At 40.0% G+C, this 69,505-nt stretch overlaps 8 protein-coding genes across 10 annotated transcripts in view; 7 read left to right on the top strand and 1 right to left on the bottom strand.

Annotated features, from left to right (window-relative positions):
• The window catches only part of efna1b (ephrin-A1b), a 10,521-nt gene extending 8,646 nt beyond the window's left edge, over positions 1-1,875 (top strand). The window contains exons 2-4 of the mRNA XM_085292045.1: positions 1-194; positions 286-474; positions 617-1,875. The exon at positions 1-194 is cut by the window's left edge and continues 102 nt beyond it. Of these exons, the coding sequence (XP_085148171.1) occupies positions 1-194; positions 286-474; positions 617-738 (505 nt within the window). The 3' untranslated portion in view covers positions 739-1,875. The remainder of the gene's footprint in view (positions 195-285; positions 475-616) is intronic.
• A 4,903-nt stretch (positions 1,876-6,778) lies between these two features.
• On the top strand, positions 6,779-14,569 carry slc50a1 (solute carrier family 50 member 1). Its single transcript, XM_085292044.1, has 6 exons — positions 6,779-6,972; positions 7,273-7,350; positions 7,423-7,546; positions 7,634-7,795; positions 13,161-13,280; positions 13,403-14,569. The coding sequence occupies exons 1-6, from the start codon at positions 6,905-6,907 to the stop codon at positions 13,508-13,510; spliced, it is 660 nt and encodes a 219-aa protein (XP_085148170.1). The 5' UTR covers positions 6,779-6,904; the 3' UTR covers positions 13,511-14,569.
• Positions 14,570-23,079: 8,510 nt separating this feature from the next.
• trim46a (tripartite motif containing 46a) lies at positions 23,080-31,985 on the bottom strand. The gene is made up of 12 exons (XM_085292043.1): positions 31,439-31,985; positions 30,414-30,672; positions 29,791-29,938; positions 28,810-29,008; positions 28,585-28,731; positions 28,397-28,492; positions 27,748-28,001; positions 27,539-27,660; positions 27,112-27,441; positions 26,236-26,465; positions 26,052-26,119; positions 23,080-24,801 (listed from the first exon to the last, which is right to left on the bottom strand). The coding sequence occupies exons 1-12, from the start codon at positions 31,496-31,498 to the stop codon at positions 24,354-24,356; spliced, it is 2,361 nt and encodes a 786-aa protein (XP_085148169.1). The 5' UTR covers positions 31,499-31,985; the 3' UTR covers positions 23,080-24,353.
• A 205-nt stretch (positions 31,986-32,190) lies between these two features.
• Positions 32,191-35,018, top strand: LOC146564330 (transmembrane protein 107-like). Of its 2 annotated transcripts, none has more exons than XM_085290365.1 (5): positions 32,191-32,547; positions 33,660-33,727; positions 33,805-33,905; positions 34,398-34,494; positions 34,622-35,018. In XM_085290365.1, exons 1-5 carry the CDS (start codon positions 32,461-32,463, stop codon positions 34,689-34,691), a joined length of 423 nt encoding a protein of 140 aa, XP_085146491.1. In that variant the 5' UTR covers positions 32,191-32,460; the 3' UTR covers positions 34,692-35,018. The 2 variants fall into 2 exon arrangements, with proteins under 2 accessions (XP_085146491.1, XP_085146489.1); XM_085290363.1 differs by lacking the exon at positions 34,398-34,494 and adding an exon at positions 34,229-34,325.
• A 395-nt stretch (positions 35,019-35,413) lies between these two features.
• On the top strand, positions 35,414-38,419 carry krtcap2 (keratinocyte associated protein 2). Its single transcript, XM_085292041.1, has 5 exons — positions 35,414-35,541; positions 36,006-36,160; positions 36,337-36,400; positions 37,702-37,768; positions 37,871-38,419. The coding sequence occupies exons 1-5, from the start codon at positions 35,538-35,540 to the stop codon at positions 37,989-37,991; spliced, it is 411 nt and encodes a 136-aa protein (XP_085148167.1). The 5' UTR covers positions 35,414-35,537; the 3' UTR covers positions 37,992-38,419.
• Positions 38,420-39,568: 1,149 nt separating this feature from the next.
• Positions 39,569-40,775, top strand: s100a10b (S100 calcium binding protein A10b). Its single transcript, XM_085292042.1, has 3 exons — positions 39,569-39,714; positions 40,202-40,356; positions 40,486-40,775. The coding sequence occupies exons 2-3, from the start codon at positions 40,219-40,221 to the stop codon at positions 40,636-40,638; spliced, it is 291 nt and encodes a 96-aa protein (XP_085148168.1). The 5' UTR covers positions 39,569-39,714; positions 40,202-40,218; the 3' UTR covers positions 40,639-40,775.
• Positions 40,776-47,235: 6,460 nt separating this feature from the next.
• s100w (S100 calcium binding protein W) lies at positions 47,236-48,380 on the top strand. Its single transcript, XM_085290362.1, has 3 exons — positions 47,236-47,400; positions 47,701-47,852; positions 47,958-48,380. The coding sequence occupies exons 2-3, from the start codon at positions 47,709-47,711 to the stop codon at positions 48,150-48,152; spliced, it is 339 nt and encodes a 112-aa protein (XP_085146488.1). The 5' UTR covers positions 47,236-47,400; positions 47,701-47,708; the 3' UTR covers positions 48,153-48,380.
• Positions 48,381-55,010: 6,630 nt separating this feature from the next.
• Positions 55,011-67,328, top strand: snx27b (sorting nexin 27b). 2 transcript variants are annotated; one of them, XM_085292040.1, is made up of 13 exons: positions 55,011-55,524; positions 59,144-59,375; positions 59,586-59,778; positions 60,169-60,233; positions 60,330-60,434; positions 60,527-60,605; positions 62,034-62,197; positions 62,287-62,376; positions 62,854-63,003; positions 63,125-63,253; positions 64,457-64,516; positions 64,613-64,675; positions 64,814-67,328. In XM_085292040.1, exons 1-13 carry the CDS (start codon positions 55,193-55,195, stop codon positions 64,856-64,858), a joined length of 1,707 nt encoding a protein of 568 aa, XP_085148166.1. In that variant the 5' UTR covers positions 55,011-55,192; the 3' UTR covers positions 64,859-67,328. The 2 variants fall into 2 exon arrangements, with proteins under 2 accessions (XP_085148166.1, XP_085148165.1); XM_085292039.1 differs by having other exon boundaries at positions 55,012-55,524; positions 64,613-64,661.
• The last annotated feature ends 2,177 nt before the right edge of the window (positions 67,329-69,505 follow it).

The raw sequence follows: 69,505 nt of genomic DNA, 5'->3' as shown, positions 1-69,505 counted from the left end.
GCGTTATGTGCTGTACATGGTGGAGAGAGAGGACTACGAGGTGTGCAAGCCTCACTCCTTCGATCAGCTCCGCTGGGAGTGCTCGCGGCCCTTCGCTCCTCATGCTCCCGAAAAATTCTCGGAGAAGTTTCAACGCTTCACCCCCTTCACCCTGGGAAAGGAGTTCCGTCAGGGAGAGAGCTATTATTATATCTGTAAGTATCTTTAATGATATTTCTGCTCAGTCTTCTGTGGTTAGAGGAAAGTTCCTTGTGTTAAACTTTTCCCTCCGTCTCACTTTGTCAGCAAAGCCAATGCATCACCATGGGAAAGACTGTCTGCGGCTGAGAGTGGATGTAGTTGGACATAAAGGCTCTGGAAAGAATCACTATGACAAATCCAAAGCACGTGAAACAGAAAAAATCTTGGAAGGAGAAAAAGTGAATTTCCTTGCTACAGGAGGAGTTCACAACCCCTCTAACCGTCTCCCAGCAGGTGAGCATTCTTTAAAAAATAGATTCCAGACATAGAAAATAATCACAGCGGTGCTGTGACTAAGACCAGCTCAGCTGGGTGTGTTTACCATCCCTGAGTGATGAAATCCTGTCCTAACGGTCCTTCCCATCTCTTCTCTCAGATGACCCTGCTGCGATGGAGCCAAATGTCCAGAGGAGTGTCGGCAACTCTGCAGCACAGCTGATCTCTCGTTCACTTCTTTTTGCCCTGATCCCAGTCTTATTAGCCCTGATGCTACACTAAAGGCAGTGAAAGCTCCACAACAGAGACATTACTAACCCGATGCTGGTCACCGGGACGTGAACGATCAGAGATTCTTTTTATACAGACTTTTTTTATACGAGCATGGACAGTGTGTGTTGTTCAGCGTGCGCTTGATGTGGTTTTTGTGTGTGTGAATGTGGAGCGTGGATCGCTCCAAAATAAAAAAGAGGACCTCAGAGACTTTTTTTTTTTTACTTTATTTTGAGGATTGAAATTCTCACTTATGACCATTTAAGCTGAACATTTTTGTTTTTTCATTATGAACGAAGTCGCAAACAGAACGATCCAAATGCTTTGTTATAAATCGACGGCAGCAAGATTACATTATCCTCACTGTCACGTGTCAACACATTTTCATAGCACTGGTACAGCTGTGCGTTTCATTAGTGAACTCTCTTTTTCTTCCTCTACATGTAGAGAAACTATTGATATTGTGTATTGTTGTCGGCAGCTGCCACAATATGTAGGATAATGTAGGATATTTGCCATGTTGTGTTGCACTCAACTCCTCGTTATAATGCTCCACATTTCTAAAGTTATCTGACATGTTATCAGTGGTAACGCAACCTGAGAAAACAGATGCTCTAACGGTGCAGCAGTGGTTCTCGCCCCGATTTCTGGCTTTTAGTGATGTCTATTGGTGCTCATGCTGATGAAATCTTTTCATGTAACCACGATTAAAAATGTATTCCAAGAACCTAAAGATATGCATATACTAAAAAAAAAAAGATGCAGTGATATTTATGTTTTTGTTAAGTCCTCATCTGTCAATTACACGGTTTCATGTGATGTTGTGAGCCAATGTTGAGAGCCACTGAACAAAACAAAGACAAACTCAGCATCTTCAGCACTTATTCACTCATTTCTATTGTTTCGACTGTATCATGGTACACTGGCTGATGTTTGCAGATGTTGCCCCACTCGCACTTCCTGAAACCTCAAACTGAAGGTATCTCCCAGAATACATTTTTTTTGTCTTTTTTTTTTTTTTGCTTGTGTCATTTTGTAAATGTTTATATGTACATTTGTACATACAGAAAACTATATGAAACTGTTTTAAGATGTGAAAAATCTTTAGTGAAATAAAAATGTGATGTAATCCAAAAAGAAGAAAAAGATCTGTCTGTTTTTTATCATAACTTATTTTGGATCTTGATAACCCACTGAGATCATCGAGATTTGGATGGATGACACAATATTTTGGCAGAGCCATCTATCCTCTGTCCGTCTCCACATTTCCACCCCCATGTCTTTCCCAGCCTCTCGTCTCTGCCCTCTCCTGCTTTCATCTCCTCTGATACAACATACCCGGGCTTAGATTTCAGACTCAAAACCAAACATGGACTAAGAGGGGGACAAAAAAAACACCCAAGAACCCAGAGAGAGGGAGGCCCACAAGCGAACTGACAGCTGGGTGTGAAAGTGTCACTCTCACCTCCTTGCTCATACTCTTTCACTCTTTTTTTGCCCTGTTTTTGCCCTTTCTTTTTCTTCTCTGAACATCGCCTTTTGAGGAAAAGCTGAACATCCGTCCACACAGCTGTATGTTGGAATGAGGAGAAAACAAACCTCAGAGCTGACTGAAAACTGTCAAAACTCACCGTTCCTTGTAAAACCGCACAACATACACACTCAAAATCAGAACATTATACTGAGCTGTTTGCTTTTCCGTGATAACGTCATAGCTTAAATTCAATGCAGATGATCACAGAGTCTCAGGTATCTTGTGCAATGCTGCACCCACAAATGTGTACAGTAGGATAAAGCAGGACATCATTCAACTGTGCCTGATGGGATGGATTAAATATGGTAGTCTCCACCGCTTTGATGTCTCGGTTCAACATTATGTCAGGCATTATGTGAAAAAGTAAATGTATGCTTTATAATACAAAAAATGTTCCTTTAGCTGTGCAAATACCATAAACCAAAAGTGAGCTTTCAGATTAGTTCGAGGACAAGCTTTTACAAACATGGCATAAAACTGTAGAAACATCATTTTAAGGTTTTATTCCAGTGCAGTAAATCTGAGTATCGCAGTAAAGTCAATGAAAATTCTACTAAAATACAATACTTGAAGTTTAAAATTGTGATTTACTACATATGACAAGAAGTTTTTGAAATATAAATCATTTGGGCACTTAATTACATTTACATGTACAACTACTCATTAACACATTTAGGCAAGGTGACATGCTAAAGTTCAAACTGAGCATCAGGTCTGAGTATTTCACAAACTGCTGATCTACTGGGATTTTCCCACATAAGGTTCACAGACAAAGGTCCAAAAATTAAAAAAAAACAAAAAAACCCATTGAACAGCAGCACAAGAGGTCAGAGAAGAATGGACAGACAGGAAGGCAACAGTAACACAAATAATCACTTGTTACACCCAATATGCAGAAGAGCATCTCTAATTGCACAACACATCAAGTCTTGAAGCAGATGGGCTACAGCAGCAGAAGACCGCACAGGGTGCCACTCCTGTCAGCTAAGAACAGGAAACTGAGGCTAAACTTTGCACATTCTCACCAGAATAGGATGACAAAAGACTGGAAAAATATTGCCGGGGCCGATGTGTCTCAATTTCTGCTACAACATTTGGGTAGTAGAGTCAGAATGTGGCATAAACAAGACGAAAGCATGGATTAATCCCACCTCGTATCACTGATTCAGGGTGCTGGTGGAGGTGTAATGATGTGAGGGGTATTTCTTGGCATATTTTGGGCTCCCTAGAGCTTTCCAGAGTATCACTGCTGATCACATCCATTCCTTTGGGACCACAGTGTGCTCGTCTTCTGATGGCTGCTTCCAGCAGAACAATGCACCATGTTAGAAAGCTGAAATGATCTAACACTGGTTTCTTGACCATGACAGTGAGCTCACTGCATTCAAATGGCCTCCACAGTTAAGCCAATAAACGACCTCTGGGATGTGGTGGAACAGGGCATTCACATCATGGATGTGTTGCCAACAAATATGGAGCATTGTGGGATGCTATCATGCCAAAGTGGAGCAAATTTCCAGGATCTTGTTGAATCTATGCCATGAAGAATTTTGCAGCTCTGAATAGAAAAGAGGCAATTTTTTACCAAAGTGACCAGTGAGTGTATTTTACCATCTTTCTTGTCCAAAACTTTAGCTCTTATTTTATGCTTTATCTAATACAAAAGGTCATTAACTTTCACTTAATAAAGGCAGACACGTAAACAGCTTCACTGGCACAACACTCGAAGGAGTCTGAACAGCTCCGATAAAAAACACTGTCACAAAAAGAAAAGGGATTGCAATTTAATAACAAAAAGATCAACCATAAATCAGAAAAAGAAAATTCTTCTAAATCAATATAGCAATGACCTTCAAGTGAAGAAAAATGTGTGAAAAGACTAAATGTCAAACAGATGCAAAGCTAAAACTAAAAGCTAAAGACTAAAGAAGAAGGGTGAAAATTATACACCAGAGACTGCTGAGAAAGGTCAAGTTTTGAAATGTCTAGAGTGACAAAGCAGCTCGGCTCTGACAGCTGTACACAGGAGGGAGCAGTCAGGTGACGATGGGGGAGTGGGCGAGGCGGGGTGGTTGGGCAAGAAGGGTCAAAGAAAAGTTAATGAGCAAACTTTAGATGATTCGTATTAAATTTACCCCGAGAGACGAACAATAAGTGAAAGTTTTAATGCACAACTTTTAAATATGAATCTTAATTCTTGGATGTAATACCCATGAAATGACACCCAGCACGCTGACTAGTTGAAAAATGATGCATATGAGATAAAATTAATCAAATAACACTGGTGCACCCCAGTGGAGTGCATAATTAATTTTTCAGTTTAAACAGTGAAATCATCTCATTTTGAAAGTATAAAATCCAGCATATTTGCCTGGATCCACACACTGACTGTTCTGTGTGATATCAAGCTACAAGCATGTGATATGGGATTGGAACAATGATGTAATGATGAGACGCTTTTTTTCTCCTCCTTCTTCTTATCATAGGCTAATAGTTGGGTTTTCTTTTTTGACTGTGCTACTGGAATACAGGGTGAAAAACAAATGTGTGATTCACAGAAAGGAGAAACTGGAAAGAAAGACTGATGCATTATGTGAAGCAGTGGAAAAGCTTGCCTTATTTTCCTATTCTGTGCATCAGCCTAGTGTTATACTTCCACAAGGTGAGATATAACAAAAAATGAAAACATCAAATTGCTCCCAGTGTGATCTTTTCATTTGGAGAACCCGTATCTTCAGCGTCCCTTTAATAACTACTGTACGAATGCTTGATGATTTTTCTGGGATGTTGAAAGCTTGTAAAAGTGGGTGCACGATTTGTACTGTTCCAGTTATAATGTTCTGTTTATGGTGTGAAACCTGACATCTAATACAGCTTTTTAAAGAGTCTTGTCATGGTTTCCAGACCCAAAGAGGACAAACATCTAAGATTTCCTAATCTTGAGTTTAATACTGTCTGATAATAATCTTAGTGTCTGTAATAGGCTCAAATATCTTGGACATCTTATTACAGATCAAATGACGGGTATTGATATTGCACAAGAAAAACCCCCACTTATCAAATTTAAGACTTTAATAAACCACAATTATCAGCTGTCGAGACAATTTTCACATTTTAAAGACTTTTTATTTATTTCTTTTTTTGTGCTTATTTTACCTGATCTTTGTTTTTACTTTGTGACTTTGCGGGTCAACATGCTGGAAGCAGCCATCAGAAGATGGGTTCACTGTAGTCATGAAGGGATGGAGATGCTCAGCAATAATACTCACGTAGCTGCGGTGCTTAAACAAAGCTCAGATGTTAGTAAGGGTGTTCTGGCAAAGAAATGTCTCCACACCATTACACCAGCAGCAGCAGCATGAACCAATGATATAAGGCTGGCAGGATCCATGCTTGCAAGCTGTTGACGCCAGATTCTGACCCTATCCTCTGGAAATTGCAGCAGAAATCAAAACTCATCAGAGCAGACAACATTTTCCAATCGTCTGTTGCCCAATTTTGGTGAACCCATGTGAACTGTACTCTCTGTTGTCTGTTCTTAGGTGTGGCACCTGGTGTAGACTTCTGCTGCTGAAGCTTATACGCTTGAAAGTTTGACGTTTGTGTATTTAGAGATTTAGACCTGCTTTTCTGCTCTCCTATCAGCTTCTCCGTAAACCCTACTGATGGTTGTGTGGTCAAATTCTAGCAGATCAGACAAGTCACCTACAAAAGTTTTATGTTCAAAAACTTGAACATCACACTTAAATCATCCGCCCCTCCCATTCTGATGCTCACTTTGAACTTCCGCAGGTCTTGGCCGTGTCTACATGCATACATGCATTCATCCAAAGCCAATTACAGACCCACAGAAGACATCCATCCCATCCATTCGCTTCCGCTTGTCCTTTTCAGGGTCGCGGGGGGCGCTGGAGCCTATCCCAGCTGTCATAGGGCGAGAGGCGGGGTACACCCTGGACAGGTCGCCAGTCTGTCGCAGGGCTAACACACAGGGACAGACAATCATTCGCACTCACATTCATTCGCACATTCACACCTAGTGACAATTTGGATTATCCGATTAACCTATCCCCACAAGCTGCATGTCTTTGGACGGTGGGAGGAAGCCGGAGTACCCGGAGAGAACCCACGCAAACACGGGGAGAACATGCAAACTCCACACAGAAAGACCCCGGCCTGATGGTGGAATTGAACTCAGGACCTTCTTGCTGTGCGGCAACAGTGCTAACCACCGTGCTGCCCCCACAGAAGACATATAAAGTTAAATGCGTGTGTAAAATCGGAGCCTTCCGGGTCGGGAAATACTGAATGTTTTCATGCTCGCTGACTGCTGAAAAGCTTTGAATAAACTGTACGAGTGCCATGAGCTTTCCCACATCCGTGTCCCTCTGGCAGTCACTCGTAAAATTCTTGCAACGTAATTACGTCCAGCGCTACGTTCCTTATCGTTTCAGCACCCTATTGGGCCAGCCCTTTGAGCCTATAGCCAATCAGAGGACAGGAACCAGGAGGGCACTGATTGCAAATACGGAAATACAGTGAGAGCATCCGCGTCGTTATATTTACCTTTCATCTCAGGCAGTTTAAGAGTTTGCGATTAAAAGGAGACTGTGCACAAAGCACGTATTTTTCCCCCGCTCTATGGATTTGTTGTCGCTTCTGTCATGGGCCTGCATCGTGTTCACAGTCGGGATGTTCTCGACTGGACTGTAAGTTTAAATGATCGTTAATTGCATGCATCTATGTTTTATCTTACTTCCTGCTCTAACTTTGTAAGGATGGGAGAAAGTACGAAGAAAGCAAGATCCCACTGAGACAGGATGGAGATTTTCTGAACTGCTTGCACTTGGTAGCATCACAACAACTTTATAGTGAAGGAATGCGAGAAAGTACTAACACTGAACATGGAGTTATTGGTTTAAATTGCTATTAGCATCTCCAGCCTATTTTTTTGTTTTTTATTCTTTCTGTGTGTGTGTATGTGCATGCGTGTGTGTGTGTGTTTCTAGGACCGACCTGAAAAAGATGCGAGAATCCAAAAGTACAGACAATATCCAGTTTCTCCCTTTCCTCACCACGTGCCTCAAGTGAGTTTCTCTTTCCGCTTTTGCATAATTCACTGTGATGCATCATCACTAATGTTCCTGTTGTTTCTATAGTAACCTTGGTTGGATGTATTATGGGATTCTGAAGAGAGATCAGACGATTATCCTGGTCAACATCATTGGTGCTCTTCTCCAGATACTTTACATCATCATGTACTTCCGCTACACGAAGCAGAGGGTCAGCATAGTCAGACCTGTCATAAAGCGCTCTCCTTACTTGCAGCTGGATCTTTAATTTATCTGTCTCTGTATTTGTTGGTTTCAGAGGTTAGTGTCCTCCCAGACCCTTGCAGCAGGGATTGTACTGATCTGCGGTTGGCTCTACTTCACCATGTTTCTTACTGATGGAGACATTCGTCTCAGCCAGCTGGGACTCACCTGCAGCGTGGTCACCGTCAGCATGTACCTGTCACCGCTCACCGACCTGGTACAATTCACACCACAGACAAACACAACATACAGGCAGCGTGTAGAATGTCGCCTGTGTTTGTTTTCTCTCACTGAACTGAATAATATTTCAGAACATGATCTGGAAATCAGTTACATTTGGATGATAGTACCTAAAAACTCGCCTTAATGAGTTTTATATTGTAAAGGTAAAACTTTTAGTAGTAGAGAGAAAATCCTGCTAACAACAGCAAGGGTGTGGAGGAAGAACTGTCTTTTTAACAGGAAGACATCACACAGCAAGCGAGTCGATTTGCACAATACTGCGAATCGCTTCCTATGTTGATGCAGCTTAAGGGCTCCAGCCCTAATTATAATCTTTATCAAAAAGTGAAGTTTATTTTTATTTTTAGCACATTTAAAAACAACAAAAGTGCTTTACGAATAAAGTAATCAAATTGGATAAAACCGAGTTAATGACACAGTTAAAAAAAGGAAACCCGAATTTAAAAGAAACACATTTAAAAGTACTCAGAACTCATTTTGATTTAAAAGCCAAACAATTTCTTTTTTAAAAAAGGAAAGTTTAATCTTAAAGGTAAAGAGGGTGTCTGTCTCCTCAACCCAAACTGTGAGCTGATTCCACAGAAGAGCATCTTAAAAGCTGAGGAATCTGTCTCCCATTCTACTTTTAAATGCTCCAGGAACCCGGCTGGTTTAGCTCAGTGCATTGAGGCAAGGCGAGGCAAGTTTATTTGTATAGCACAATTCAACAACAAGGTGATCCAAAGTGCTTTACAGAGACATTAGAAACAAAAACAAATAAAAAGCATGATTTAAAATTGATTAAAACAAGCAAACAAACAAACTAACTAATTAACAAACAAACAAACAAACAAAACAGTATATAAAATCAAAAGAGATAAAATCAGAACAGTAGATAAAATCATTAGTTAAAATGTAAGTTTTGAAATTTAAGCTTAAGTGTGGATTTGGTGTTTTATTCAAATGCAGCTGAGAACAGGTAGAGCAGGCAACCCATACGGCTGAGAGCGGTCAGCCTGGGTTCAAGTCCGACCCGCGGCCGCATGTCTCTCCTCTTCTCGCTGTCCTTTCTTCACTGCACTGAAGAAGGCCAAAAAAAGTATTTAAAAAATGCCCCAGGAACCACAAGTAAGCTAGCAGTCTGTGAGGAAGATATGATGAGGCTTGATCATTTAGATGGCATTTTAATTAAACTTTGGATTCAACACGGAGCCGCTGAAAAACATATAACATTTTTCATTTTACTCATAGCAATATTGCAAAGACTAAAGAAAGCAATGTTATTTGTTTAACGTACATGGTATTTGTTTAATGTGCACGGTTGAAGGCAATGTCCTGGTAAGAAATGACTCTAAGATTCCTCACAGTGTTACTACAGGCCAAAGTAAAGCCATCCAGAGCTTAGTGTGAAACCTCAGCGTTTTTCAAATGAAGTAGAATCAGAAAATGACTTGCCAAAAATATTTATAAAAACTAGTGTGCATATGGGGATAATTAATAGCATACCAAACGGATACTATTTTTGTTCAGTTAATGAAGTCAGTTTGCAGTTTGCTGCTTCATTTCCAGTAAATGGTGATGGGCTTAGCTGGTAAATGTTTTTTGGTTTTGTTTTCACTTTTGTTTTGTTTTGTTTTTCCATCCTTTCCAGTTTAGCCTGTCCTATATGTTACTACATAATTCTCATATCCATTAATTAAATTTTTCAGGACATAATAAAAACACTAGATTGGGGGGAAATTAATTTTTGCTAAAAGCCATATGAGAAACTGGGACTGCTGTATAGGGCTGCACCAATAAGCTTATAAAGATATACAATTAGTATTGAGTTCAAATTTTGGACCCCTCAAAAACAGTCCCAGTTTCTGTTGGGAAAATTAATTCCCTTCCTCTGCACTATATAAAGTCAGCCACTGGGGGCAAAAGTCATTTTGTAAAGTAATTGTTTTTAATCTCCCCACAAACTCTGAGGTCCTCGAGGAGCCCAGAAATGGGACTGGCTATGAGTCTTAAAAGATTTACATATGCCGATCTTACACATGCACGGCACCTGTGAGCTTTCTTAGAACTTACCCAAAGGAGATTCTTGTGATAATGCAAAACCCAGCAGAGTCTGATCAGGTGTTAAACAGTATTTAATCTGCCAGGATCAAAGTCCACGTAACATCTGTTTTCACTGATATGAGAGTCAGTGTCATGTGCTCTGCCTTCTGCACACTCTACCCAGGCAGTACCCTAAATCAAACTGAATATTTACAACAGTGAAGAAGTGTCTCTGTGGTGTCATTATTAACACATTTGGCTAACACGTGAAAGAGCTAAGCCATCAAAGCCTCAGTGGGGGCATCAGTAAGACTTGTATTATGATACAGCATAGCAGATTACGATGAACACCTATCTAAAAACTGGTGCCGTGTCTCCTGATGATACACCCAAGGGGCAGCATTTAAAGGCTAAAGAAGGTTAGTCCCAGGATCGAGCCATGTGGTGTGCCACAGCTATTATAATAATTCTCGTTCAGAGCAACAACAATATCTCTATCCAAACTACTGAAGAACATTTGCACATAAGTCCAGACGTTCCTGTGCTACATGAGAACATCTCAACAATTGGGTGTTACACTAAAAACAGTCATTTGACAGGTGGTTGGATTCAAAAGGACTTTCCTTCAACCAGAGGCATCAGAAAAGTAGATCTTTAATAGCATATATTGTGTGCGCTTTACTGCACACCTCCCCCCTCAACTAAAAGTTAGTAGATGAAAAGTGTCGTAATCAACGAAGTGTTTGATTGGTCGGTCGACCTCCACAGTGAACTCAGAATGATGACACTCGCTCGCACATGGACAGTGTCAGTTTCATGTCTTGTGCCTGCAGTTAATAGATTAGAAATGTCAGGCAGGAAATCTAAAGGGTTGAGAGGGTAAAGAACAGCCCCACGAAGCAAATACTCCTCTACTACGTGCCAACCTCAAACAGCATAGTATACTATTTGAAACTTGAAACTCCACTAGTAGCGGACTCCTTGGTGGTTGTTGCTGCTCATTCAGAATCATTATTGCTTTTTCCATTAACAGGCAGCCCACACAGTGCTTGCCCTTGTACAATTCATATATTATAGGCTTGTTAGTGTGGTCATATTTTTCTGTAATGTAGCACAGCATTAATAGTGTTACATTGTTTCTTATTCTTTGAACTCAAATTATTTGTGAGTCACTTCAAACATTTATTTAAAAGATTCTATTGAACCTAACCTTGCAGCAGCGAGTTAAATAATCAGTTGAACTAATGGCTGCTACTAGGAAGATTTTTGTTTGGGTAAACCTTTTTGCAATATAGACTTACTGGACAATTTATTAGGTACCCCTTGCTACTTTTCCCTTTAGAACTGCCTTAATTCTTCATGGTATAGATTCAACAGGGTGCTGGAAATACTCCTCTGAGATCTTTCTCCATATTGACATGTTAGCATCACACAGTTGCTGCAGATTTGTTGGTTTCACATCTGTGATGTACTATTGGTTTGAGATCTGGTGACTGTGAGTACAGTGAACTCATTGTCATCTTTAAGAAAGCAATTTGAGATGATTTAAACTTTGTGGCATGGGGTGTTATACTGCTGGAAGCAGCCATGGGCACACTGTGATCATAAAGGTGGTCAGCAACAATACTCAGGCAGGCTGTGGCGATTAAATCCTTAATTGATTCCAAGGTGGCCAGAGGGTACAAGAAAGTCCCCTACACTGTTATACCCCCACCAGTTTGAACCTTTGACATAAGGTTCGACATGTTTTACATTTAAAGATATTCTTCTGCGTGCCTTGGTTGTAATGGGTGTTTCCTTCTTATCAGCCCAAATCAGTCTGTCCATTCTCCTGACATCAACAAGGCACTCAGAGAAAATATCCAGTCAGCAGGAATTTTCTTTCTCATACCATTCAAGCCTTAGAGATGGTTGTTTGGGAAAATCCAAGAAGATCAGCAGAGTCTGAAATATTCAGACCACCCTGTCTGGCACCAACAACCATGCCATATTCAAAGTCACTTAAATCACCTTTCTTCCCCACTGTGATGCTCAGTTTGAACTTCAGCAGTCATGTTGATAATGTCTGCGTGGGTAAATACACCGAGTTGCTACGATATGATTGGTTGGTTAGATGTTTGCGTTAATAAGCATTTATATAGATGTATCTAATATAGTGGCAGGTGATTGTGTACATGCATTACAGTTCATAGTACCCTCACTGTATTCATGATAACACTGATTGTGTTTAGTATCTACAATAGGAACCTCATATCTTCTCATTTCCTGAACGTGTTCCTCGTTGAACCCACTGCACCGGCAGCAGCTGCTCACTTTAATTCATCTGCTCACATCATCTCAGTCTGCATGTTCAGCTATGCAGTGAAGGGATAAATCCCCTGTTCTCACTCTTTCCTTTTGTCACTGTATTTGATCTTCTGGTTCCGTCTTCTATCCTGTTCGTCTCCTTCCCTCCATCTGCCTCACAGCACCGAATGACCCCCAGTCAGCTTCCTGCCTTTCTTTCCCTCATCTGTCTTCCTGTTATTCCCAGTTTCTGTCTTGTGTGTTCCCTGGCCCTTTGGTTCCATTATGTTTTCTGCTATATATGCATATATAAAATGATGTAGGCACTGCACAAATTACTTAAAATCCAAAGCTGCCTGCTTAAAGATCATTTTTGTTTTTTTAAATTACAGGTTGGGAATGTGGTGAAATTTCTAAGCCAAAATTGAATTTAAAAAAAACTCCAACAAGCAGCCAGATAATGTATACTTTAAACTAACCCAGAGGACAACTAAATATGTTGTCAAAGTAAAACAAAGCTATAAATGTAAATTTACTGCCTAAGCTCTTAATTTAAAACACTCATAGGTTTCCTTTGCCCTGAGTTATCAACACTTTAGTTAAGTTCTCTTTCGGGTTTCGGTACCTTCAAATAAAATGGAGTACAGTGTGTCATCTGACCACTTTAGAAGTACCCAGTGTTTATATCACTTCCAAATGGCCCCTTTTAAAAGCAGCATGAAGAGTCTGCCAGTCATAAAGTGGCGCAAGACACAATAGTTAAAATGTGGGCAAAGCAGTGCACACTTACTCCTTCCGGCATTGGAAGTGTGTGACAATGTAGCTGTGGGAACGTCTATAGAGAGCACTTTTGAAGAGGCATGCTGGTGTGTTGATATTTGAATAGAGTAATTCTCTCTCTCAGGGGTCATCACTGAAGGCACCTTTCATGTAGCAGTTGGTAATTCGATCCCTTGTAAATATTAAAAACTGTAATAATCCAGCTTTGAAGTGTATGTTAATGGCATCCCTCCTCCTCTCTGCCTTTGCAGGTAGAGATCGTGCGTAGTGGTAACGTGCAGTGCTTGTCCTTCCCTCTGACTGTAGCCACCTTCTTCACTTCAACCTCCTGGGTCTTCTACGGCCTTCAGCTGAGCGACTACTATATTGTGGTAAGACATCATGAATACGCACTTGGATACCTGTAAGCTCAGCTGTCAGTGTTGTGTGAGGATTGAAGCGATAACATGTTTGTTTTTTTTTCTTCTTCTTCCTTGTTTTGCTTGTTTTCCAGGTTCCAAACACACCGGGTATTTTCACTAGCCTCATCAGATTTTATCTATTTTGGAAATTTGCGTCAGTCAATCAAGGTTCGCCTTCCTACAAACCCGTGCACATATGATGTTGACAGTTGAAAAATTCATCTTCACGGATGGACGGTTGGCAACAAAGCTTTAGAGTTACATGTTGGAACAAACTCAGCGAGTGACTCGACGTGTAAAGTGTTTTGTTTACTTTTTGGGGGGGAAGAATAATGTGGACTTTTACTCAGCTGAGAGTAAATTTCACGATGTCTTTAATATGATTCAACTGTTACTGTTCTGCGGATAGTTGTTAGACATGTTACTACGTGTCTCTCTCTGTGTCTCTCTCTGTGTCTCTAAGTGCCTTCTTTTAGGTAATGTTTGCCATTAAAGATTTATGTGAATTTTTAGAGGTTAAAAACGTATATATTGTACAGTGGTTAGCACTGTTGCCTCACAGCAGAGAGGTGCTGGTTTGGATGCACTGGCAAGCTGGGGCCTTTCTTGTGGAGTTGATCTTTGGGTGCTCTGGCCTGTTTCCTTCCACAGTCCAGAGATGCACTCATTTGTTTAACTGGGGATTCTAAATTGGCGATAGGTGTGAATGTTTAGTGGGATTTATACCTCTGATTTAAATCTACTCCATAACGTCATAATCACAAATTCTTCTTAAACCCTGCACCCTAACCAATGTACACCTCCCTAGAAATGTAATGTAAAATGTGATGCCAATTATTGAACCAACTGGAAGAGAATGGATAAGCTCAAAACTAAAAGTTTACTGCCAACTAGTGTCTTGGAGGTGAAATTGCAGACTTCTGCGGGCACACTACACAGAAGTACGAATGCTAACAGCAGCGTTAGCCAATTGCTTAGGCTATGCTGTTTTATGTTTTAGACTCTGAAGTATAAATTAAGCTTTTTCCCTGCGATAGACTGGCGACCTCTTCAGGGTGTACCTCATCTCTCACATATGACAGTCTCCAGCTTCCCTGAAAGCCTGAATGGATATATAACAGCACATGCAGTTTGTTACAGTTATATTTAAAAAAAGGGAAAATATTGTAAAGGAAGAAATTTATGTCCATTTTCTGCTGGACAAACAATGTGTTTTATCATTAAATAATGAAAGGTGCCATATCAATAAAATTTTTTTACCGTAACTGTCACTGTCTGCTGTTTTTTCTCCTTGCTGAGGCTGTACTTGACCCTTTGAAGTAGAGGAATTTGTGCTTTAGTTTGGAGGTTTTGTTTTGGGTTCAGTAACGAGCTTTCATGCATGTGACGAGGTAAGTGTGTATGATTGGAGTGGCAGTGCAGGAGAGACAAAAGCCTGTTTGATGGTGCAGCAGTGCGAATGAGCTTGTTTGTGTGAGCCTGTTGATTTAGTGAGGGCAGCGGTGGGAAAGGCTATGGCAGAGATTCTCATCCTCAGTGTGTGTGTATGTGTGTGTGTGCATGAATGCTACTTGGACCGCTCTTCCTGAGCTCAAAGAGCTTGCCCCTGACAGAGAACACACATGCACAACAACAAGACAGTATTGTGTTGGAAGCTGAGTGTTATGTAGAGGCAAAGAGAAGACTGGAGGTGGGAGATAAATGAGCTATACTTGAAAGAAACGTGGGGGAAATATAAGCAGCAGGTGAAAAAGCAACAAGAAAGGATGTATAAATGAGATGGAGGTAGTAAAGCGTGGGAAAAGAATAAAGGAATTTCACGGATAAATTTAGGTTTGGCTTCTAATAGGTTGTAATTATGTAGCACAGTTCTTTAAGTATTGTTTGCTAGTATTTCATGGAGAGACACAATAAGGACATGTGCATAGAGTGTCTTTACCCCTCCATCAGAGCTCTGATTTCCTTTTTTTAAGTCCAGTTTTGACCTTTATGAATCAATTTGGTCTTTGTATCGTATTGTCTGTCGGATCTCTATCTAGGAATTCAGTTTTTCTTGTTTTCGTTTCCCTAATGCAATCGATACACAACTAAAGATAACAGCACACATTCTCAGACAGTCTCTCCAAAACATTCATGGTGCTGTTATTGATTGTACATGCAAAAGGTGGCAGAATTAGTTTTGTAGAGAATAAGAAAACAGGTTGAAGGTGAAGTTAATAACCTCCCTATTTTCTCACATCTGTACATTTGGCTAAATGCTCAGTAATGTGACTGTTGCAGAAATGACCTGATACATAACGCCCCCTCACTGCTGTGGGACCACTCGCTAAGAAGCTCTTAAATAAATGCTTTATCACGATAAGTAATTTAACCTGTGGTCAGGAACAATTACGTAAATAAAGTAAATACAATTTTATTCAAGATAAAAATAATATTCCAGTGCTTTACAATGAAATGCTAAAATAAAGACAGAAAAAAAGTCTCCTTTCATCCTCAGCCTTGTATTTTGCACAGCCAGCAGGTCCTGATCACATGACCTCAGGGATCTGCTTTGAATGCATTGATGTAAAAGTTCACTGATGTAAACTGATGCTTGTCCATGCTTAGCTCTAGAAGTCAAAAGTGAATCTGGAACCAGGATCTCACAACAGTGTGATTCGAGTGTTCATTACTTTAGGCACAAATCTCTTTAGGAGACAAAAACATTTGACTTATTTGTTTTTATTTATATTAAAATAGCATAATAATCTATGCAAGATTTGTAACTTAGAAACATCTTAGGCCTTTAAAGAAACACATAACGTTCACGTAAACGAGAACGAACATCTTGTAGATTTGGTGGAACTATGCTTTTTTTTTTTTTTCATTTCATTGCAGTCCACTAAACTTTAAAAAAGTCTTCTTCAATATGTAGCAATTCCATGAATGTCAATACATGTTAAAATATACAACTTTACAGTATTAAAAAAGTCCTTGTTAGATTTTCTCTCACTTTATAACAGCTCTGAGGTGGTGTAACCACATCAAGTGTGCTAGGCCCCACTATCACTAACTATATTTCTTCATCCTGTCTGTGCTGTTCTTGCCTTTAACAGTCTAAAAACAGTTTGAGCGTCAGTTATGCTGAGTAGAATTTTACATTAGCTGTACATTAAACCCGTAATGTTTTAATGACCAAGCTTAGTGGCATTTGTAGCAGCAGCCTAAACGCCAATAATGAGCCCCTAAAATATGAATGTGAATTAATAAATATACATCTACTGGTTGACGACACATTGACTCTGTCTGTCTTCTGTGTAGGCAATCAAACAACGAACACTTAAAGCTCAACAAATCTTAAAGTCACTCAAATTCATCTTATGCTGTGAAACCTTTCAGATCTACAGTGGTTTCCAGTCCTGTCCAAGGTGGACAAAGAAAACCTTCAACATGCAGAAGGTATATAAAACAGTTTGTGTGTCCAAAACATGCCAAAGGATAAACCAAGTTCATCCACTGGCAATCTTGAGTGTATGATGATGTATAATTGATCTGTTTAAAGCAATCCATTCGTTGCCATCCCTAAAGTCAAGCTGTTAGAGCTTTTTACTTGTGTGGTAAATTATAAAAACATTATTTTAAAGGAAACCTGTGACAGGATACTGCAGACGAGTGACTCAGAGTTGAACAATAAGTCGGAGTTTTGTGAGTAGAAATTAATCATGAAGGTTGAAAGGGAAAAAGGAGTATCTTGAGAAACAGTAAATGATGAGTCGTGGAGAAGACAAGGCAATACTGGAAGCTGGAATCATGCTTCTGTATAAAACAGATAGACATCAATAAGACGAAGAAAACAATGGTTGGAGTCAGACTGGCCAGACACACCCCTAATTAGAAACCGTGGCTGTGTTGTGAAGGGACAACGTGTTAAGTGCGAGGCAGGAAATCAAAACACAGACCTCACGCTGATGAGTACACGTCTTTGGTCGGCAGCCAAGTAGTAAAATGAGCTCTATCTTGTGTACATGAGCGCGTTTGTGTGTGTGGTGTAGTAGCGTTGATGAGGAGGGGGTGAGGAGCTGAACAATGAGTACGACTCACAAACAGGATCCCTCTGTTTCCTGTCACAGAGACTGTCTCCTTAAACAACACACACAAGCTGACTCTTGTACTTTTGCCCATGTCCTTTTAAACATAGGCGTATACGCATTGTATATACAGCAACTACAGCATGTTGTGTCTTACACAGACACTCCCACAGCCTCTCCTTCGCAAACACCATGTGTGCATTCAGATGTCTATTTTTGTCGTTACGGGCAAATTTTGATCCGTGGGTTTTGTTTCCCCCGTAATTACACACAACAAAGTCTTTGCTAACATGCAGTCAGCAACCAAACAGTGTGCACACTCAGCATATAAACACACACACACACAAGGCATACACACAGCACACTGGGAGGTAGTCAGCAGCTTGTGCACTTTCTGCCATCAGTAAAAGCACACCTGTCCCAGCTGCTGTTTTGAAGGGAAGAAGAGGGGAAAAGGAATGTGCTTCTCTCAGTTTTCCTGTGAGCCCCTCACCCTTCCCAACCATCTCTGTTATCCTCCTCCCTTTACTTGTTTATCCAATTATTCTCATGGTCAGCTGCTGTTTTTCCTTTTCTTCTCAATGCTGGCATCTTTTTTTTCTGTCCTCATCTTCATTGTGTGTTTTCCTCTGTCTTTTGCCTCATTGTTTTTCTTACTCACATCTTTGCATTCTTTTGCAGTTTCCCTCCTGCTTTGCATTACACGCCTCGAAATTGTCTCCGTGGCCCCGTGCTCAGATCATCTGCAGTGAAAGTCAGTTCCATGAATCTGACAGTCAAAGATTTATATAGGTTATATAAGCAGAGCAGAAAGGATAAGACTACAAAGAAAAAAAGATGCTGTTGCATTTTCATGCAACAGATCTCATTGACTGGCAGAAGACAACTATAAAATTCACCTGGTTACCAATTATACTGAAACTGTCAGTTACAGTGTTTTTATTGGTGTGCGTGTATATGCCTGCTTTTCCCTTTCTGTACAGTTGTTGGTATAGGTATTTATGATGAGCCATGTGCAGCAAGTGGTTTTCTGTTCCTAATTTTACCAGCGTCTCCACCTTGACTTTATAATCAGCGTTTTCTCCTCAGAGCCTGGAGGCTGCACAGCTGAAGAACCTAAAATGCCCACATTGTAGGTTGCACACAGAGACCACCTTCCTCCTTCTCTCTCTTTATCTCACACACACACACACACACACACACACACACACACACACACACACACACACACACACACGCACACACAGACTAACATGCCAAATGTGACTCCTAAGCTCTTTCACTGTTTCCAGCAGCTGCTGAAAGACATTTGCTCTGTACCTTGAAGATTAACAGGGAGAACCTCCGGTGTGTCTTAAGGGTTTGAGTGTAGTTCGGCGTGTTCTGTCTCCCAGATTGTTTTTCTTCCTCCTTCTTCCTCCTCCTCCTCCTCCTCTCCCTCTTGCTTCTGTCGCCCTTCAAAATTTGAGCCGGGAGTGAAGTGATATGTGACAGCTAGTCATTAAGCTGTCAGAGGAGAGCCCATGGACCAAAACCCTGTCAGCATGGATGAACATACACATTTCACCTTTGATATAAATCATTTGTCAGGTATCCTCTTGTTTTACTGCCAGAACATATCTGAGACTCCCCAGCTGTGCTTGACAGCAGTGGACCCAACAACAGAGGCATTAGATGTCTTAGGCACAACATTTAATTTAAGTCGTTCCTTTGGTGGTTTTATAACTTATTTACGTGTTTTTATTTCTTTGTAAAACATGACTCATACTGTACACCGGATATGAAGAAACAGGTGAGATTTTCTGAAGAAAAACAAGCCGAGCAGGTGGTATAGAACATTTAATGACTTTTTAAAGAGGTAATGTTTTTTCCGGTCTAAAAATGACACACAGACGTAACTACTTGGAGAACCCGTGGGGCACTGGTCCTGTCTGAGCATGCCATCCCATTCTGGCATCCATCCAGAGTGCAGATGGATCACAGATTTGTGTGTCTGCGTGTGGTTTTGGTTCTGTTTTTGAATGGCAGCTGGAAAGTGGAATTGAATTTGATTACGTGCATGTGGAATTCTGTGCAGGGACACGCAAATGTGTCAAATCTACTGTGCCAGTTGTAATGTTGCCATATTTGGTTAAATTTTTCTGTTTTTTGAGGGGAAAAAAAGTTTCAACCAGTTGGAGCTTGCTGAGGTCCTCTGAGGGAGCTGAGGAAGAGTGTATATCTGCGTGGTTGCACGTACGATGTACGCGTCCACTGCGATGCGCAGAGATGCTGAAAAACGGGAGACACAGCTGTTCAGGGGATTTGGAGCCTGTGCTTTCATTAGCAAACATTTTTGTAGCTTCTTGCACTGTATGCACATTTGAAAGTTTTTCTGCATTTCATTGCATATGAAACTTATTCTGCATGGCAGCATTTTTAACAGTATTCCCAGTAAAACTGTAAACAGAAAATCTCAGGTGTGCATACCAGTTTAAGATTATTCCCTGTTATGAAACAACTATATTTACTTAGCTGATACTTTGTTTCATTATTTTTTTAGTTTGTGATATATCAAATATGTAAAGAAATCAAAATGCCTTTTAACCTGCAAGTGGCCAAGTCTGATCACTTTAAGGTGACCCCTGTCATACACATGTGTTGAGATATTTTTAAATCTAAGAATGTTTCCTACCATAAATTTACTTCTCGGAAAACTCTCCACAGGGCTTTGTTTTTTTTTAATTTAGCAGGAACTGTAAAGGTGTGGCAAAGACAGCGGAAAGTTGTGTGGCTTCATTTATGACCCGGAAATATCTGAATTGTTTTTATTTTTATTGTGAACACTGTAGGCTTGGATTTCGTTGTAATTTACTGGTATTTTTTCCATAATTAGGCACTGATTTTGACGGTTATATTTTCAGATATTTCAGTGTTTAGACTGTTGTAGATTTACACGGAACATATTTGTCTATATTTTGTTCTGATCAGGATCACGAGATGGGCAAGTTAGGATGAAACCCTGCACAATTATAATGACAAAAAATATCATGGAGTCACTAGTTCATCTATATTTTTAATGTCAAAATGACACTACTTCACTGTAATATATAATTCACTCAAGCCTGCTGTGAGTTTCATCACATTTTGTCTATTATTGTCTATAGTTTTGCTGACACCAAATCTAAATACATATATATACAAAACACTTTTTGTCATTACAAAAATATGGAAACCTGTGATTAATTACATTGAAACATTTTAAAATGTCCTTTATAGATAAAGGAAACAGTCTAGCATAGTAATGTATACTTTATTGATCCCCGTGGTGGAATTGCTCTCTCTGCATTTGACCCATTCACTCAGGCAGCCACTAAGCAGGCGCACCGGGGAGCAGTGTGTAGGGATGGTACCTTGCTCAGGGGTACCTCAGAGTAGCCATTCGGTGGATTCGAAACCGACCTTCCGATCATGGGGTGACCACTCTACCTACTGAGCTATCCCTGCCCCTAGTATGATACACAAACAGGAATTTAATAAGAATTTTAGTCACTAACAATAGCTGGGCTAAGATGAGGGTTAGAATTCCTTGTTATCACTTAAGATTTCTTCTAAAAAGAAATCCAAGTTTTTAAGGTATAGGTGCATACTGCAGATGATTCATGATTACGTACTGATTCCACTGAAGTCACAAATCACAACAAATTTCTGTTGAGACACAGTTACGTGTTTACGTGCAGATACAGAGTTTTGTGATGCTGGGTTTTCTCTGGTAAACACGTTTACGCTAAACTCAGCCGTAGCTAAGAAATGGTGAAGCCACAGGGCAAACAGAGGCCTGCGGTGAGAAAAAACACCAGGAAACAAAAAGCAAGAACGTGTCTGTATAACGCTTCACTGGAAAACAGTGTGCTGTCAATGTGGATTTTTAGATTTGGGCCCTGTGGGAGGTTTTCTTTCTTTTTCTGTTGTGCCCAAAAAGAAGAAAAAGAAAGACGAGATAGATACGAGCAAGATTAATATTCTTCCAGGTCTAACACCATGAACACCACAAAGATTGGTTCAGATGAACCAAACAGAAGCTGAATGCTCCCATTACCTAACATTATCTGACATGTCATCACAGATTTGTGACCAGACATCTTGGCGTTGACACAGTGTGCACCTGTTGTGAACTTTTTTTTTTCCAAACAAAAAAGAGGACAATTGGACAATGCAATGTTGCCCCCTAATGCTGAATATTCCATACTGCAAGCTCCTGAAGTGGAAGAGCTTCAGCTCTGGTTTGATTGCAACAGCTCCCTGCTGATGTCAAAGGACAACGACAAATTCAGAGAAATTTTGAGATTGCGTAAGATGTATCTAAGTCATCTACCTTTCTGGAAAATATCTTTCTTTGATGACTACGCTGTTAAACAACAACCCACTCACCTTGTCCCGTCTAGTGTTAACATGCTATAATGCAAATGTTGAAATCTTTCTGCTGCTTTTAGTGTCAGATTTCCAAAGGTGTGTCTTGGCTGATTATATTTAAACCCTGTGGCACAAAACATCCACTTTATTCATTTAAGCAGCTCTGGCACACTTGCCCTTACACGCAATGGGGCATCACACGCTGAGAGGCGTTTTTTCCATGACATGCAAACAAATAGGGTTTGTTTTGGTAAGCCCTCTGAGACTACTGTTCTGCTGTCTGCAGTCAGTCAAAGTTGTGGTGCTCAAGGGCAGGGAAAAGAGATAATTTACTGATACATATATGTAATACTGTGAAAAACTCTTGAGCCATCCTTGATTTCTTCATATTTTGTTGAAGAAATCAAGGGTGGTTTGGGGCAATAGCTCCTCAGGCTGTAGAAAAGTCTTTTAAAGATTTTCTTTGGACATTGGCTGCTTTTCCAATTATTTGCAGTCCAGCCTGTGTACCTGAACAATGTCAGATGATTTATTCTGTTTGTTTGTTTGATCATAAGTTATAGAACTTATGTCTACACACAGCAGACAATATAGAAAGTACCGATTTTAAATTAAGTCTTTGCTACGTAGCTAGTTGCAAAAACACTTCAGTTGTTCCCATTTCTTTAGCTGAATTTCTTTTAAGAAAAGAAAAAGGCAAAGACTCAGTTTTGGCAGGCATAAAATAGTATCTTTGTACCAACAGGGTTAAGTGCGAAGAGATGTTAGCTGAAAACCGTAAATATTTTGTATGCAGTGTGTTTTTTGGACAATTTGGATAAGTATAAGTAAGAAGTGGAAGGCCTAAAAACCATCTAGGTTAGATGAAAAGCATCTGAAAGTCATGTCCTGGGAGATGTATCTGGTCCTTTACTATTTATTGAAGTCTCATCAGAAATGGTTTCAGTGGAAGGGTGGCTGTTAAGAAGCAATTTACAAGGACGGGAAGGAAAGGCTGAGGTGTGCTGTATTACACAAGAACTGAAACAGGTCTGATGGAGTCATGAATCCAAATATGAAATCTTTGGTTCCAGTTGATGTCAGTATGCACGGATGAGGTCAGGGGAGCGGTGTATACGGTACTCGGTAAAACAAAGTGGAGGCTGTGTCATGGTTTTGGCTTCATTTCAGCCAGTGGCTGTTAGAATTACACAACGTCTGTTTTTACTGTATTCTTTCCATGTACATTTGCAGATGTTTCAATAGACTGTTGCACCCATTTCCCATTTTCCAAGAAAAATAAAAATAAACGAGGGATACCTGAAGACTTTTTCACAGTACTATATTTATTCTTTTCTCTTGACTTGATAGAAACATTCCGCCAGCAAGGCAAAGTCTAAATCAGGAGGACTCTGATTTCTGAGATGCTACAGTCTCGAGTCATTCAAGTGCTGTGCTGGAACATATGTACGGGGTATAGATGAGTTATTCAAGACAGGACAGGACAGGATACACACACATACATACCACAGAAAGGGTGAAAGTTACAGCCAGAGCTCCCACACCCACACATACCCACAAAAAAAAATCATATCAAAATACAGTCAGAGCCTGTCATTTTGAAAATACTACAGTGTAAACTCTTTGCATTTAAATGATACATAACAGGAAATAAGTAACTTAGCTAATATTGTAGGTTTCAAAAGGTACAGGGAGGAAAAGTGAACTATAAAGTGTACTTCAGTTTGTCTCCTCAGTAATCCACTTCATTTACCTGATCATTAACACTTATGTGTAAATCACTCAAACACCATAAACACAAGACACAAACAGGCCATGAACATTTCCAACTTTTCAAAATGTGACACATTGAAATGTATTCACATGGTTATGTCAACCAGCATAACGAGAACAGTATTCCTTCAGAAGGTTTCTTTGATTTGTGTTATAATCACACACACAAAAAAATGTAGGCAACTGTGAGCATGTTTACGCAGCCAAAAAGCCACACGATTCTTTTGAAATGCAAAACAGTGACTATATAAAACCAAAACTGAAGCTTTTTATTCAACTACGGAAGAAAATTCACATTCTCTAATTTTGTTTTATATTCACATTGCTGGCGCTACATAAAAATTTAAGATAAAAAAAAATTAGGCATACAGTACATCTGAGTTATTTTCACAAGGTGACAGTCAGTTATCTGCATATACGCAAGTTATGAATCTTAGTTACACCTGCATGCAGCTTATGCTATCCAATTATTCTGGGAAAAAATTAGCCAAAAGTAAAGGGAGAGCAGATTTTTTTTTTTTGCGTTGCACACAGATTATTGAGGAGACCCTGTGAACAAAATTCTGCATAGTCTAAAACCACTTTGGCTACAGTGTCCTTAGTTGTAGCATTCCAAAGTAATTTTTTAATAAGAAAAAAAAAGAGCCAAAAGAGAAATGTGATCAATTCAGGCCAAGTGCAACTGTAAAAGAACATCAGATATTTATATTGATCACACTGAAGGGAAAACTAGAACTGTATTTAGCAGTCACAGTTCAGCCAGAGAGCATTTTCTGCCTGGGATCATTTCACAGACTCATCTCTGAGCTGTTTATTTACTTAGATTCGTTGCTCTTGTTTGGATGGTTACTCTCCGAGGTGGTGGCTCCTCAATGCTCCGGTTGGCCACGAGGTCCTGCAGCTGCAGGGCTCCGCCGCCGATGAAGCAAAATGCCGGACACACCGGAGCGGAGCAATCCACGTGTCCCTCCCATAGGATACGCAAAGAGTGGGCATCGTAGAAGGTGACTCGTCCTTTGTCGCAATCCAGACACACTCCTAGCCGAGGTGGCAAAGGAGCAGTGTGAGGGTGAGACATGCTACTGTGGCTGCTACTGTGGGAGTGCATTGCTCCATGGCTCTGGCTGTCACCCTGGCTCTGAGTTTGACTGTGTCCTTGAGGAAGCAGGATTTTGCCCATGCCCATAGTGAGGAAGCAGAATGGAGGGGAGTCCTGGCCATCTTCAGCCCCACTGTCATGGCCGCTGTCTGGGTCGCAGCTGGGAGGAAGAGGAGGTAAGAGCAAAACTTAGAGTAGACCTGATTCAGTTTCTTCTACTTAAAATGCTGTTTCCAGCAGTGGCCAACAGTAGTAATGTTATTCATGTGTTTACAAGCTATTATGTTGCCCCCAAGTGGTTAGAAATATATTTAATTTACTGGCATGGCTCCTATCCATCTGAATAAGAGGCATGTTACTGAATGGCAAATGAACTGGCTCTTATTTAGTGCTTTTAAAGTTACTTGAGTACATGTCTCATTCACCATTTCATAAAAACAGTCATTTCCATGTCTAAGTTATTTCAGTATGTTGCCCAAGGATACTGTAGCATGCACACTGAGCAGCCAGAGACTGAACCAACAAGTTTCTGATAATAGAAACTAATAGATGGCCGGCTCTACTACCTCAGCCACAACCAGCAAGCAGCTCAAAATATAGGTGACAGGACACTCCTATTTCTATCATGGATCTTAATGTCATGGTAATTTGAGGCTTTTAATGATTTTTCCAGCATTGAATAACTATACATACATGTACATACATGTTTAATGACTTCACATAACAAGAGTTGTGTGCATAAGTTTGAATGGGGAAGACCCAAACTGTCAAACTCAGATGAGAGGATATTGGTTAGCATGTTTGGGAACAACTCAGGAACCACAGAGGCTCGAGTCTGGTATGAACTGGAAACTGCTGGAACAGCAGCATCACTGTCCACGGCAAAAAAATAGTTTTACATCACCATGGAGGGTGCCAACTGAGAAAGACACCCCTGCTCCATAATCAACACCTTTAAACTCAATAGAAATTTGCAGCTGGCCACATTGACAAGCCTCCTGAGGAAAACTGTCAAGCATGGTGGCAGCATCATGCTCTGGGGCTTTTTTGCTAGCAGTGGTACTGGAATAATGCACAAAGTTAATGAGATAATGACGGACAGGGACTACCTCCAAATTCTTCAACTTCACCTCAAATCAACAGCTTTATGGTTTAAATTTGGACACAGCTTTGTGCTCCAACAGCAAAGTAATCCCAAACATACATCTAAACTGGTTGTGGAATTCAAAAAGCAGGCTAATATTAAGCTTTTAGAACGGCCTTCCCAAAGCCCTGACCTCAACACTATGCTTAAAAGCTGGGTACATGCCAGGAAACCAATCAGTTTAAATAAACTCAAACACAACCCTGACAAGGACAAGCAGAAGACGATGTATGTATGGATAGTTGAAAAGGGTAAGGTTTAGTTACCGAGGGCTGGCCATGTCCTGAGGGAGATGGAACCACTCTTGTAGCTTAGCCTCCTGCCCAACTCCTATCTGCAAATGAGAGGAGCAAAAAGAAAGAAGCTTTGGTCACATCCATTGTGAGTCTGCATGTAAAAGATTTTTTAAAAAGCTTTCTTCACAACATGATCGACAACACTTTCTCTTACCTTTACCAGGTAGGAACTAGGCTCTACAGAGCATGCCCAGTAGTGTTTGCCTTGAGTGACAGCCAAGTCTGCCACCAGTAAGTCAGAGGTCAAGTGGCAAGATGTTAGTGTGCGATCGGCAGCCTGCAGAAGGGAGAGGCCTGGCACACTGCGGGCGTAGGTTTGGCCTTTACCCAGTGCCAACCGGTCTGCATGCAAGCCCCAGCGAGAGTCTAGAGAAAAACTCAAGACTGGTAGGAAGGATAAAGAAGGAGAGAGATGACAAGAAAGGAAAGGAATCAGAAAGAAGGAAAGGTTAGATCCTGCAGCTCAGGCATAGAAAATGAAAAAGGGGCTAAGAGGAGCATGAGACAAACACATAAAGAACAAATGAAAAGAAAACTTTGTTTTCAAGATGAATAGTAAGAAACGGCTTTACAACAAAAACATGAAAAACAATAAAGGTAAAGAGTAAAATTTGATTTGTACATATACCTTTTCAAATATGTTTATAATGACAAATACTTTTGAATTTAATATTATTTAGAATAATACCAAAAAGGAACAATGGACAAAATGTACGAACACAAATGATTTTGGAAAGTGCAGAAAAACAGACCTGTGGCATATAAGACAGAAGCAGATTTAGTATGACTGGGATGGCACTGGAATGCAGAGCAAATAAAGGAAGGATTTTGCAGAAACTAAAACAATGGGAATGGAGGAAATCAAGGGATGGAGAGAAAAGAAACAAAGATTAGTCAATTGGCTGAAAATGAGTACTGGCAATATGAATACTGGGGGGGAAAAACAGCTTTTGTTAATCTTAGAATTTAATTAAAAGAGTGGCGAGATGAAGACTTTTTGTACTGAAACAACTGTGTGTACACATCCTACCAGGTGCCGGTGGAGTGTGGAGGTAAACCTCTTCGCTGTACTCTCCAAAGCCAGCCTTGTTGCACCCTCTCACTCTCAGCACATACACGCTGTCCATCTGCAGTCGAGCGACCACAGCACTAGTACCCTTCACTTCATCGATGCGCAGCCAAGCTGTGGCCGAATTAGGGGATCTGATGCCACCCCACGTGGCCGCAGCTCCTCCTGCTCGCCTCTGGTATTCAACAGAAAAGTGCCATGCTGGAACTGAGTCCTGAGGGAGCCGCCAGCATAAAAAAAGCTGGTCGTAAGCTAACGTCTTCTGAGTGTCAATGACTGGAGCCAGTGGAGCTGTGGAGAAAAATTGCAACGATACGGAGATTAAACTATTCATTTTTAACTCTTTAACATACCATGTATTGCAGGAACAAAGAAGCTGACAACCCACCTTGTATAAAGTCCAAATTGTTTATGATCTTAATCTCTTTGGATGCATCCAGGTGAAAGTGTCTGAAGGAGGGCTCGGCAGCAAGAGAGAAACACTGGAGATTTTCTATAGCCTTCACCAGCCTGGAGAAATAAGATAATAAAAGGAATTTAAGAAAATTCAAATAAAGGTAACAAATCGAACTGAATGAAAACGGCTGAATCTCTTACCTGTTGTGTGTTATTCTCGCAGCCTGCACAAAGCAGGGTGCATCCGTCTCTTTCAGCAGCTCTTGAGTGTAGGCCATTAGACCGGCCTGCTCCAGCAGGCCTTGCTTCTCAAAGACCTGAGAGGACAGGGCCTCCTCCTTTCTGCTGCGGGATCCCTCCAAGGCCAAGGTCAAAGACCCCTGGCGCTCAGCTACAGCCGCTCCCAGCTCATGGATACAGTGAGTCAAGTGCTGTAGAGCCACTGCACTGTTGGCCTGCAGAAAGAGAGAGGATGCAAAAACAGCTGGAAAAAATGAAGATTGGAGATACTGTTGCTATTCAGGGAAAAATCACGATGCTTTTAGAATGGCATTTACACATTGTGTTGCAATTGTAGTTAAAAGAAAGTGGTCAGTTAAACTGAAGTCCATTCATACTTTACTGAAGCATCACAGTTCCTCTAAATTCGGTGAAATAATTACATTTTTTTGCTGAGAAACTCAGGAGAAAGCTGCAGGTAAGATCTGGACAGTATTGATATCCCAATGACATATTTTCTGCTAAAAATGTAAAATGAACCCCCAAAATACTGCATTTGAAGCCCTAGCAAATACTGTTGCACCTGTACAAAGATCAAAAGCTACTTTAACAAAGCAGAGGAGAAGCACACCTCCATGTGTTTGATGGCAGCCTCCAGTTGAGTGATCTGACTCTGTATTGTCTCCTGGTTTGCCAAAATGAAGTTGACTTCCTTGGTAATCTTGTCCTGGAAAACCAAATAGAAAGCTAACACTGCTATGCTGCAATCACCAGGGCTGTAGCACAGTAAAAACATATTACCACCACCCTCAAAATCACCTTGAGTGCCTGGTAGGCTTGTGCTATAGGCAAAACCTTGTGCCCATGATGGATACGGCGTAGCTTACAAAGTGGACACAGCAGCCTCTGGCAGGTACGGCAGTACCACTGCAGTCTCTCCTGCTCATGCTCTGTGCATGTTAAAACCTATAACACAAAGGTGGGTTAATGTACTGGAAAAGATGCAACTTTGTATCATGTGTGGAGATAAAAACAGAGACCAACCTTTGGCCTAAAGTTGTTGGTAGGTAGAATGTGTTCATGCTGAGCTCGAGGCGTTCCCCACGGGTGGTAGAGCTTGAAACACTCGTTGCAAAAGTTGGACTTGCAGTCAGCGCAGCCCTTGGTAGCCTCCAGAGACTGGGGAGGCTTACAGAAACTGCACGTGATGGCTACGCTGCCCAGACTTACTGTGTGCCTGTACCTAAAGGACAGACATGTGTACATGGAGATAAGGGCAAGGCTGTGATAATTCTGCAGCGGCAAAGAAAGAAAGCAACAAAAAAAATAAATGGGAATAATGAGCTCATCTGACTGTGGCCTGCTTTTTTCAGTAGTTAAGAAGGCAACTCTTCAACTGCCTGACCTGGATACATCACCAGCAGCTGCCTTGTTATTGCATCCTGCACAGTAAAACATGCACCGTCACACTTTCCCGACCAATTGCAGTGATTCTAGGGGAGGAAGCAGCGGCACCCAACAAACTGCTGCGTGTGAAAGTGTCTCTCCCTGTCTCACTGCTTCAGAAGCAGCTCCTCTCACTTTGATCTCCTTTGTTTGAGCTGATAAGGGGTGGGGGAATTAAAAAGCCAGAGGAGTGTTTCAGTCCAAATAAAAATTAACAGTTTAACCAATGCTGCACTGCATTTTTACAGCTGCCCCTGCACTTTGCTCTCAGCCTTGGATCAAGAGTAAAGGAAAAAGATCATTATTGCAACTCCTTCCAGCAAATGATTTCCTGTCTCATTTATAAAGCAGCACTGGCCTCACTCTTCATTCGCTGCCTTTACACATTGCCTGCATGACTGGTTAGAGTGCTTTTCCAAAACTATTACAGCTCTTATAATGCGACATTCCCACTGGATAAAATAAAGCCAGGTGACATGCATGGGGGAGCTAAAAGGTGTCTGCTCTTTCTCTGCCTGACCTGAGGTTGTGATGCTACAGCACTTATATGATATTCATGGGGTTGGTGCATATACATACCTCTCCACAATGCGCTCCAGGGTGAGGTTGCGAAGGCAGTCTGTCAGGCCTTTCTCCCCGAGCTCTATATCCTGCTGACAGGAAGGACAGGGAAACAGCATGGGGGGATGGGTCTCCTTCCGCCGTCGCCCTGGGTATGTCCCACACACTGGGAGAGTGATGCAGGTGTGGGGATAAAAAGGAAAGAAACACAGACACAGAAGAATAAAAAGCAAGGTTTTTAGAGATAGTTTATGAGGAATTTAACAAAGGCGGACTAGTGAGAAAAGGAAGGAAGCAAAACTCTAATTTGCCTCCACATTTGTGCAGATCATCATGAAAAATAAACTTCTCGAGGAAAAACTATTTGCTTACATAGACACCTTGGCGACACACCTGCTCGGCAGATGCTTACTGCCTTTCGTGTCTCCTTGAGGTAAGGACTCTCGGACTCTATCTTCTTGCTCTACACACACTTAAATAAGTCATTAGATGAATCCATAAAGCTCTGGATGTGCGGCAGGATGCTGATGTGTCTGTTAAATCATCTATGACAGTCTGAGAGGACAGTGACATCATGCTACGTCAACATCATCCTTGTTCATTTGAATGCCAAACACACACACACAAACCATTTCCTTTACCTGTTCTAAGGACCCGCTCCAGGCGATCAGGCGTCCTGGGAGCAGGTCTGCGTGTCTGTCGTGGGGATCGGGTGTTGGGTGTGGAGGATGGTGAGTAAGGCTCTGGAGGGAGATCTGGAGGAGGATAGCCTCTTTGTACCAACACCTCAGCTGCACAAAGCAGACACACACTGTGCTGGCAGGGCAGGATGATGGGCTGCTTCACCATCTCATCACACACTGGGCAAAGCAGCTCCTGTTCCATGCTCTTCATGTTGGACTGGAGAGGAGGACGAAAGAGGCTGAAGACTAAATAACAGCTGAATCACTAGAATAAATAAGGAATCGGCTGCTCTATACATTCTGTGTCTTGTGATATAATGTATAGTCAATGTGTAGGAGGCTGGCATTGAATATACAGAGAGCAGAGAAGGCCAACGTGGATGAATAAATAGCTTTCCCCTGAATACTCATCTAGCTTTACCTGTACCCTGTAAAAAAACTTAGATGCACTTTACACAACTCAGAGAAGTACAAAGCAGTGAGATTTTTAAATCTGTAAAATGAAAATGCATTTTTCTGCTCATTCTGTCCACCAGCATCAGTTTTACTGGTTCTGGAGGCCCCTTTCTATTGCTGCAGCTACTTAAACGCAGCATCCCGTTTCTATGACAACGTGCATCTTCCCATCATGTGCATCACGAGTATTTTAACCTACTACTCGCCAACATATTTAATTGGTTTTAATGCTCAAACACTTATTTGATCTACTAGAACTTTTTGTTTACTTAATTAATGCATTTGTAGTCACAGTGGCCCCGTTTTACGTTTCCAGCCACAGTGCTAGAGCATTGCCATTTCTCGTTGATTCAAGATGCAAAAAAATACCTTCCAAAGGAAGAAATGCCACACATTCCTTCATCATCAGCGCACATATGTGCAATATGGAAAAGATCCACAGGTAAATGCACAGGTGGTAAACAGATCGCTTTTAAAAAGAGCACACATGGTTAAAAAATGGCTAATAAAATGAGCGTCACACTTACACTGATGCGAACCAGCGCGTCCATGATAGATGTAAAGGTTTGTAAGTCCGCTTCTGCCATACTCCTTCGATGCAAATGACTCTGCGATACAATAATGGATCGCCTTTTTTTTCGTCTGGAGAAAGGCTGAGCAGGGTTACCGTACCGAGGTATGGCAAGCCCGGGCCTCGACCTGATGTAGCCGTGCTAGAGGTGTGTTTTTTCACACACGCCGATTCAGTGCCGTCTGTCTCAAAGCAACGACTCCACTCCACGTAGCAATCAGATGGGAGGAGGGGGGGGATTTGTACTGGTTTAGGCTACAGCTGCCACAGTCGCATTGCTCAAAGACCGATTAATACAATTAGAATGGAACTTGGCACTATTATATTCGAGCTAGATTTATTTTATTTTAATGTATGACAAACCTTCAAATAAAAATGTCCGATTACATATTAACATTTATACAATTACAGCATTTTATAGGGTTTTTCACGCATGGCATTCTGGATGTGTGTCTAAAACAGCTTAAAACAATTTGCAGTTCAGTTTTTCGAAATAAACCTCCAGCTCCTTGAACGTGCAGCTCCTCCGTAGTATTTATATGTTGATACATATGCTGGTGGCAGTTTTTCGTTTTGCCATTAGATGGCAATGTTTTGTTTTTTCAAGCACACACACACATACACGAGTTCTTAAATTGTTGTTCCATGTCCGGAACCTTTGTATGTTGCTTTTTCATGCGGTGGGTCAGTAATACTGGATGCACCCGTTCGCTGGTTGTTGTAGCAACCAGAGCATCCGCCTTTCGTGTAATAATCACAGCAAGGGGAAATCGGATGAATTAGTTCGTATTTTATATGGAATACGAGTTAAATGAGTGACATGGGCGGATGTGTTTATGCTGCAGTTATCTTATTTGTACTTTTTGCTATCTTATAGTAGCTACTAGGCGCATTTGAATTGCCGAAAAGCTGCATTTCCCGTCCAGCACTAATACCGTAGTTTTTCTGAATTGTTGTCTAGCTACACTTTATTCAAGCATGTCGTCGGTCAGTAGCCTTGTCCCCGCACGATTTCTCACCATCATAGCTCACCTCGTCATCGTGATCACAATCTTTTGGTCGAGGGTAAGTAAGCAAGCATGGCAAACATTTTTTTGTATTCTGTGATAACTTGTTGTAAATATCCATGAACACAATAAAGGGTGACGATAATCTGCAGATACTGGCACTGAAGCTCGACAGGAAAATTAAAAAACAAACAACAACAACAAAAACTAAAATAAATTTTAAAATGTCAACATGTGAGAGACCTCAGAGTTTACCACTTAAAAAGAAGAAGACATAATTCATTTCTCCCAATGCGCTAAAGAAGAAAGAAATTGCCAAGGTAGAAAGTAATTCAAATTCAGATTCAAATCTGGACTTACAAGATGTACGAAACAAAAAGAAAAATAAATGAATATGAATAATCTTTGTCAGGTGATGAAGTCAGGAAAAATAAATAAATAAAATAGAAATAAATAAATAAAAAACAAGAACTGGAGCAGCTGCATGGCATCAGGAAGCCAAAGATTTTGATGTCCACCAGAAACAATATGATAGAGTCCAAAAGAGAAACTGTGGTACTTATAACTCAAGGACTAGCATGAGGGTGATGTAGGACATGTATGAGGACAGTGAGACATGAGGTGTGTGTGGTAGGTGTGACAGGTTGAAGGTGAGGGTGTGATTACATTAGAGGTCTGCTCTGAGCCCCTTCTTGTATCCAGTGGTGATAAACAGGCTGGCCGATGAGATCAGGTATGAGTCTTCGTGGATTATGATGTATGCAGACAACATTGTGATATGTAGTTAGAGTAAGGATCAGGTGGAGAAGTGGAGCTATGATCCAGGGAGAAGAGGAACACACGTGTGTGAATAAGAGGTGGGCAGATGTAACAGTGATGCTGCAAGGGTGTGGCAGTCGAGGTGGATAAATTTAAATACCTGGGTTTAGGAATGAGTAGATGAGAGACGACTCAGGATTAGAGGTTTGGAGATAAAGTCAGAGAAGCGAGGCTGACAGGGTTTGGACATGTGCAGAGAAGAAATAGTGGATAAATTGGACAAAGGATGTTGAAAATGGAGCGAGTCAGGAGGAAGTTGTCCATCACAACAGAAGCATTGGAGTTGACACTGCTTCTTTTTCCTCATGTCTTAAGAAGTAATTACACCAATTTGTAACTTTTACTTTACAGGAAAATAATGTGAAAGCTTGTTTGCCTTTGGATTTCACACAGGAGCAGTATGACACTGAGGACAGACAGTAAGTAAATATTTTAAACACATTTGACACATTTGTGTACACATCTTCCAATCTATTATATGTATTCTCTTTTTCAGGTTGGTGGTGGCATTATCAGTGACTCTCGGTCTGTTTGCTATAGAGCTGGCTGGTTTCTTTTCAGGAGTGTCCATGTTCAACTGTAGCCAAAGCCTCCTTTGTATCCTTTTCACTCACATTTTACACTCTTATTTATCGTTTGTGTTTTGATTCCAAATGGTTACATTTATTACTTATTATGCATATATATTCCACATCCTCTGTTAGGACTGTTTGTGACTGGCTGTCCAAAAACATGCAAATACACCAAATAAATATAAAGCTTGCAGTTGTAACTGAGATGATATGTAACGCCAAGGCAAACAGATAGATGTATGGTAGTAACTGAGTAACAACTGCAATGATGTTAGTATAAGAAAAGCAATAATTTCAAAAGTGCTTGTGATCAGTTACACTTCCATGACTATCTTTTACCTGGTATAGCAACAGGAGTCCATGCCAGTGCCTCAGTGGCTCTGCTTTTCTTTCTATTTGAGCAGTGGGAGTGTCACATCTACTGGTGGATCCTCGCCATCTGCAGGTTGGTGTATAAGCTTGCTCAATGTTGTTGTATTTTTCCAAAGTTCTTTTCCCTGACTCACGTTTCAACCAGCACTGGCTGCCCACTGCAGCGGATCAGTGTCTTTGTCTTTTTTTGTGTTTGAAAAGTGGGAATGCTGGACTTACTGGGTTATTTTTGCCACCTGCAGGTTGGTTTGTATGCATGTTGATGTGAATATTAGTATTTATGTCTCTAGTTCAAAGTGACATAGCCTCTTTTAAGCATTAGAAGCAGAAGTATAACCTACATTGGTGTCTCTCTGGCTCTTCCTTTAGTGTTCTACCGGCTTTAGTGGAGATTCTTCTGTTCATAGCCGTTTTTGGACTGAAGAAGAAGCCTTTATGAAGGAAAGTCCGGATGTACGATGGTACAAACCGAGATTGGATGTAGACATCTGTCAGTTTGTTAGCAGATATACTGTAGCTACAGAAAAAGAGTGGATACCAGACATATATCAGTACAAAACACCAACAGTAAGGAATGCATAAAACACACTTTTAAAATGTTTTTTAATCTATTTTTATATCATTTGAATAAAGTTGATGCAGCATACGTTTTTACCTTATGTCTATTTTTTGTATGTTGGAACTGGAGTGTTTTGTTTATATAGTGTGTTTGTAGTGTCAGTTACTCTGTAAAAGTAAATAAAGCTTGTAATTATTTTGTTGCTTTGGTTGTGTGTGTGTTCAAATTATTTCTTGTTCTAGTGCATCTACTGCAAAGTGTTTCTTGGTAAATACATTTAAGTTGTAATTTCTGTTGAAATAAATTGAAATTGAGTTAAATTATTTAATGCTAGCATAATTACACACTTGTTCTGAACTGTACCATGAAGTTCTACTTTTAGAAGTCCACAAAACATATAAACATAATGTATATAACGTACGTGTGTGTGTTTGTGTGTATTTAGACGATAGAAATGTAATTGTAATGCAAACACATAATTGTGTTTTATAAATGTTTCGATTTGAACTTTAGTGGAATCAAACAACCATTATTTGGATTTTTATTCTTTTATTGCTTTTTTTTTCACCCGGAGAGCTCATGTGGCTCCTCCCACCGGTCCCACCTGACTTTAGAGCCGGGTAATCTGTTTTTTAGTTCCTAGAGCCGGGGCAGCTAGCTGGCTCGTCGAAGTTAAATTTAATTTACTGGTGCTTCGTCACGGAGACTATAATTAAGTATTACAGTATGGGTATGTATTGCATAATTATCAATAGACACATCGTCAGCACAGACATAATGTGCAGATATCCTCAGTCTCAGTGTGCAGTATGTCTTATAGTCCTGTGTAGCTAATGTTAAATGTAAACCACGCTAACACAGATTTCTTTCTTACAGTCTAGCAATGCCAGCATTACTGTAAAGTACCAGAAAAGTTTTTATGTGCTGAGCATTTAGGAAATTATATTAGAGGGGTGTTTTGGTGCAGATGTGAGTTGATTAGCACAGAGCTAACAGCTATACGTGGGAAACGTTATGCGTGAACACTGACGTGGCGTTAAGTTCCAAGGCGTATGACTGCCCAATTCAAACGAGATATGACATTTAAAACCATCGTTTACTTTCGGTTGCATTACAGTTCTATACTAGATAACTCTTTAGCCTCAGATAGCCTCAGGTTTTGTCCAGATGACAGTTTATCTCTGTTGTTTGTAGCGGTGAACACCGGAACCTCCCTGGTGCTATCCAGTCTGCTCTCTGTGCTGGTATTCGCGGGGATGCAGATGTTCAGTAAGCAGCTGGCATCCACCGAGTGGCTCACCATCCTGGGAGGTTTTCTGGGCTCAGTCCTCTTCATCTGCTCCCTGACTGTATCCTTTAAGTGACATGTAGAGTTGAATTGCTTTGCCAATGTTGTTAATCAGTAAACTGCACAGTTCTTTTGGAAATCGGTATTTATTGAACAACTTTCAGACTTTTATTATATATTCTCCATAAAAATGTATAGATGTCACTGAGGAGAGTCGCACCTTAACTTTGGCTTCAGGCATTTAATAATCTGGAAAATTTGGTTTTCGGAAAGGGATTCCAGGCCAAGATATTCCCTGAGAGTAAGTGATGATGGCCCATGCAGTGGCCTTTTTCTTGTTCACATGGTGTTTAATATTTCTGCTGAGTTAACTGTTAGCTCAGCTTTACCTGAAACATCAGAATTGTTTATACCAAACTCTAGCCTAAATAATAGGTGGAAATCTTGGTTGAGGTAAAGGTCAGAGGTTAGAGAAGCCAGGTAACCCAGATCGCTGGTTTAAGTCCCTGTTCAGGTGAAGTGATCTTCTCTAAGATGTTTGATTTTGTACACAAACCTTGCAAAAAATAATCAAGAAGCAAAAGCCTGACTAAATTAACAATAATAAAGCTAAATTGTTCCTCTCAATATATAGCCGCTGTATGCTGGTTTCTGCAGGCTGAAGACCAGCGGTCACTACAGGAATCAACATCTGCAAAGTAATTTAGTGTAACACAGTTTACATGCAGTTACAGTGGTTTGCTTCTGATTGCCACAGCAAAACCTGTTCAGGGTTTTTGTGCCTGTTAAAATGCTAATTATAAATACTGTTCCAATCAATGTCAGTAACACAGTTATTACAGTAAAAATAAGCTGAAACATTCACCGAAAATGCAACGTCTTCACTAAATGTCTCACTGTCGAGTTCATGTGCAAATATAAGAATCTCCTCAGAAGAAAATGTAAAGTGCTTATTTGATAAGGAGCATTTTTTTAATGTTGTTAGGTAGTCCTAAAATAAATTAAAACATTAAAAAAATCATTTTAATTATATTAAACATCTTGCTGATGTTAAATCTACCACGTCAGGTAAACCAGAACAACAAAACATTTGAGCTAATGGAGAGAATAAAAGTTAGATAAATGTTGACTCAGACAACGAATTTAGGGTGCTGCTGCTGCTGATGATGATGATGATGATGATGATTAGTAGTAGTAGCATTTATAAGCGGCAGCTGGTTTCTGTGTGTGCTTTAGTTAGCCAAGGTAAATAAAACACAGCACTGCTACTAGACTTGAGGTAAGCTCCTGCACTACCTCTGTGCAGGAGGGCTCTAGGCTTCCCACACACACACACACACACACACACACACACACACACACACACACACACACACACACACACACACACACACACACACACAAACACACAAACAAATCTTTTGACTGGTTAGGCAAGATGCTAGTTTCAATGAGCTGAGTCTACCCTCTGGTCCAGATTTGCGTATCATCATGACAGCCAATGCAAATTTAAAATAACATTCTAACATTATTACCTCGATGCACATCTGTAGGCTCATATTAATGCTCATCACTTATATGATTTACTGTGTCATCTTGCAGTTCTGTTGTGTCTGTGCCTTTCACTGTTTGCCTCTGGCCTGGTACACCGTGTCTGTGTCACTACTTGGTAAGTGACTCCTCTGCAGAACACGTTTACCCAAAGCATCTAGAAAGCACTTCTAAATGTATTTGATTATTAAAATACTTCTCTTTCTTTTTTCCTGTTCAGCCTCATCTTTTCCCTCTTTGCCCTGTACTACATCAACAAAGTGTCTGCTGCCCTCTACCAAGCAGCTGTTCCTGTAGTAACACCAGCCAAAGCTGGCAGCAAGAGCAAAAGGAAGAACTAAAGAGCCCACTGGATCACAGTTGTATCACACTTCGACCAGTCATTATTCCCCAGGTGCTGGTGGTCATTGCTACACAGCTGAATGCACAGTTTTGTCACAATGATCCTTTGTTATTAGGCTTTTTTTAGGTATATAAAATTTGGTTTGGGGTTGTTATTTTAAGTCATCATTTCATTGAGTACAAGCCTGTAGTAGTTAATCTGGTCCTTTGTTTGTGTATTTTTTATTTTATTTTACAGTTCTCTTAAATTTGAATCACAAAGAAATGGTAGATATAAGGCCAAACGTGTTTTACGTTCCATCCCTTTCTAATCAGTGCTCTTTTTAAAAAGGTTGCAAAGAGATTCTTTCCTCCTGTGTATTCAGTTTTCTTCTGTTTTGTTTTTTCAAATCCATTTTTGTAATTAAACTTTCTGAAAGACTTTCAATGCGTTGTGCTTCCTTCTACCTTTGCTCAGTTTGTAATCTGCAGTCTAGCTGTGTGGGGATGTAATAAAATCATGCAGTGGCATATGTGTAAATATTCCTTGTGCAGCCATTCCCATAGTCAAGAGTGCTGCAGCCCACTTATTTTTCTGTTATATACTGAAATATGCATTTAAAGAGGACAGCAGTGGTGTAAAGGTTAGCAAAAGTACTGGTGGCTCTAGTGGTAACACAAGAGTTTAAAGTTTTATTAGTTTTCACTTTTCTCTCAGCTAAATTTGTGTCTGTGTTTCAATTAGTTGCCAGATTGGGTTTGATGATTTTGTTTGAGTTTTCCACTTTTAGGAAACATTTAGTTTTTATTAGCATCAGTAGGAAAGTTAATGGGTTTTTTTATGTTTATATCGATGAGATATATGCTAAGAGAGTAATTTTACAAGTTCAGCACAGAGAATTTAAGGACAACACTTCTTCAAGGTATTTGATGCGGACACGGAGAGAGCCTTGACTGAATAAATCATGCATCAGTTTGTCTTCATGCTTCTTCGACCAATGTAGTAACAGTTTTCTTTCAGCTTTGCAAGTAAACAATATTGTTTAAGATTTCATTTTTCTGTTGATCATTTAAAATTTTTCATTCAGTTTTAAGTTTTACTTCAGTTTTCAGTTAACCATAACAGTCTTCAGGCCGTTCACTCCTCATCTCCTTGGAGAACAGGAGAGAGTGAAATCACAGAGGAGCTGTTGAGCAAGTTTTAAAGGAACTGCCAAGTGACAGTGAAGGGTCAGTTTGAACAGGCTGCTCCTGCAGTGCTGCTGAAAGCGGTATCTGGGAATAAACTCGCAGTGGAGATTGTCCATTGTCCACAGCCTCACACTCCCTTCCCCCGGCTCGCCTTGTTTCGGGAGAGCATCCTGCTGCTGTCATGTATCCAGGTGTGCCGACTGTTACAGGTAAAGAAGACGGCCCAGTGCAGACTTGCTCAGTCTTAGCAGGTCCCATCATGCATGCGTTATTCTGCTTTGTGCCATCTTTTGTTTTACTTGCATGATGAAACACAAACAGTGTAGATTTTTGTGAGGTAGCATCGTCATGTCAATGCCTTCTACGTCTTGCAGTAACTGTGGGGAAAAGGGACAGTGTTCCTTTATTTGCTCTCCCTGCCTCTCTGTATCCCTCCTCCCTCCCATCACTTGGGCGTTGCCTAGATGACTATAAAGTGTTGAATAAACTTTCAGTCAGCCCACGTCTAACTCCACTTAAGCTCTGCCACAGTTTCTGCATCCTCGTGATCCGGTAAGGCTATTAAAACTTATTTAAAAAGTTAGAAAGTTGTTTGTTTGTTTTTTCCTTTTTCCATTGAATGTTACGTTGGGTGGGCTGAGGTGCTGTTGGTGCATTACGTAGGGTTTTCCTCCTTTGCTATGCCAGGAATGGGTGTCTCCAAAAACGTTAGGCCTATTTCTCTCTAGTCTATCTTTACTGTGTGTCTGCGGGCCTAGTTTTTTCTTTTTCTGAAACTGAAAAGTTTATAAAGAGAGGGGAGGTAGAACCCATATATGGATTTTGGGTTTGGGGCCAGAAGGTGATTTGTGCCAGAAGAATTTGCTTTGAGTGCCAGTAAAAACCAACACCCACATCCTCTTCAAACAATGTGCTGTAACCTAATGCTTGGCTGCATTTTTCACTCATTTTTCTCCAGTGTGAATGTAACAAGCCAACAGTAAAAGTAAAAAAAAAACCCTGTTATATTTATGTCCATTCCTGCCTTTTGTCCTTTCAGCACTCATTTCTGCAACCATGACTGACTTGGAGAAATCCATGGATTCCATGATAACCGTGTTCAACAAGTATGCCCATGATGGCAAACACGGAAAGGCCTTAACCAAGAAAGAACTAAGAAAACTAATTGAGGCTGAGCTTCCCAACTTTCTGAAAGTAAGGATCTTTCTTGCTATCATACCTGATCTCTATCCTCAGTGTGAATCATTGTCCATATTTAAGTTAAAAATGTTATTGCTCATGCGCTTTGCACCCTGAACTTGTCTCTTGTTACATCTGTTTCAGACCCAGAAGAATGCCAACTCCGTGGACCATATCATGAAGGATCTGGACCAGAACAAAGATGATGTCTTGGACTTTGAAGAATTTATGCCATTCATCGCCGGCCTCACAATGGCCTGTGAAAAATATTGCTCCATGTCTGCTAAAAAGAAGTGAAAGAACTGATGTGCAAATACACTGTAAGAGAAAATAATGCTTGTCTTTTTTTTCTTTCTTTTTTTTGTAACAGATAAAGTTGATTGTGTTGCACAACTGTGTGCCGGATTTACAAGTAAAAACTGCTTTTGACAAAATTTCCCCGACTGTGTGTCTGGCTACTTTGTTGTAAATTTTATTCAAAAACATTGGGTATGCTAGAGTTTTAGTTACTATCTGATAGCTGACTTCTGCAACACATTTAAAACTAGAAGCTGGATTTGAAAGTAGTGAGAGTATTCATGAATTAATATCTAATGTGCATCATTTCACTTCTCATCGAAAGTTCAACTGAGGCAGCAGTTTCTACACAGCGTGAGGGGGTAACTGCTTCGATACGGGAACGTGTCAGGATCAGATGTTTGTGCTAAAAAGCCTGAAGTGTGGTGCAGCACACATGCCTGTGAGGCGTGAGCTCATGATTTATTTAGGGTGGGTCAAATAAGTAACATTTTTGGAGATGGTGGAGTTTCGCTCACAGAACTCCTCCAGATGAGATACAAACTGCACTTTTTGAACTTGGTGCAGATCCATCTGGTAAACATTAACTACTTGGCTCATTACAAGTTTGGAATTCCACCTTTAAACTGACTGAACTCCAGTTCAGTAAAAATACAAATATATTGTGCACACAGGCATACACACTAAGTGAACGTTAACATGCTCATTACACTGTGAAGGATCTCTCTTACTGCAAACATATCAGACCACCCTTGGCCTTTGCAGTGTTTTCAGCCTGCCAACTACACACACATCAATATGTTCTGTGTGCTTCACAGTGTAATACAGTAATGCCCTTTTGAGAGTTCATTTTAAAATTATTTTATTTGTTTTGAAGTCCTTAAACAGTCTCGCCCTGCCCTATCTCTCTGGGCTGCTGCACTCGGACTCCCCTTCCCGCTTGTTCACTTGAGCTTACCAGCTGCTCCTGGATGTGCCGAGGACACAGAAAAGGCTGTACATCACTAAATCAACTCTTAAGATCCACCTTTTCTGCTCAGCTTGTGACCCAGGTTGACTTTATTATTCTAATCTTATTCTTATCTTATTGTTTTTACTCAGATTTGCCTTTCTGTTATGCATATTTATTCATGCTTTTAATTTGCTTGTATTTTATTTAATATATATTTAATACTCAAGTTGACTTGATACTGACTGTATGACATGGCCAGCCAACTTTGCTGAAGCCAGCATGTAGTGCATGCAGCACAGAGGTGCAGATTCCCCAAGGACACACAGAGTTCAATTTTTAAGGCACAGGGTTACAGAGTTAAGGTGCACAACAGTTGTTTTTCCCCACACAGGTCAATGTAGCATAAGTGAACTTTAAATAATCTTGAGGAGATTGAGGTAAATAAAGTTAACTGAGAAATGTTAACTCCAGTGTATAACTCAGATTTATGCTCGTTCTTTTTTTCAGAAATCATTTGCACATCTTCTTTTTTGTTTGTTTGTTTGTTTGTTTGTTTTTTGCAAGGGGTTCTTCTTCTATTCTTGAACTTAAAAAAAAGACAGATCATGATTTTATATTAAATGAAGCCACCAAGGAATATAAAAAGAAGTCCAACTCTGGATTGTAAGGTGGCGAAAGATTTACCCTCAGGCCCCCCCTCGATTCATAGATGGTCTTTCCCTTTTCACATATCATTATGCAAACGTACTGTTTATAAGATTGGGGAAACCTGCAGTCAAGTTTCGCCACTCTTATAAACAACAGTCAGCCTTCGACTGAAGAAGTCACTTGGATGATTGACGAAATGTTTCTCCCTCTGAAAACGCTGCGTCCATATGAACAGAATCAAACTTTGGGGATTTACTTACCTGGATTCTTCATGCATCAAGAAGAGGATGGATGGGTGAAAAGTTTGGAAATCTGTGAGTAAAAGTGAATTTTAAAAAAACACACACACTAAAATGGTCATGTGATTTGTTGTAATGCTATGATACAAGATGTAACTCTTTCTATATCAAGACATTTTTTGTAGCCACACAGTGTCGAGTCCATGCTTTACTGAACTGAAATGAGTCAGGTGACTGCTGCATCCTGTTTGATTTATTGCTTTTGAAATCTGACACATTTTGGGATAAATAAAAAATGAAACGCACTGGAATTGACTGGTGGAAAGTTTTGATTTGACATATTTTGATTTGACCAGAAGATGGTGCTACAGTGTTTGGAATGAAGACAGGCAGCGATGCAGGCGACAGAGGATGTGCGTGTAACTTTTAGGCCGTGCATGGCTCCATTTAAACAGCAATGTTTAAACCAACCATAATGAATAAATACATTTACATTTAAGAAGTCCTGAAACACTGTGTAGTCTAAACTTCAGGACTGCCAGACAATGAAAAAAGAAGCAAGCCTCGAGGAAAACAGTGTTAAGCGACATCAATTTAATATACAAATTTTGGATTTTATATTTGATTTAATAAGTGTGCTTGGCCGATATATAAAAAAGGTTAATAACAGTGTTTCATGCATTTCATTGATGCATGCACTAAATAATAAATACAGTCACAGCACTGCTGCGTCAGTGTTTTGCTATTGCTTGCTCATCATGTTGGTAAAACAAAATTGGAACAATTTCAAATTCAGTTCTATCCCTACCTGCCGAAACATTCCTGAAAGCCAATTAGAGAGAGCTGGTTCACTCAGTGATTCTTCTCTTGGTTTTTCTATCCCTCTTTCCATCCTCAATTAAGAAGAAGCCCTGTTTTCAGCTCTGAGTTGATGTATTAGGGCAGATGTAGTTGCATTCGGAGGATAGTGGATGTTTGGAAGTACATGGATTGAAAAGGAGCCCACACGAGAACAGAAAAGGCATGAAAAAGATGAGATAAAACTATTCTTTTGCTCAGATCTGATCACTTTGCCCCATTGAACCCTTAATAACCTCTTTACCTTTGGCTGTAGATGCTGTAAGTGGGAAGAATGACTATATGAAAAAAAGTCTAACCTTTAAAACTCAGGAAGTTACTAGAAGCAAAGATGGATCAGAGTTATACCTGGATTGACCCAAGGAGGTCTGGTACTGCTGCTCTTTGTCAATACAACTGGATTTAACTGACTAGATTAAACTGATGACTGAAAAAAATTGCTTTGAACTGATAGCTATGCACACGCTTTATCAGGTCTCTGTCCATGTTTTTTCATTAATGGAAAATAGACTCTTTCTTATTTAGCACTTTATGCAACATGCCTCATGAGAGCAACCTGGAGTTAATATCTTGCCCAAGGGTATTTGGCATGCAGTCTGGAGCAGCCAGGAATTGAACCACCAACCTTCAATTTGGTGTGAGCAGTGATCACCTGCTCTACCTCTACTTGAGCTACATAAAAGATGAAAAAAATATCTGAGAAGAAAGATGACTATGATCAGTTACAGTGGGGGATGTACAGCATACATCATTAAGAATGATTTTTTTTTCACATGTAAACTAAATGAAGTGTTTTCTTGTGTTTTACCTTTACGGTAATCTAAAAGTAAAATATAAACTTGAAGTAGAAAAAAATGACATAAGGCAATAATGCACAATTGCTCCTCTTGCTATTGTGTATTGAGGTAAAGCGAAAGACCTGTAACAGTTATATAAGAACTAGTGTTGAAAAAGAGATAAACATGATTCACATAATGCAGCTGCTTAAGGTTTAAACTATCTATTGCAGAAAAAAATGTGATGATTAGAAGGTTGAGTGATGAGCTGTGACACTTTGATGTGCATGTACATTATTTGCTAGTGTTGACACATAACACCATTACTGGATTCACTCAGGGGCGTTTGTGCAAACCAGAATGCAGAGGAACCTGTCCCTCACACCAATTATTTTGAGGAAAACTCTAACACACTTTTTTTTGTTTCAAGCTCCAATTAATTCCAATGTTGTTGCAAGTTCTAGCAAACGTGGCTTGTTGCTTTTCTGGACAGTACACACTCTACTAACAGAAAGCATTTTCACTCCAACCATCAGCTCGTAATGTTACTCACTAACTTAAATAAGTTATTTACATAACTATATAGACTGTTCGCTGTGGCCATTAAAAAAGTGGTCATACGGATCCTGTTTGGTTAACGATCCTTAAAATATTTCTTACTGGCTGTCAGATGCCTTTTATTCAAGACTGGTGTTGCTCTTACAGATGATTAATTGATGGAGTGCTGATGAGATGGCCATGCATCTCGTCTTTGTAGAGGACTTCTGGAGCTCTGCTAGAGAGAGCTTTGTGTTCCTGGTCACCCCAGTGGCAAAGGCTTCTCTCAATCACTAATTCCTTTTGAACAGCAAACTACAGTGCTGTGCAAAACTCTTGATTTTTCAATCATTTTCAGTCCAATACTTGTACCTGAGCATTTTCACACCATTGTTTCCTGTTTGTATGTTTGTTAAGTCCCTTAACATTGACCGTTGAATCATTCAAGCATAAAAAAAACTAACCAGTGTTGTGTCTACACATAACAGAACACAAGAACAAAATCTAAATTATTGGAATCAAGGACAAAAGAAGACATGACAGGCCTAAAAACGAGTTCATGAATGTATGAGAAGGTCATGTTCTTAAGAAACGGGAAAAAAATCTTGCAAAGAACTGACACAGGAGCCAAGAAAAATACACCTGGACCATGAGTTGAGACATCTATTGTTCACTGAAGCCTCATCAGAAATGGTCTAAGTAGAGGGGCAGGTGTCAAGGAGCCTTTATTAAAAAAGGGAAACGGGAAAAAAAGACCGAGGTGTGCCAAATTACACAGGCACTGGACTGAAAATCAGCAGCAACAAGTCTTATAGAGTGGTTAATTGAAATTGAAGTTTTTGGTTCAAATTGCCGTCACATATGTATGGAGGAGGTCAGGAGAGAGGTGCAACAGTGAGTGTTTACAGCCATATACAAAACACGGTAGAGGCTATGGAACACTCAAAGTGCCAACATCACCATTGTTGAAGCAGTGTGGGATCCTCCTGACAGAGAACACAACAAAAGGCAGCCAAGATCCAAAGAAGAGCTTTGAATGTCCTTTAAGAAGCCTGGAGAAATATTCCTGAAGACTACTTACAGACATTACAAGCTTTTTTGCTTTGTACACTATAATCCCATGTATGTTTGCAAGTTTCAATAAATTGCTGCACCTAGTTTACATTTTCCTAGCAAAGTATTTTTTAAAATGAGGAGTGGCTCAAACCTTTGCACAATACTTTAAGAGTTCTGCAGGTCAGAATCACTGAGGCCAGTGTGTTTTCTGAAAAAAGCATTAGAAATGATTTAATGCCTTTGCTGTAATCATTTTAACTGCAGGGGTCTATAAAGAGTATCTGCACCTTCTGGCTTGGTTATTGAAAAAAGGTCTGCATCCTATTTCTCTTTTACTCGCTGACATAGTTTCACTTTATGATTTTGGGTCATTAAATGTGGACTGATGTGAAAATGCAGATTTTTTTATATTAAATCTATAAAAAAAAATCACAAAAAAACCAAAACGAAGCAGTCTGAATGTTACACAAAGGGTATTTTATACAGCCACCATTAAAACATTAACTCCCATCACAGTATGGTTAAACAAACATGAAAAAAAGAATTTAAAGTTATGTATATTTAATAAGAAACTTTCAAAAGAAACAGAGTCTTCATGCTCATGGTACGAATTCACCACCGAAAAGGTTCACGGCCTCTGTAGCAGTGAAACCGTAATGCATATGCCTGCCAGCAGAGTGTGGAAAGATAAAGTTTTTTTTGTAATTAACACCACATGATACTTCATCTCCATTCTCTTTTCCTCCCCTGCGACGGGAAACTGATAGTATTCAATAAGTGAAAGTAATATGACCTAAGTGAAGAGAGTGAACTGACCTATAAAGGCGACTTGGCAGGGGGGCAAGAGAGAAGAAGAAAATGCTGCCTTTCTGATGCCTTGGAACAGAGGAGTGGAAAATGAAGAGTGAGTTACATAACGCATGGACTGAGGTGACTTTCATGAGGAACAAACATGTTCAAGCACACAGGGAAGCCGTTCACTCTGACATAAATCTGAGTTTTAACTGCAGCTGCTTTTATTTAGTCTGAATAAGTAGTGAGAGTATTAAAGTAGGACGATCACAGACACCTTTAGTGAGACTGAGCAGTGTGAAGCATTGGTTTTATGGTCACGTCACTGCACTTATTTGCAAAGCTTCCTGAACGTGGTAAAAAAAAAAAAAGAAAAAAACTAAATACATGCCTTTGAGCGTAGGCCATTAGCAACCACACACACACACATGCAGTGTGGAGATTGCACCAACTGACTGTAACTTTCCATTTAGTCTGGCTTTCTATTTTTTTTCCAGAGGGTCAGCTCCAGCCGAGCTGCTTTTTGGTGAAAATATTCCTGCTTTACTCGTTTTAATTTGTGTACCAGATCTGCACATAACACTAATGTAAGGACAACGAGTCCAGCTACTTTTTCTGCACATAAACATTAATGTCCTCCTTATTTTACAGCACTGTGTAGCAGAGACAGATCCGGTACAGCTCTAATGGGTGGAGTCAGGCACATGTCAGGAGCATGAATCACTGCTGGTTTGTGTTTGTGTGGTTGCCTACATGCCATCGTGTATGTTTGTGTGCATGTGTGAGTCATACAGTGTGTGGGTGTACCCTTTAAGAGGAGGCTTTCCCTCTCAGTTTGACAACAGTCTCTCCTAGGACCAAGCTGGTGACACAGACGCGATCTCTCTTCACCTAGGGCTCTAAGGTGAGTAGTGATGGGAAGCGGGGTGTGAGGGGAGCGAGTTTTGAGGAAGGAAATAAAAGGAAATGGTTGCATTCGGTCTAGATACAGAGCGTTATTCTTGAATGATACAACGAAAAAGACAGATTGAAGAAGCACCGTTAAGGTTGATCTAATATGGGAAAAGTATTCGCTACAACTTTAATAAGTAGCTCTGAGGATTTTTTTTAACGGTGACACAGTTGACGTTTCTTCCATTTGTGTGTGCAAACATTAAACTTATACTGCATGCAGTTTTTAATGCCATTCTGTTTTTACGTGTAGGTTCAACCATGGCACGGCTCGACCAGGTCATTCCAAACATTGTGGATATATTTATGCAGTATGCTGATGATGGTGAAGGCAAAAAATGCCAGCTAAACAAAGAAGAGCTCCAGAAAATGTTGGAGGAACAAATTCAAAGCCCCGATCTGAAGGTAAACAACTGAACTTCATTTGTATGAGACATCTATTAATAGAGGAATACAAAGCTTTTCTGTTCATGAGCTTCATTGTGTTAACTGTATGAATGTATTCTACAGGATCAAATTAATGCAGGTGATATTGAGGAAGCCATGCAGTTGCTGGACAAAAACCATGATGGCGAGGTCAACTTCCGTGAATTTTGCCGGTGTATTTGTGTCCTTGCCAAATGCTACTACCAGAAAAAGAGAGGCAGGGGTGGGAAGAGAGGCAAGGGGAAAGATGACAAAGACGAGTGCGATCAAGAAGACTGAGGCAGCTACAAATATTAATGTTCATTTTGTAGCGTTATGTTTAAAAACGTCTGGTACATGTGATGGATACAGTACATGTATATCTGCAGGCTACTGGGTTTTGACCATTGAGCTTTCTCTGTGTTTAAGTGTGCATAATTTCCAGATTTGTCATCATCATCTGTATAAACTTGATTTCAAAAACATTCCATCGCATACTGAAAATAAATAAAACCTATTAAGTCTAAACTGGCCTTATTCATCTATGCATGCAATTACCTCATGTGTTGTGTCTGGGTGTTCAGTGTCATTGCAGGAAAGCATTGGCTCATCACACTTTAAACAGATATCCCTCACTTTGTTCTTCAGTCACATGTCACTGTCAGTCCTCCTACAGAGGATGTCTTATTAATTCAGAGTTAAAGCTTCATCTAATATATAATTTCTATGCTATAAATGAGGGAAATGAAAATGTTTGTCTGTATTCTTCTTTTTTTATGTATTTGTTTCAAAACAGCTGTATTAAACCATGAATGTGTCATGACATCAGACATCGCGAAGAATGATCAGAATTTAAATCCCAAATTTTTACCTTCATCTTGATGAACAAAATTTCTTAGTACTAGTATTTACTATAAACAGAGAAAGTGAAATTGGGGGGGCTATTTTTATGCTATTTCTCAATAGATTAATCCGTAAAGTATTTGACAGAGCTGCATCTCTTTTACCCTGTCATACATTAAGTTAAGTTACAAGACTGAAAAGCTCTCGTGAGAAAGCTGCACAGTGAAAACAGGTTAAGCAGGACTCCTGTGTTCAAAAGCCTCACCCAATATAACTGACAACAGGAGTGGGATATCAAACGTCCACGGTAAGCAGAAATATTTTAGTCACTGAAATAAAGTTTATTTAATCTATCCATTCCCCCTGTTTGCTGCCAGGTGGAGCAAGTGTACTGCATATGTTTGATAGATACAAGCATCCACCACCACTTTTAGTCATGCAAGCAACATCAAAGTTAAAACATGCATTAATTTCTGGATCAATTTAAGCCTCCAGATATCGAATACTTAACATACCCATGGATTATCCAGTTTACTGTATAAGTGATCCCAGACACCTGACTGTAACTGCTGCATAACTATAAGTTGTGTAAGGAAAAACATCCCTAATTCAAAACATTTCTGAAATAAAATCAGGGTGAGATACAAATGGTAAATGGCCTGCATTTGTATAGCGCTTTTCTAGTCCCTAAGGACCCCAAAGCGCTTCACACTACATTCAGTCATTCACCCATTCACACACCGGCGATGGCAAGCTACATTGTAGCCACAGCTGCCCTGGGGCGCACTGACAGAGGCGAGGCTGCCGGACACTGGCGCCACCGGGACCTCTGACCACCACCAGTAGGCAAACACGGGGTTAGTATCTTGCCCAAGGATATTTGGCATGCAGCCAGGAGGCAGCCTGGGATCAAACCACCGACTTTCTGATTAGTGGCTGACCTGCTCTGCCACCTGAGCTACAGCCACCCCTACAGCCACCCCTACAAAGACATAAGCTCTGAGAGTCTGCAATAATTTGTTGAATTTATGTTTCAGAGCAGTGGGGTTGTTTTTTTTAAACTATTTGCTACGAGGTTGAATAAAACTAAACACAGGTTTCTGAGCAGGGAAAGTTGCGTCCTTAGTGTTTATGTGGACTTTGAGATGTTGGCTCAGATAATCAATAAGTACTCTATTTGCATATACTTGTTTGAAATATAAACTTTGCCTCAAATTATAATTGCCCGCATGCGGTCTTACACATTAAAGCATGGATATCATACTTTTGGTCCAAAGGCATTAAAATGAAAGAGGCAAGCCAGAGAATATAAATGTCATGCTGATTTCGTGTGTGAATGTAATTAATTGGCACAAAACTTGTCTAGAGCAAACCTTAACATCCTGCTATCTATCTATCTAAAGACAACCCAAGTAGTTTTTAAGTGAAGATTTCATTTATAAAATTAATTACCTCCCCTAAACCCCTGGTAAAATAATGACTTAACTGTTATTACAGTTTTTCTCAAATGCTAAAACACATGTCACAAACGTTACCACCAGGTCCCCCAATGTCCAAACACAACACCCTTCTCTAAAGCTACATAAACACAACCACACCTTCCCACTGCAAAACTCAAACTCCCACACCAAGAGAGCAGCTCGAAGCTGTCAAAACTATAAACACTATACACAGCATTACACACTACAGCAAAACAATTGAAAACACAATGCTCAATTTGTGAGAAGGTTCTTTGTTTCATAACTGCCAATGCATATTTTAGAAACTATACAGTAACGGATCGTCGTAGATCTCTGCAGAGGATTAGGCATTTAGATTTGTGAGTTTCATATGAGTAGTATAAATCTATAGAAAATCCTGCATGTACGTACACTACTGTAACACAACTCAATGCAAAAACAGAATCTATTGCACACAACAGTAATCTTGAAAACATGAACAGGGTGTGAAGTTTTTTTATTTACGTTATTCACACCACACACACACCACAATCACTGTGCGGCATCATGTCGCTGAGCTGTTGCTCGCATCTCGTCCGTAATGATGGTGCGAAGTTGTCTTGCTCTCCCTCCTGGACCTTCTCCTCTCCCATGTTGGCCTTCTCCTCTTCCTCGTTGGTTGCTCCTCTTCCTCCTCTCATTTGAACTCCTCTTCCTCATTGGCCTGCTCCTCTTCTTCCAGGGCCAGCTCTTCTCCCTCCTCTGCATCAGATTCCTCTTCCCCTGACTCTGCCTTCATCCATTGTGTTTGTTTGGAACCTTCAGCATACTGTGCACTCTGAACTTGCTTTTACATGTGGGTACAGCATTAGCAACAAGTGTCTTCAATTTTGAGTCATTGTGTGTAGTGAATGACGCCAGGTGTGTTCCCTGTGTTCAAAGATTGGTGACTGTGGCAAGCATTTTGCATCACAATTCAATGCCCTGAAACGCAAGCTCACTTGCATCATACAGCAGGGAAATGATCTGAAAACCACTAGGAGGTCCACCTCTGAATCGCTGAAAAAGATAAAAGGAAGGTTTTGAAGCTACCTAATTAGTCCAAGACCAAAATTAAATCTGAATGAAAAGCATTGGTATGACCTTAAACTGGCCACTCACGCTTAAAAACCTTCAAATGCGCCTGAAATGAACATTTCCCCAAAGTAAAGTGGGCCAAAATGCCTCCACAGTGACGTAAACATTGTCAGTTATCACAAATCCTTAATTGCAGTCATCATCAGGTTTCACAAAGAGCCTGGTAGGGTGGGTTGGCTTTTTCCCATAATAAATTAAATCATCATTTAAAAATTGCATTTTGTATTTTCTCAGGACATCTTTGCCTAATATTACTATAATTTTTTGATTATATGCAATCACAGCAATATGTACATTAGATTCCCCCTCGATTCTGATATCGGTAATACAGGAAACAAAGGAAAATGTTTTTGACAATAGGTTATGCATGCATGCATAAAGTACTGCCGCTAATATCATCCAAAGTGCTGGTAGAAGCTCATATCCATCCAAGATATAAGGTGCACTTGTTCCACCTGGAAGAAGTAAAGAGTAATATCTGCAGGCAGTCAATACAGCTGGCTGCTGGCAGCAGAATGCCTTCTACAGTATGTCACTCCTCTCTGTTTGAGTCCATTCACACTGCCACGGTTCACTGTAAAATAACTAAACTATGAACTCGCTCACATGCATTCTGGCCTTACACTTCATCTGCTGCCAATTTATATTGAATTTGTGTCTTTTACATCACTGTGGAGGCAACCTTTGTGGAAGTTAAGAGGTTAAGGATCCAGTTATAAGCTTACATATATCTCACTGTTATTTGCTGTTCTATGTAAAGGCATCCAAACACTAACATAATATTTAAAATATAACCACTGGATGCCTCCCTGATTAATGAGCTAAGAAATGACCCCCTGCGTTGCACGTGTTGAAAAGCCAGACCATGTTTCCAAAAGCGATTTTATGCATTACATAAGCTGTTGTACAAATCAGGTTCTTTCATGATTTGTTCTTTGTGTAGAGATAAAACAAGAGAGTAAATGTCACAGCATTTATTTTGATTTGTTAATTGTCACTTCAGACAACGAACATCAGTTATACTCAAACACGGCGTATACATAATGTTATGTTTAATCTCAAGAGTCGTACATTCCTTGTTAAATGAAGGAGAAATAAATAAAAAAGTAAAATGTTGAATAAACGTGTGATTAATCATTGTGCATTAGACCCAAATGTTCCAGTTAAAAGCATAAAATATTTGACAGACCTGGCTTAGCTGTTGTGAAGCACTCTCACTTTCTCATTGTACAGATTGCATATGTACAGCTGAAGTGTTTATCTCACAGAACCATAAATCATAAACTTTGTGAATTCAAACACGATATCAGAATATTGATCCAGCGTGTTAAAATCTGCCTTTCACTATCGTGTCCCAATTAAAGAAAGAAAAGGTTATATTGTTAGACATCAGATTTATATTTTTTTTGTGCCATTCACAGCTTTTTGTGATGGCACTGCATTTTGTCTACTTGAGACTCACTGTAGAGCATTTCAGTCATTTCTAGATTGGTTAAAGTGTTTTTGTCTTCAGCAGCCTGGAGTATATGCACTGAATCGACCTGCCTCAGCTACACTTGGATGATTTGTTCAAAATGTTAGATTGGTGTGATGGACACATTCTTCTGTGAAGCTGCATTTAAACATTTCTCTAACAGTCTGATTCAGCTCTGCTTCCTTCAGGACACACACTGGAAATCTTTGATACCTTGTGTGATACCGCTTTAAAAAAGAAACACATCTGTCTAGCAGAGGATGATCTGTTCTGTCACTACACTTTACACGCTGTCATACTGAGTCCCTTTAATGTCTTCTGACATGTACTGTGCTTGTCGTTTTACTAAATTTAGTCAGCTATTTCTATTCTGGTACAGTTTGCTTTATAGAGCTATTTTAATACATGAAGCCACTTATTGTATTCAGCTGTTTCACTTTATGTACTATTCATTTATTTTATTCATTTATTTTCACTTTTATTGTAGTATCTAGTTAGTGAGCTCTTCATTGCAGCACATTCAGTTTTTTACAGGTGAAATACACTAATATATCGTAAGACCTGTTTAAACAGTTGGAGGTTGACAGAATTACAACAAATTGTGAATAAATAAACATCTTAGCGAGTAGTGGCCTGGCTGTGATAGAGGAGGATGTGCTGTGGAGTAAGGAGGAGAAAGGAGAATAGAGGATGCAAAAGGGTGCAGGTGATGGATGATGCAGCATATAAACTGGTTCAAAGGAAGGTCAAAGAAACAAGAGCGACAGGACAGAAGCAGTGATTCCCCAAGATGACTTTTTTTATTAATTTATTATTATTAGTTTATTATTACTGTATTTAACCAGGAAAGATCTAATGAGATTTTTTTTAAACGTATTTACAAGGGTAACCTGGATAAAAACAGCACTAAAATACACCACTCGTAAAATGTTATGAATTATAAAACATCAGTGATCTCAAACATATATAAACAAAAGAAAAGTCCAACAACAAGTTCAGCAGTGTAGTCAAAAAGTCCATCAAAACATTTACATGCAAATCTTTGGATATGTAAAATGTGAAGTATTTGTTTAAACTCACTCAGAGAAACAATTCCTTCAAATGGAGCTCATTCTGGTGCTGATTTCATACATAAGGGGAGAAGTACTTGAAGCCTTTTTTCCCCAACTCAGCGTGAATCCTTGGCATCGTCACTAAGAACAGATTTTGTGAATGAATGTAGTAAGATCCCAAACTTTTCTAGATAATATAAGGTGTAAGTAATATACTATTGCATACAGTGGCTTGCAAAAGTATTCGGCCCCTTGAACTTTTACACATTTTGTCACATTACAGCCTCAAACATGAATCAATTTTATTGGAATTCCATGTGAAAGACCAATACAAAGTGGTGTACATGTGAGAAGTGGAACGAAAATCATACATGATTCCAAACATTTTTTACAAATAAATAACTGAAAAGTGGGGTGTGCGTAATTATTCAGCCCCCTCAGTCAATACTTTGTAGAACCACCTTTTGCTGCAATTACAGCTGCCAGTCTTTTGGGGTATGTCTCTACCAGCTTTGCACATAAAGACTGAAATCCTTGCTCATTCTTCTTTGCAAAACAGCTCCAGCTCAGTCAGATTAGATGGGCAGCAGTTTTCAGATCTTGCCACAGATCTGAAAAAGTTGCAGACTATGTTTATATGAAACGTGTGTATACTTACTGCATTTGATGTATTTTAACCATATGTAATACGTTACAGAATGCATCACGTGTAATTGATTGTTGTTGATTTTTCCACCCCTTTTTTCCATCCTAATCTCATGAAACCTAAATAAATTTATTTAGATCCGTCCCTGTGTAGTGTTTGAAAGGTGCTATATAAATAGACTTGCCTTTTGTAAATATGCCAAAAAAATGTAGACGTTTACAAAAAGGGCTCTTTTTGTTCTACAAAAAGGAAAAAAAACCCCACTGTAACTACAAGGATTGATAGTTTAGACCATGATTTAAGCAGTGACATGTGTTCTCAACATCTCAATCAGGGATTTATCAGTGAAATATTAAACAAAAGCGAACTTAGGAGTGATGAGTTTTCTTGTGGGGTCCGTGTTAAGTCTGGGAATCACATTTTAGGAGACTCAAAGTTACGGTCTGATCTCTTTCTTCACTGATTTAGTTTAGAAATTGCAGACTTCTGTTTGCTCTCGACACAATTATGTGCACTACTCAAGTAACTTAACGGTCAGTCTAAAAAAAAACCGTCTCTGATGGTCGACATGGAACGCCTCCCGCGCATCCTGCTACGGTCTCGCGAATCATCGTAAGATTTCGGCTTTTTCCGGCTTACCTCATTCAGTTAGCTAGCCAAGCTGATTAGCCTGCTACTACAAGCTAATGTTTGTATGATATTTAATGTTGTAGCCGAATCTGATTGGATGATACAGTGAGTGCAGAAAAATGGCGGACGTAGCGGGGCAAGAAATTTGTTCCCCGGTCCCTCCGTCACCTCACCCTTCTTCTCGTAACGGCTCCGGCAGCGGTAACGTTACACCGGGCACCGGCGGCAGCTGCCAGACCGCAACCACCGTTACTTCAGGCCCGCGGCTGGTTCGGATAGTGAAGTCTGACTCCGGCTATGGGTTCAACGTTCGGGGGCAAGTAAGTGAAGGAGGGCAATTACGGAGCATCAACGGAGAACTGTACGCCCCACTGCAGCATGTTAGTGCGGTCCTTCCGGGGGGTGCCGCCGACAGAGCCGGCATTTCGAAAGGGGACCGGATTCTTGAGGTGTAAGTACTGTTTTTTAGCTTCTCTCCAAGCTGCTTATAACGTAAGTGATGAAAATGACCTGTTTCACTTTCCGGACGATCACGCAGTGAGCTCAAGGCAAACGTGACTTTATAGCATCATTCAGTCAAACTGGGAACACTAAGGTGCCAGTGTGTGCATGCACTGTGACACCGGTCCTGCAGAAGAGCCGTTCATCCCAATGAAAGGAGTGTCTGTGTGTGTCAGAGAGAAACGATCCGGGGATCATTAGAAATTCACGTCACACTGAAATCTATTCCTCTCATCCACTGCATGCCAGATATTTCCAACTCACTCCTGTGCACGTTCACATCATCCTAAGCAGATGCAGTGTGGGTCATTTATCAATGAAACACTTTGTTTACACAAATCATGAATGGTAAACCAGCTCACATCTTTAACATCAGCATCACTGAATTAGATGTTACTTAGCACTGAGGATTATTGCACCTGGTTGATTTGGCATTGAAGTGTTCAAGTGTGTGTTGAACTGCTGTTGTGTGGAGTAACACACAGCATCAGCATCAGTACTCATGCTTCAGTGTGTCTGTGTGCATGGAATACCATGATGCAGAGAGGGAGGGATGCCTTGAGTTCAGTTCTGATTGGCTTTGTCCTCTCAAAGTCACTTTCTGATTGGCTGGCTTTTGCACACTGCTGTGTCAATGGATGGCCTGCAGTAACCTGGCAGTTTGTTGACCCCATTATTTCTGTGTGCCAGCATGTGGATGTGTGCCTGATCATTTTGTTATCATATACAAGATACCCCTCTGCTAGTATTATTAGCATGGTATATAGTGGTCATGTAAAGCTACAGTACACTTATTAAATTTACTAGCCACATAGTATCCTTCAAGACCAGAGTGTACATAATACATTAAAAAAAAACCTAAACTTTAACAGTGTGGGACAATAATGAAAACATGACTCAAAATGCAGGATCAGACAATGTAAAACTACTACTTAGAAAAACATGAAGTGAGCTCAGAAATCAAAGATTTAACAGGAACAGAATAAGTCAGACTCAGGTTTAGAATAACAAAGAAAACAAAACAGGAGTCAAGAAGACTAGAATAATAAAAGCCAAACAGCAACCCAAACACAAATATATGCACTACGAATCCTAACCTTGAAAAACCACACAAAAAAAAGAAAACTGGGACCATGGCAGCCTGAGGTTATATGAAGGTTGTAAGGTGGCACATAATGATGCTGAAATTAACCATTAGAAAAAATGGTAAAACCACGTGGTCATCGAAAATCCTCGGTTGGTGACTTAAATATTAGAGTTACTGTTGACTTTCTTTTTTCTCTGACCTCTGCTGTCAACAAAGAGTTTCAGTTACTGGATGTCTGTTTTGAGATGCTTCTGCCTGAAATCCTGAAAGAGCTACAGTTTCTGAGTAACTCAAAACAGCCAGTCTGGCGCTAGCAGCCATGCAACATTAGTGACTTGATTTTAACCAGGTCCTCTTCATCGTGCTTAATTAACATGTGATTGGCTGGTTAAACATTTGTTAGTTTAATACAAGTAAGTAGTAAAGTGAGTCTAAGCACTCACATTCACACTGGAGTGGCTGCATACTAGCTGCAGCATGTCGAGTATTTTTATTTATTTGCACTTTTATAAACAGCTCCTCCTCTCAGACTTAAATTCAGTTTGTGTTATTTAGCATAATTATTTCAGCATTCTGTTTTATTATAAAGGTCATATATATTGTTTAAACACTTTTCAAGGTGTCAAATGCATTTTAATTTGGCCTTTAAACTATGTGTGAGGGGTTGAACATTTATACATGAAGTACAGAACACTGCATAGTGCATAAAGTCACCTAATAAATCCTTAAGCTGCAGCAAAAACAAAATGAACACATACTAGTAATTTCAATTATAAAAGCAGAACTAGAAATCTGTCACATGGGAAGGGTGTCTACTGTAAAGTGTTTATCATAGTCAAAAGTGCTGATAGTGGCGGTGCAAAGGCCTCTGTGTCAGGTCCTTATTATATCATCATAAAGCTGCAGGAAGGAAAGAGCTGCCAAAATGCTTGGTCTGCATTTTTTCTTGTAGGACACGTTTGCGCTTTCTCCCACTCCACCTGCAAGATTGTTATATTTGTGTCCTCCATATTAGTCTTTTCTTACTTTTACCTACATAATCATCATTCCCAGCTTTGCTATGTGTGCACTGGCTCAGAATGCCTTCTTTATGTTGAGTACATGTGTGTAGCTATTTTGTTCCACTGTAGGTAAAATAGAGCTTATGTTCATCGGGCTTCAACCCTCCATCTAAATGCCAGCATGGCAAACATAACAGATATGTATTCATTCAGTTGAAGCATTTCCTGCATTTCCTGTCCTGGCTTGTTACCATCTCAGTGGTTGTCTTTAATATAAGTTAGTGAAACATTTGTGGGCTTCTCACAACGTGCTTGTTTATAAAATGTGAATTAGGACACTCAAACCTTTTGCATACTATCACGCTGCCTAAAAGATGTCACCCTGTGGTGATGTGTTTTTTAAGTCAACTAAACCCTAGAATTGGGTTTTATTTTCTGCTCAAAGCTCGAAGTGTATCTTAACAGCATATTAACACACTTTATCCTGTATTTATCACAACATGTGTTTTCACATTAGATGATCAGAGCTCATCTATGTCTACTTAATGTGAGAATTTGCCCCCAAACCACTGACTGTGTTACATTTAGGTTATGCAAATATCATTTACAGCACTGCTGGCTTCTGTAGTCTTTGGAAAATGTTCAAATGAAGTTTGGCCTGATTCCTCATTCACTGTAATATTTCCAAGCTGTTGTTTAAGTCCTGGAATGTAAAACACAGAATAATTTATTGAATCTCATTCAGGCCTCGTTCAAATACCGCCTTTATCTGCCAGCCTACGCTGGAGCTTGTTTTAAAAGTGTGAGAAATATCCAGTGGTGTCGCTGAGAGCTTTTAGATGAGGCGACATGGTTTTGGAGCAAAGTTAACTACGAGTTAGGCTGCTACAGCTCTGTCATTCACTCCGTTTGACACAACTGCCAAAGTGCACACACCCAGTGTCGCTCACTTTCAGCTGTGCTCATGACATAACCAAAGGTCTCAATTCTGAAAGAGATGATGCAAAAGTTCTACAATGTGCGCACCAGTAACTCTTATTTGAACCCCTTTTTTTTTTTTTGCTGTTTCCCATTTCATTCAATATTTTTATATTGTTTAGCAGTTCAAATAATTCTTGTTATTTGTGAATCTTATAATTTCATGTGTTAAACTTCTACCCTGAGAGAGAAGAAGCAAAGTACAAGGCACTGATAAATTGTCTGAATATAACAGCCCTGCAGTCATGAAGCACTTAGTCATTTCTCATTGGTGTTAACAGCATGCCGTCTGTGTGTTGATTCAAGTCTCTGGTAATTAAAGGCTGCTGTTTAGATTATTTGATTGCATTAATTTATAATTGCATTTTCACTATTGTATTTCCTAATTCAGTGAAAAAAAACTCTGTACTCTTTTATGCTTATGAAAAATAGAAAGTTAACCTTAAGAATATTAAAAAAGAAAATGCTTGCCACTCTAGTATATAAATCTCTTTATTCAACAGCAATGGGGTGAACGTAGAAGGAGCAACACACAAGCAGGTGGTTGATCTGATCCGGGCCGGTGAGCGAGAGCTGGTGCTGGCCGTGCTGTCCGTTCCTCCCCAGGAGGCCGACTGCCTGGATCCCGGAGACGACGGGTCGGCCCAGTCCTGTTACGACTACTCCGACAAGCAGGCAGTGCCCATCTCTGTTCCCAGCTACAAACACACTGAACTCAACCATGAAAAGTTTGTGGTGGGTACACTCGTGCAAAAACACTCGGATGGATAAAAATGTTTTTGTAGTTGGACGCAGCCAGTCACAACTCAAGGCTTATGCGATTGTTACATTCATGAGATGTTTATATTCAGGTCTATGAGCAACCTAATGTTCTGGATATTATAAATACTGTTGACTAAAGATCACCGCCTTTTCGTTTTCATTTTTCCACTTTAACTCTTCCAGGTGTATAATGTGTACATGGCAGGCAGACAGCTGTGCTCCAAGCGTTACCGGGAGTTTGTGATTCTACACCAAAACCTGAAGAGGGAGTTTGCTAACTTTACTTTCCCCAAGCTGCCTGGAAAATGGCCTTTTTCCCTTTCAGAGCAACAGCTGGACGCACGACGCAGAGGCCTGGAGGAATATCTAGAGAAAGGTGAGGAAGAGAGGAGGAGAATCAGGCTTTCTTCATAGGGCTAGCACACAAACAGTTCGCCCACGTACAGTTGCCTTCCATATTGTTTGGAACAAAGATACAGCTTTGTAGTTTTGCTTCTGAACGCCACCACGGTTGATTGTAAATCAAACAAACAACGCGTGATTATTCAGTTTTCCAAAACATTTGCATGACCTCTTTAAGGATTACACACATTTTTATAAACAGGACACCATTTTCAGAGGCTCAGAGTTAATGTGACAATTGACTGCTAAGCAGTTTTATGGCCAGGTGGTGAAGTCGCAGATGTCATTGTATAATGACTTTTATTTCACTTACACACACACACAAAAAAAACTGTATCTAATATAATGTGTGTTTCATCTGCAGTGTGCTCTGTCCGAGTCATTGGAGAAAGTGACATCATGCAAGAGTTCCTGTCTGAATCAGATGAGGTAAAAAAATAAAAATAAACGTGTCTTTTTGCCCGTTCCCCGCCTGTGACTCACTACGCTGTGTCTGTCTTTCTGGCTGTCTTTGCTGTGACCTAGAATTATAACGGTGTGTCGGATGTGGAGTTGAGAATAGCGATGCCAGATAAAACCACACTCACTGTCAGAGTTCGCAAAAATTCAACTACAGACCAGGTCTATCAGGTAAACCCACACAAACACAGTCCTGTCCCCACTATAGCCACAACATTATTTCAGTCTCTCACTCTCATTCTGTGGCAATCTCTCGCGTTCAGGCTGTTGTTATGAAGCTAGAGATGGACAGTGTAACAGCCAGCTACTTTGCTCTGTTTGAGGTCATCAACCACACCTTTGGTGAGTAAGGGCAGGTAACTCAAGCACAGGTTGCATTTTTGCTAAAGCATAGCACAAATGTTGCTGTAGTTGCTATCTGTGATCACTAACAAGTGACAGAAAAGAAAATATCTGTATGCAGCCACCTTTTTTTATAATCATCTAGAAGCAAATACCTTATACATGAATAATCATGCTCATAATATGGTTTGTAAGGGCATTTATAATGATGTCACATTCATTTGACAAAGCTTAGTGTGTTGTTTGTGCCTAATTTAAAAAATGAAATAAAACTACAGTAGTAGCATTTCTGTTTAATGCACAAAGTTCTCTATGACCTGTGTCTATTACAGCAAGGACAAATGCACCACAACATTAGCAATAACCAGTTATATTTGATGAGAATGAAAGTTTTGTGTGTATCCACTAAAGTTTCAATTTGTTTCTTTCTTGCAAGGAATAAATCAGCAAATTCTATCCCCAGTGATGTGAAGAAAGCCATCCCCGTTTTATTTTTAATCAGCTGAAGAACTGATAATTACAAGTGTATGCACTTGTGCTGTTCTTCCACACCCCTTCCACACCCACACAACACTTTTTTTTTCCAAACTCTAGGAAGGAAATTGTTTAGCAGCACGAAGGAATCTTTCACAAGTAAAAAGAAGCATTTGTCTTGCAGTTCTAACATCAGTTACATTTACTTCAGTGTTTACTTTAGAATGTTGTAGTGTAATGTAAAGTTACACTCCTTATGCTGTAGGTGTAGATAACTGTGGCCTGATTTATTCTGTCTCAGAAGGCTCAGAAGCGTCATCTGTTTCTTGAAACGATCCTTAGCTTTGGTTTCACAGTAACATCGCTGTCTTTGGTTTTTGACCTTGCTTTGCCTTTCTTTTTTCCTTATTCGTGTTGCATTGTTTTGTATGGCTTGGTTACTGTCACAACATTGTATCACAAAGCAGAAAGTAACAAGCCTACAACCACATTAGCAGCTCGTGAAACTTTATTAATAAAACCTATTATGAAGAATTGTGTTTGTTTGTTTTTCATGCAAATTATCGTTATTTTATTAAGAACATTTCTAATGGATCGCCAGTCTTTTTTCCCCCCGTAGTGCTTGTATTAAATTTCATGGCCATCATTCTGGCAGTTGCTGAACAAAAGACACTTGATTTACTGCTGTACAAATGTCTGTCGAACTGACTGACACACTGACAAAGAAACTGACCTTCCTGTGCAGCTAGCCTCACAAAAAATACAGCACAGGTTATGTGACTTTATTGACATATCCAATAAAATGAAATTATATAAACTTAAATGAAACCCTATTGATTTTTGGTTCATAGATGGTATCCATCTTTGTGGAAGAAGTACAGTTAAGTCTTAGGAGGTAGGATTTGTGCTGTTAAATGTTCTACAAATTTCTTTCATGTCTTCTTTCTTCTTTAGTACGTAAGCTTGCCCCCAATGAGTTCCCCCACAAACTGTATGTACAGAACTATACCTCAGCGATCCCAGGAACCTGTCTCACCCTACGCAAGTGGCTCTTCACCACAGAAGAGGAGATTTTGCTTAATGACAACCAGCTCGCTGTCAACTATTTCTTTCACCAGGTGCGTACACACTGTGTATTTGTCTGCTCTGTTTGGTATGCTTAGTGGATTTTGTATTTAATTGTGTCTCCTGTCTGACCTCTTTGCAGGCTGTGGATGATGTGAAGAAAGGCTTCATTAAAGTTGAGCAGAAGTCTTATCAGCTCCAAAAGCTGGCCGAGCAGAAGAAGATGTCCATGGTGAGCCTTTTATATACAGCACGCTACTGTTTGAGAGTAACATGCACATACAGAGACACTGTATTCTCACTATATCTGAGTGTGTCGTCCACTTTGTCACACTGCTTCATTCTTATTTCACTGAGTGATATACCACAGTGTAAAAAGGAAGTAGTCTAAGAGCGAGTGTGTCACAGACACACATTCTTGCCAGCAAAATGTGCTCGCTGAAAGTGAATAAGTGAGTGAGCATCAGTAAATTACCGCCAATTTGAAGAGATTAAAGCTGCTCCAGCAGGTAAATAATCACATCCCGTTTCTAAATCAGTCAGGCTACAGAGAATAACTGCACTCTGCTTTATAGCCTTAAGTGTTTTTTCACAGTTAAAAAATGCACCCTGCATCTAAACTTCATTCAGCTGCAGAGCATCCTCTTGTTTTTCAGTTTGTGAAAAATGTTTAGCTCACATTGCCTCTTCTCCCTCTTTTTTTTCACAGTACCTGAGTTTATTGCGAACTTGCGAAGGCTACAACGAGATCATATTCCCCCACTGTTCCTGCGACTCTCGACGTAAAGGCCACGTGATCACGGCCATCAGTATTCACCACTTCAAGCTGCACGCCTGCACAGAGGAGGGGACGCTTGAGGCAAGGCCTACTCTTTGCTGTGTGTGTGTGTGTGTGTGTGCGTGTGCGTGTGTGTGTGTCTGCCTTTTCTATACCTCTTGTGTAACAGGGTGAGTGTACTGAAGCCTTCGTGTTGTTCCAGAATCAGGTGATTGCATTTGACTGGGGGGAGATGCAGAGGTGGGACACGGATGAAGAGGGCATGGCCTTCTGCTTTGAATATGCACGAGGAGAGAAGAAGCCACGCTGGGTCAAGATATTTACTCCTAATGTATGGATCACACACAGATCACTGCATACATATTATGTTTATTTGTTAATACTGCTACAAATGAAATAATTGTAAAGAACTCTAAAAGAAAAAGTTCAGGATGAGGAGAGTTACTGCTATATTTAGAAGGAACAGATCATGGTAAATGGTAAGTATGGTCTCTGCAGATATTTTATTGAGTAGACACCACTTGTATGCCTTTACAGTAAATAAGAGGATGACACAAGCAGCCAGTAATTTTTATTTTTTTTAAAAGTAGTGGCAGTAGTGAGCCTAGTTCACTTACACATTACATCATAGCAAACTTCCCTGTTTGTATGGATAAAATCAGCCAGATACACCTGCTAATTAACCAAAAAAAATGTTTGAAAAGAAGAAGCCCATATTTAATTGGAAATAGTACAAAAACATACCCGAGAAGTTGTACCGAATCTTGAAAAATCATCATTTTAAATTGAATTCCTTTAAAAAAAAGTTAGTACAGGTGCTTGTTTACTACTGTGTTACAACACATCTTCTTTCACCAGCTCTTAAAGCCTTTGGGAACCAGTTACTGTTGCTTTATAAAGTGTGCTTATGCTGAGATAAGTTAACCAGTTGGTGGATGTAAGTTAAACTATATTTACAGGCAAGTACAAGAAGGTGGTATCAAAGCTCTTATCAAACTCCTTGTAAAGAAAAGAAAGAGACTCTCATTTCTACTACTCTTTTAGAGCAGCGATGTTAGGCTCATTTTATATGGTGGGTGACATGCAATCACTTTGATCTCAAGTGGGCCGAGCCAGTAAAAATACAGGATAGATGTGTAAAATTAGAGAAAAGGGTATAATGGCTCACTGCACAGACTGTCCTGTAATTATAAAATATAATGGTTTTGTTAGTTTACTGCTGACTAATTAATATTTGAAAAACAGGACCATTTATGTCATTTAATTATTTATCTGTTAATTACTTTAATTCAACATGAAAGCTAATGGGGGTTGGGCAGTTTGTATCAATAGGAAAAGCTGTAAAACGTATTAAATACAGTTAAAAACTTCAAATCTATGCACTCCGTCAAATTTTCTAAAGCTGTTCAGTGAGTCAGATTCTAGTCTTCGCTGGGCTCATTCTGACCCTTGGGCCTTATGTTTGACACCACTGTTTTAGAGAGAACCGTATAAACGCCAGTCTAAATCTGTGCTTCTCTTTGTCATTGTTTAGTTTAACTACATGCATGAGTGCTTTGAGAGAGTCTTCTGTGAGCTGAAATGGAGGAAGGAGGTAATGCCCTTCTGCTTCTTTACAGAATAATCTGCTCTAATACAAGCCATTTACTTCTGTCCTGTACTTACGGAAATAATGCATCTGTGCCTTCAGGTGGAAGAGGAGGCTACAGACAAGGACAATAAGAACTGCAGTAAAGATGGTATGTGTGGCAAGGTAAGGCTTTGCCTGCCTCTGTCCAGTTTGATACCAGTGATAATCCTTTTACTTTCTTGTTTTGGTGTTTTATACAGTTTCTTTTCCTTCTGTGTCTAAGCTTGTGGTTTTTACCCCTGGTTTCTGTTTCTGTAACAGAATATTTTCCAGCTGCTGAGGCACAGAAGGGATGGGGGCACCTAGGAAGGGAGATCGTTACCTCGTAACTACATCGCCATCACCACCTCAGCTCAGTTTTGGCCCCGACCTTCCCCCCCATACCCACCAGAAATCAGCTGTTAACTACTCGGACGTCATTTAAACTCCATCAACTTCAACATGAGAAGCTCCTCCTTACATGCAAACCAACAAGCATCTGCTGATGAACACGTTGAATGAACAGACGCATAAAAAAAATAAACTACAGACTTGTGTACCAGAACTCTCGAATCCAGCACATCGCGACCATGCATTAAGCAGAGCTCCGTTGAAAAGAAACGAGCTGCCTACAGAATCAAAGTGACGGATTCATGCGAGCCTTCCTCTTATTGGCAGGGACTTGAAGTGGAATGTGACGTGCAAACGATCGGGGTTTTGAACCTTCTTTTAAGAAGTCCTACTTGAAAAAGAGAGCTGAAAAGATTGGTGGACAAAGAAAGGAAAGTAAAAGTTGTTAGCTGCCCTCAGAAAAGGGACCACAAGATCACATTAATCACTGATTCGGAGGGGTGACCACAGGAAGACATTTAGCTTCTCAGTTTATGGATTAGAGCCTCAGTGTCCTGCGTCTCCATGCGTGTTATTAATATATGCAGAAAACCCCATCAGCTAAGAGAGAAGGGGCAAACCAGAGTCGAGCCCTGATAAAGTAAGTTACAGCTGAACCACGTCACATACATTAATTTCCATGTGTTGCGAACTGCATTTGCATTAATAATGTGACAAATGAGAGAAGGGATGAAGAACGCAGATTTTCTTTATAGGCTGTTTGTTTGTTTTTTTCATATTTGGGTGCATATCAATGCTTAGACATATGTTGCACTTTATCCAGCAGTATTATTGACCTCCAAATGTGCATAGTATAATGTAAAAGGGCAATAGATGGAATTATAATGGAATAAGTACAGGTCTACGTTTATCACTGACTACGGTGCAGTTATATACTGTGTGAGTGTGCAGAATTGTGCATTCAACTCTTAGGTAATCTTTTTAATGAACACACCATGCAAAATGTTTACGGCCATCGTGGAGCAGCGGTGATGCGGAGCTCCGCTCAGACACGTAACATCGTGCTTTACCCAGAAGAGGCAGCAGGGGTCCTTGTCCTCCTGCCGGCTCTTGAGCATGCAGTTATTACTTTTTTTTTCTGAGAGCTCCCACCGGATTTATAATGGGCCCGTAATTCAAATGGCCTTTCTATGCAGCACTATTTATCTGTGTAGCTGGTGCTTTGCTGTTGAATCACTTATTCTCTGCAGATTCGGGTTAAACAGGATGACAGTCTCCGAACAAAAAAGCGATGGCTTTATCCTTCGACCATTTGACAAAATAAGGATTACAGTGCGCAGCCCGTAAAGACATCCTACCAGCCGATGATTCAAAAAGGTAAAGCTCAACACTGTAATGCCATCTCTAAATGAGCCCAGTTCAAGTTCCAATGTAATCAAAACAATTATGCATTGAGCTAGAACCTAATTATTTGATGGTGCAATACAGAGCCTGACAAATAAACAAAAATTACAATTCATTGCGTCATTAAAACCTGGCGCTGCGATGGCTGAAATTAAACATTTATTATTGCTTAGTGCAATTTTGTGATCTCGCATCCTTATTAATGAAATCGTAATGTGTTGCACTTTTTTCATTTTGAAAGTTACCAGTGAGTCGGACAAATATTACATGGTTGTTTCTACACCAGTTGCTTTTACAAGGTGAGAGAAGAGTGGCATGTTCAGTTATTATTATCTTAATAGAGGTATTTTTAAAAATCAATATATTGAAAGCTGAGATTTGTTCTTAGGTTTAAATTAAAGCTTCTTCTGAGTCAACAGCAATTTTATAAAACAATCACATTATAGGTTGTAGAAACAGAATATGATGCCACTGGCTTAATAGCATTAATATTAAAGATATCTACAAGACAGTAGGGAGCTTTAAATTTACATCAGTGAGTCTACCTAAGAGTCCTCGTTATCGTGATAGCGCTGTTCACGGAAGCATTTTGGGGTGATTAATGAGCTTCAGCACACCTTTGTGAGGGTAGAAAGGAGGTTTAATTGAATGTGTTGAGCCTTGAATTGAGAGATTGAATGTGCAGTCTTAAAGGCTGAACACATTTCCCCAGGATTCGTGTCTGCTTACTGAACCATGTCTGACACAGTCGATTGTCTGGCATCGCCTGATCACCCCACCTTCAAGCCCATGGGCTCACCCATCCACCCCCTACACACACGTGCACACACTTTCTCATGCTGACTGAAGTTAGATGTCACGTACAGTTAGATTCGATTTTAAATTCAGCTGATGAGCGTCACACTAAGAAGGGGATGGAGAATGACAACCTACAGAGCCTTTGACATGTCGAAATGTAAAATTTAAGCAAGTGTTTGGTTACATCGCTTACTGTAATAAATTGTAACATATTCTTTTAAATAAACCGATTTATTGATGCAAAGTTGGTTGTTGTTTATTTGCAACTAACGTTGTGTGTTTGGAGCTGAGTCAAGGAGTGCGGAAATCACAAAGTAACAGACAGTCCCCACAGTGGGCAGAGCCAGATTTATCCTATAAAGTTGATTTTACACCTGTACCCGTGTCTTTATTCCACTATTCCTCTTTTCCTCTTCTCTCCTCACTGGCTTCCTCTTCTTTCCCCAACTCCAGCATCTTATAATGAGATCTGGGAGACAATTACCCAACAGGCAGCGAGATAGCCGTTACATATCGACCTGCATCAAGTGTCTGCACCCAGTAATTAATAGGTATTGATTGCTGCTGGTGAGGTGGTGACTGAAAATTATCTTGGAATGGGTGAATTTTGAAAAGCTAAAAATCTTTGGTCTGAAAATCTGTCCTGAGAGACCTCGTGGAAGTATTCAGACCTGAGTGCTGATTAGTTTCTGAGGAAGACACTTCACAAAAGAATTAAGCTCTATTCTAATAGTAGATCCACTGCTGATGGGAGTGTACACTCATTTTCAGCTTCTGTGCATTTATTGCATGTGAAATTAGTTGTCATTTTGATATAAAAACATAAAAAGACCCAAGCGCTTCTCTCTTCATCTTCCCTCCAAGGAATTGCGTCTCCCTGCTTGCAACACACCACAACCGTGTTGTGAAGCTTCTTTTGATTGCTTGAAAATGCTTTTTGCACAGCTGGAGCAGTGCCAAGTGTTGTTCTCTGTTATAGAGAGCTTTTTAACGGCCTCCAGCATGAAAGATTACAGGCTGGCCTAAAATAAAAAGGTGAGCTGTTTCTGAAGGTTTGATCACCTTTTGTAAAATATTCACCAGCAGGCCTGAAAAACTTACTTTTAATGGGTAAGCATTTGTATCTCACAACCCTGATACATCCCACCCACATAATATGATGGCTCTGATGACTGGTGACATATAATGGAAAGAGTCACTTAGGTATTTAGCTAAATTGCTTAGTTTCAGTGATAATTTAAGTTCAGTTTTTTAAGTCCAAATTTCAGTGAACTAAATGAAGTCTTAAAATTGGAGGATGATACGGCTGGTAGTATTTCAGAATCTGCAGATCTAGTGAAATTTTCACACACAACCAACTCTAGGGTTTACAGGGAATGGTCTGAAAAAAAGAAAATATCCAGTGAAAATGCCTCGTTGATACCAGAGGTCAGAGGAAAAGAGCCAGACTGCTTTGAGCTGATAGGAAGGCAACAGTAACTAAAATAACGTCTTGCTGCAACCAAGGTGTTCAGAAGAGCACCTCTGAGGGCAGCACATGAAGTAGATGAGCTACAGCAGCACTCATTTGGATTTTACGGTCAGAAGTTGGTGTAAATACCATGAAATCGTGAATCCATCCTACTTTGTATCCACAGTTCTGGGTGCTGCCTGTGGTGTAATGATGTGTAATGATATTTTATGACCATCTTCTTATGGCAGCTTCCAGCCGGTTCACACACAATGTCACAAAGCTCAGATCATCTCGTGTTTGTTGAACATGACATTGAGTTCACTGTCTCCACAGTTACCAACACCATCTAATAGAGCACCTTCTGATGTGTTGATTCACATCATGCATGTGCAGCTGACAAATCTGCAGCAACTGTGTGATGCTGTCACATCGATATGGACCAAAGTAGAGCTGGGCGATATGAGATTTTTTCATATCACGATATGTTTTTTTCATTTCAGGCGATAACGATATCTATCACGATATAAGCCAAATAACTATATTTGTAAGATTTAAATGTGCCGTTGCTCACAAGTAAAATGTGAAATAATCAGCAGCTTGTTTTTATTTAAATATTTATTTCCCATAATAAGTTCAACAGGGTAGATGTACTTAAGGAACATGAGACTTTTTCAGATAAATAAAGGCAAATATTGCAAACTACACAAAAGGCAGCCGCTAAAGCGTTTAAGTTTCAAAATAGAACAAACGAAACAGACTAAATTGTCAATTCCACTTAGAAACAAAATATTAATTCTAAAAATAAATCTTAGTTTGTTTTACAGAAGAACAGACAAAACTGACTAACTTTTGTCAATATCAAATAAACTGAGAACTAAAAGGAAATTCTCAATCTCTCCTTGTTGTATAGCTGAGCTTTTCAAACAGTTTTAACAGTTACTTTAGTCTGACAAAAGCCGAATGACGAA

This window comes from Mchenga conophoros, linkage group LG11 (assembly GCF_057382185.1).
Source record: "Mchenga conophoros isolate Kocher_MC1m ecotype Shallow Benthic linkage group LG11, M_conophoros_male_GT1.1, whole genome shotgun sequence".
Taxonomy (NCBI): Eukaryota; Metazoa; Chordata; class Actinopteri; order Cichliformes; family Cichlidae; genus Mchenga; species Mchenga conophoros.
Note: the sequence above shows the minus strand (reverse complement) of the source record. Positions and strands in the feature narration are given on the sequence as shown.

Bases quoted from the DNA above. Each gene is read 5' to 3' on its own strand.
- slc50a1 (XM_085292044.1), top strand. From the start codon at position 6,905: ATGGATTTGTTGTCGCTTCTGTCATGGGCCTGCATCGTGTTCACAGTC. The intron at 7,351-7,422 runs GTGAGTTTCTCT...TTGTTTCTATAG, and splicing joins TTCCTCACCACGTGCCTCAA to TAACCTTGGTTGGATGTATT. The intron at 7,796-13,160 runs GTACAATTCACA...CTGCCTTTGCAG, and splicing joins TGTCACCGCTCACCGACCTG to GTAGAGATCGTGCGTAGTGG.
- trim46a (XM_085292043.1), bottom strand. From the start codon at position 31,498: ATGGCAGAAGCGGACTTACAAACCTTTACATCTATCATGGACGCGCTG. The intron at 28,493-28,584 runs GTGATTTTGAGG...TTGGTTTTCCAG, and splicing joins AAGCCTACCAGGCACTCAAG to GACAAGATTACCAAGGAAGT. The intron at 24,802-26,051 runs GTAACTAAACCT...TCTTCCTCCCAG, and splicing joins CAGGACATGGCCAGCCCTCG to CTGCGACCCAGACAGCGGCC.
- LOC146564330 (XM_085290365.1), top strand. From the start codon at position 32,461: ATGTCGTCGGTCAGTAGCCTTGTCCCCGCACGATTTCTCACCATCATA. The intron at 33,728-33,804 runs GTAAGTAAATAT...TCTCTTTTTCAG, and splicing joins TATGACACTGAGGACAGACA to GTTGGTGGTGGCATTATCAG. The intron at 34,495-34,621 runs GTTGGTTTGTAT...CTCTTCCTTTAG, and splicing joins GTTATTTTTGCCACCTGCAG to TGTTCTACCGGCTTTAGTGG.
- krtcap2 (XM_085292041.1), top strand. The intron at 36,161-36,336 runs GTATCCTTTAAG...CTTTGGCTTCAG, and splicing joins TCTTCATCTGCTCCCTGACT to GCATTTAATAATCTGGAAAA. The intron at 37,769-37,870 runs GTAAGTGACTCC...TTTCCTGTTCAG, and splicing joins CGTGTCTGTGTCACTACTTG to CCTCATCTTTTCCCTCTTTG.
- s100a10b (XM_085292042.1), top strand. From the start codon at position 40,219: ATGACTGACTTGGAGAAATCCATGGATTCCATGATAACCGTGTTCAAC. The intron at 40,357-40,485 runs GTAAGGATCTTT...CATCTGTTTCAG, and splicing joins AGCTTCCCAACTTTCTGAAA to ACCCAGAAGAATGCCAACTC.
- s100w (XM_085290362.1), top strand. From the start codon at position 47,709: ATGGCACGGCTCGACCAGGTCATTCCAAACATTGTGGATATATTTATG. The intron at 47,853-47,957 runs GTAAACAACTGA...TGTATTCTACAG, and splicing joins TTCAAAGCCCCGATCTGAAG to GATCAAATTAATGCAGGTGA.
- snx27b (XM_085292039.1), top strand. From the start codon at position 55,193: ATGGCGGACGTAGCGGGGCAAGAAATTTGTTCCCCGGTCCCTCCGTCA. The intron at 60,234-60,329 runs GTAAAAAAATAA...GCTGTGACCTAG, and splicing joins TCCTGTCTGAATCAGATGAG to AATTATAACGGTGTGTCGGA. The intron at 60,606-62,033 runs GTGAGTAAGGGC...TTTCTTCTTTAG, and splicing joins GGTCATCAACCACACCTTTG to TACGTAAGCTTGCCCCCAAT.